Source organism: Solanum stenotomum, chromosome 1 (genome assembly GCF_019186545.1).
Source record: "Solanum stenotomum isolate F172 chromosome 1, ASM1918654v1, whole genome shotgun sequence".
NCBI classification, from domain to species: domain Eukaryota; kingdom Viridiplantae; phylum Streptophyta; class Magnoliopsida; order Solanales; family Solanaceae; genus Solanum; species Solanum stenotomum.
The window spans coordinates 78713991-78786079 of record NC_064282.1 but is presented as its reverse complement, the minus strand read 5'-3'; the positions used below and the strand labels follow the sequence as shown (position 1 = coordinate 78786079).

General features: G+C 36.3%; 2 protein-coding genes across 2 annotated transcripts; both read left to right on the top strand.

Moving 5' to 3' along the window:
* Positions 1-30354: 30354 nt before the first annotated feature.
* LOC125857045 (two-component response regulator ARR14-like) lies at positions 30355-45509 on the top strand. Its single transcript, XM_049536721.1, has 8 exons — positions 30355-30466; positions 32839-32988; positions 33642-34109; positions 34321-34397; positions 35169-35405; positions 35541-35933; positions 44629-44634; positions 45285-45509. Exons 1-8 carry the CDS (start codon positions 30355-30357, stop codon positions 45507-45509), a joined length of 1668 nt encoding a protein of 555 aa, XP_049392678.1.
* An 11717-nt stretch (positions 45510-57226) lies between these two features.
* On the top strand, positions 57227-57846 carry LOC125857037 (uncharacterized). Its single transcript, XM_049536709.1, has 2 exons — positions 57227-57562; positions 57727-57846. Exons 1-2 carry the CDS (start codon positions 57227-57229, stop codon positions 57844-57846), a joined length of 456 nt encoding a protein of 151 aa, XP_049392666.1.
* Positions 57847-72089: the final 14243 nt, after the last annotated feature.

Here is a 72089-nt window from a genome sequence, read left to right as displayed (position 1 = left end):
AAACAGGTACAAGAGCTACTAAGAGTACAACTGGACACAATAAATAAATACACAACTCCCACCATATGGAAGGAAAGATAGAAGTTGTTGGAGAATTTCTTCATCTTCACCTAATGATACATCACCAACCTATATCCAGACTATGTTAAAAGAAATAGCAAGAGTAGTATTAGTACAAAATACACGTACTGGTAGGCATCATCGGTCAACCCGATGCCAACCACATAACATAACGAACCAACTAGTAAGATCATAAAATCAACCACTCGCTTCTCCACCTTTACACTCTTTTGAAATACCTCGGGGTTACTCTAGTAACCTTACTACTAACCACTCTCTCGGTCAACCAACTCATAGGTTCTTGATCATAGCCTAACCATTCTAGCACATAGAAAAGTTCCAAACTACAATTATAACATTACGACTAACTTCTCACGTCATACCCATACTTTCTCTTCATATTACCCAGCCATGGCCACATAGTAGATTAAGTCAAGCTTCTAACCACAAAACACAAACCCCTTTCTCCAAAGTGCAATCCACCTAAGCATTTACTTCCTGTACACTACCCCCACTTTTAACCCTTGCAACACATGAACAACCCTTGCTATCAATTGTTCAATCATTGAACCCTTTGCCCTTCTAATTTATTCGACAACACGATACGAAATAAGTTTCACTCGACACCAAACAATAGTCGGATATAAGTCCTCATCAACATATAACCACTCCAGGGAATCACAATATCATTATTATTTCAAACAGGGTTCAATTTCACAATTCTCAATCATCGCAGATTTGTCAAATCATTGGTCCTCTCATGGAACCCAAACCCAAACTGTTAGCATACCGGAACGTGGTACCCGATAAAAGTTAGTTATGCCGGAACGTGGCAACCGATCCCATAATTATACTGGAACGTGGCAACCACTACAACAAATTTGGCCTATGGCAACACTTATTTTAGATCACACTTCAAAAACGTTGCAAAAAATATTTAAGGGCACACTTTTGAGGCTTTACTTTTGATCAGACCTTTTGGCTACAAAATAATAGACCATGCCTAAAAAACGTGCCCTTAGACAATATGGGTTACACTTATAAGTGTTGCNACAGATCCATTCAACACACCACAATGACAATCACAAGTATATTCTCGAGTTCATACAATTTGGTCATGATTCATGGCATTCATCATCCCTCTATCTCATTTACAACAAGTGTGATCAATAATGTAACATTCACATACGTACATGTATCATAATGAAGCAAGAATAAACATACTTTATAAAATCATAGAATCACAATCATCACCTAACCCTAGATAATCATCTAAGGCTTCTTCCTATGATTTAACCATATTTTTTTAGGTGCACGAGGGCCTACATATAATTGTACCATTGATTTACATATATTATGCGGAGAACAGAGATTTATAACTACTCAATTCATAAAATCTAGCCTAGTTGGGCGCCAAGCAGTTGCACGTAGTTTGGTTTTTGATTCTTGTTTTCGAGATTCATGACGGTGATCTTTACCAGAAATCCGCAATTCATCGACATCTTTACTCTAGAAATCTTTCTCTCCCTTCTTCCCAAGCTTGCAACAACTTTTTGGGGGTTTCTAAGGTGTTTTACGACTAAATTAGGTATTTTAGGAAGAAGGAGAAAGTAGGATTTCATGTTATTTATGTTCTGCCTATCCCACTCTAGCGCCAACTAACCCCGCCCTAGCGTCGCTGTCCTAGCGGCATCTGGTCCACCCTGGAGGAACAATGGCCCAGAATTTCCCCAATTTTTTTTCTCCTAAATAGCGAATGCTCAGGTTGTTACGTTAGATAATAATTGATTCATACAATCTGTGCAATCTACAACTTGACTGGTATGTCTATTTTGAAAAAATAAGACTATGTAATTGAGGAGACACCGAATAGACTTTATTTAACCCTTGTGTAAAACCTTTCTAGAAAACCAAATCACATTATCCCACATTGATTCTTATAACCCATTTCTTTAAAATAACCACATCACTATTAATTGAATCACCTTGTTGACCAAACACACTTCCTAAAAATGTTTTAATTAGAGATGCATTTTGCTGAACTAACATTATTAATGATACTTCAAAACTCTAAATTTGACTATTACTATTTTATGTAGTTATATAATACTAAGGATAGTATAAAGAAAATAATACAATTTTCTTAATTTGTTAAAATGGAGAAATAAAATGACACCTTTTTTGGGTATAATTGCCAAGTAAAATAAAATCGAAGGAGTATATAACAAATCACATAAAATCCTAAGATAAATACGCAATGTAGTGTTACAGTGACAATTAAAGTTCAAACTATCACAAGTGTTTTTAATCAAGGTACGTTGTCATTAATGTGCCTTTTTCTTAATAAGTGTAAAGTTAAGTATCAATTCTTGTGATACAGAATTCTACTTTAGTTAACTTCAAATTAAATGTTGAAAATTAATTAAAATCAGTAACATAAACATATTTAGAATTTACTCCGTCTATGATAAGTTTTACAATTAAATGAGTGAAAAATAGATTTGACCATTAAAATAATAAATTTAATCTTTTTTTAAAAATATATATGTGAACCACTTTTATAACGAGGAGTATATTAGCTCTAAATCATAAAGATGAGGGGTCTATCATGTCCTATTTCCTTTAACAAATAAAGTGCTACAAGATTGAATACAGATGATGAAATTGACAATAAGCAGATGATGTGTGTGTGTAACACAATGTAAATTTCTAAGCTAAGCACCGAACCATTTTTAATTTACGTGTAAGGTCATATCGGATGTTGCTTAAATTATTCTTAGGTGTTAAAGGTCAATTCTTTGGCATGGGAATGGATTTATATATGAATAAAGGTCAAAAGAATCCTCATTTCAAAAAATCATATCTCTCGGCACATAATGAATTTGGTGCCCCACAACCTATCAGGTTGATGGTCTATGAGTCCTCTTTCCAACACCACAAAGTTTGCCTCAATGCATGTTTTAAGTAAAATGTTATGACCATTTTGCCAGAGATTCCTGAGTCAGTTCCTACGAATCCTTTCTACAAAGTTGAATGAACTATCAACTCGTAGAAAGCTTTAGAGAAGTCAAACATTGGGGTCCCATTCCTATTAATATATCTACGGGTTGTAAAAATTTCTATGAGTTGTAGTTTGGACAAGTAGAATGAACTTTTGAGCCTCAAAATGCAATATGCATTCTACGGATTAGATCTTCGATCCGTCAGAACTTCTATGGGTCATAGTTTTAATCCCCAGAATGAACTTTTGAGCCATAAAATTTAATATGAATTCGATAGATGGGATCAACGGTCTGTAGAACAAATCACGAACTGTAAATTGCCTCGTGAAAGGATTTTATCAACTTTTTAAGAGGGGTAGTTCCGTCTTTTTCCATCCTTTCTAATCCTAAAAGCTAACTTTTTACTCTAAGTTAGGGTTTAAAAGATTATTAGTCAATTTTTACGTTCATTAACACTCTAAGTCATTACATCAAGGTTCTTAGAGGAGAAAAGGTAGAGTTTCGAGCGTTCTTCAAGTTTTTACAAATTTCACCAAGAACTTTGTTCTTCTATGTATGTGAGGCTATCATAGTGCTGGACTCAGTTCTTCCTCATATCCTACATCTGTCTAAATGCAATAAAAGAGTAACCTAGGATTTTATCCTTGATTTTGAGTATTCTTGATATGAGTAGTATCGTTGAAGTTTGAGTTGTTTATTTCTAGTATTGAGTTTTCTTTATTGTTTTTTAGATCCCTGAGTTGATTGATTGATGTCTATATTGTAACATAAACCCTATTTTGAGTTATAATTTTTGAGAATCTTTTAAAGCAAACATGTTTGTCCTAAAACTGATTTTCTAAAAAAGAAAAGATGAGTTTTGAGAATTAATTTTAAATATTATTTGAGTAAGGGTATAAAGGAATTAAGTATTCCCAAATGTATAACTTTATATATTGAGAAAAGAGAAATTTTGATTTCTAAATGAGTTAATGAGTCCAAAGATATTTCAGAGAAATTACCTCTTTTAAGAGGATATTTTAAGCAGTTACCTCAAATTGAGAAAGAGCATGTCTTATACATTTGACCATGAGTATATATTTATTGAGAATAGCATAGAGTAGTGATATGGGTATGAGTTCACACAAATCAAAATCCTCATAAACCATCTAGCCAACATGGATAAAGGATCATACTTTTAGACGACTCCTTATTGCTTTCAAGAAAACTTTAGTGGATTCACTTAGTTGAGATGTTCTATATCTCTACAAGGTATAGGGAAGTTTTGGCAGCATGGGCAAGATGTTGTATCGACACATTGGTCATACTGTGGTGTCGGTTAAAGAATTTCCCAACAAGAGTTAAAAGTGTATTTTTATCATATTACTTAATTTGTTGAGTTTGGAGATGAGTAAATACATTTTTATGTTTAAATGAATTCACTCTTTTATTTCTTTACATTCAGTTCAGTATATATTTATATCTATTGTAGTCCGGTCATTCAATATTTTTTCTTCGGCTATAATAGATACTCGTACGATGTACTGATGTCATTCGACCTACATCTTTTATGATGTAGATACATGTGTGTAGTACATGCACAGACGCTTCGTTGAGATCACTTTGCATTTCCCATTTGAGAGTTTTGGTTAGTCCTTCTGGCATTAGAGAGGGATATCGAGGGTTGTGTCCTGACGCCAATGTTGAACTTAGAGTCTTAATAGATAAATAAAGTTGGGATGTTTTCATAAATTCTTTCTTTATAGTGTTTTGTGAACATTATATCTTTTTAAATGAGTATTTGAGACAGTAGACTTATATTTTACTCTATAAAGCTTTCACGACCCAAAGTATACCTTAGGTGTAAGATGTCCTAGAGGATCCCAAGATGCCCTACACAAGTCACTTAGCATACATATACAAGATAATAGAATTTAAAGAAGTAAAAAGATAGTTTTATATCATACATAGTGTAATAAAAGACGAAGTCTAACATAATTCTCATAGCCATTTAATAAATCATAAAAAAGTGATTTAGACGTAACCCACACATCACATACAAAATTTGAAATGAGATGACATAAAGTTATAAAATTTGTCGGTCCTCGAAACATTATGACTCACCAATAGATTAAAGAACCCAAGAGATGTCTAGCCATAACGGTGCGAGGTAGGAGCGTCAGACCCTGCGTTAGTGAAAGAACATAGGTACAAGTTTGGTTTAGTAAATGGAATGTACTAAGTATGATGCAATACACATAAACATGAACATGAAAGTAAAAATGGCATAAATTGAAGAGGTAATATTATAATGAATCATTTAAAATTTCTTAAAGACGAAACAACACAGAGATCATAGAGCATAGTCAATTACATTAACATAAAGAATATAAGAAAATCTTTGAAGAATACATAATCATTTTTGTGGATTATTATCTTTAACCGACAATTAGACCATGAGAGCTATATCATGAAAACCAGTATATCTCTCATACGGAAAGTGGAGGAATCTACTTGCCAAGGTAGAATCGGTACATATCATCTTTTGCTAAAGTGAATCCACTAGCGAGGTCATTCAAGACAATCCTACATGGGCATGCAATTTGGGACTAGAGGTTGCTGATGGAGACCACCCTATTTAAGCCTCCATCTTAATGCCCTCCCGGTGCTAAGTCTAAATCTTAATGGAATAGAAAAGAATCAAATATCATAAAAAAAATAGGAAAGGCAATGATCAATAACAATACACATCTCTAAAGGTCAAAACATATAATAGCTCCTTAAACAAAACTTAACATAGATGAAAAATCCTTTCATTAATATGAGTTACTTTATGAGAAATACCTATCACAATCATGATCATCATAGTAAGTGATAAATCCTTTCACATTTGCATTGATATTTTCCTGTCAAAGCATCCCCAAATCATTTATAATTCTTTCATAAAAACATATATATCTTCAAAATTTATAGCTCATTGGCTAATCATAAGTGCTTGGTCGAAAAACATAATTTAACCCTGGGTCAGTATAATTTCAACTAAATACGATGGATTAAAATTAATTCATGAACTAGAGTTCTTAATTAATCATAATCAATCAAAATTTGAACAAACCCACATTCATTGGGTTAAAACCCTTGTTTGATTAATTTGAAATTAAATTGGGAAATTGAAATATGTAGTGATCTCATTGAGGAAAAGACTCCATGTGTGAATACACATACTTTGATCCTTTAAGCCCAAGAAAATGGAGAATTTTGAGACTTGAATGGAACCCATCTCTTTTTTTTCTTCTTTAGACCTGAGAGAATTGGGAGGATGAATTTTGTCAAGTTTAGAGAACTTTTAGGGGAATGAGTTGAAGTGCATAAATTGGGCGTTAAAATCCTTTATATAGGGCTTAGGGTAAAATGCAAAACAACATAGTATTGATATAAAACCATTAGGAAAAGGCCAAAAGCCTCATTAAAAAAAATTGTCGAGCCTCACCTATTGTTCAGACCTACGGTATGTAGGTCCTACTCTGGTTCGTCCTGGTAAGTCATAGGTAGGTTTAGAAGCTTTTTCTACACCAACTAAATGACAGAGTCCATATACGGTTTGTAGGTCTACCTACGGTCCATACATTGCTACTGTAGGTCCCATATTTTTCCTTAAAGTTTATTCTCATTTCCCCACTAACCTTTAGATGCCATCTATAGTCAGTAGATGTTTCTACAAACCGTAGGTGGGAGTTGTAGGTCATGTATGAAACCTAAAATCTGCATTTTCCTTACAAGGTTCTACCAAAACTTATAATTTTCTTGAGTAAAATATTTCGCTTAGTAGTCTGCTAAACCGAGGGTTCGCTTATGAGTCAACAATGGTTTTTAGTGTCGTCCACGTCTATGGTGTACGCTTGGGACATGATAAACTCGGTATCAGGGCATAGGGTTAAAGAGACCTAGAATATGTATCAAGGCATGTTTAGTATAGTCCTTCTTATAAATATTAATCACACCACATCCATAGCGAGGAAGCTAAGACATTTAGGGTTTTTTCACTTTCTTAATACTCATGTTCGTGCGATAGAGATTAACTCTGTAAAGGTTTCCTCTTACTCGTGTTTACGTGTGACTTTTCAGATCATTAGTCACCAAAGAGCTATTCGAGGATGTCCTTCTAGGAGAAATAGTAATACTTAAGGTCAAGAAGCTTCAACACATTAGAAATGTGATCCCCTGAGGGAGATATCACCAATTGTAAGTTCAGGAATGTTATTCAGATGTTAACTCATGTTTTGGCAAATCATGCAGGTCTACAAGGACTGTAGGATATGGCTCATATATCGTAAGTTCGTCAGTTTTTGAGGATGAATCCTCTAGATTTCATAGGGTTGAAGGTCACTGATGATCCAGAGAACTTTGTGGAGGAGTTAAAGAAAGTGTTCAGAGTTATGCATATTGTTGATGCAGAGCGTGTGGAGTTGGCTTCTTACTAAATCAAAGGTGTTACTAACCTTTGGTGTGAACTATGGAAAAAGAACAGGGCAGAGGGAGCACCACTCTTAAGCTGGGCTGTGTTAAAAATTACTTTCTTGGGGCTTTTCCTTCCCCGAGAAATAAGGGAAGCTAAGGTGAGAGATTTCTTAAATAAAAATATAAAAATATGAGTGTGAAAAAGTATAGCCTTAAGCTCACCCAATTATCATGCTATGCTCTAGAGATTGTGGTAGATATGAGGAGCCGGATGAATTTGTTCATATCTAGGCTATCCCGCCTATCTAACAAGGAAGGTAAGGTAGTTATGTTTATAGGGAACATGTACATAGCAGGACTCATGATCCATGTGAATGATTTGTAGTAAGCTAAGTTTAAGGACAGAGAGGATTATGAAAACAAGAAAGTTAAGACAACTAATCAAGAGTCTGGTCAGTAGAAGACTGGAAACGGGAACCAGTTGTCATTTCAGTAGAGATCATATGTACCTGCACCATCATCAGCTAGTTCTCCTACACCAAGGAATAAGAATGCCTAGAATAATTATAATTTCAAACCTCAAGCTACTCAGTCTCACGGTAGTATGACACAAAGGGCTACATGGATAGAACCACCAAGGAGCGTGTTGTGATGGCTCTAATGGTTGCATCAAGTGTCGTTAGATGGGTGATTTTATGGGAGATTTCTCTAAGAACAAGCAGTGTAATGGGAGCAACAGAACCCAATCTTATTTAGTGACTGCAATAGAAAGAGCTTCTACTAGAGTAGATACTTCAGGGATGGGCAGAGGAGTAAACTAATTGTATGCTATGGCTAGTCAGCAAGATCAAGAGAACTCATTGGATGTTGTCACTAGTATGCATAAAGTCTTTTCTATTGATGTTTATGCCTTACTTGGTGGAGGTGCGAGTTTGTCTTTTATGACTTTTTTTCACCATGAGGTTTGACATTTCCCCTGAAAAAGCCCTTGAGCCCTTAAGTGTTTCCATATCAGTTTGTTAGTCTATTATAGTAGAAAAAGTCTATCATGAGTGTACTTTTTTTGTCTATCACAATGATAGCATGGCTGACTTAGTTGATATAGATATGGTGGATTTTAATGTTATTCTATGCATGGACAAGCTTCATGCTTTTTATGCCTCAGTCAATTGTAGAACTCAAGTATTCAAGTTTCAATTTCCTATTGAGCTAGTTTTAGAATAGAGGAGTAGTTTCTTAGTACTTGAGGATTGTTTTATTTCAAACCTTAAGTCTTGAAGGTTAGTTTCAAAAGGGTCCATCTATCACTTAGTCTGAGTTAATGACTCTAGTATTGAAACACAATCTCTTCAGTCAGTCCTAGTTGTCAGTGAGTTCCAAGAGGTCTTTCTCGACAATCTTCCTAAAATCCCTTTCGAAATGGAAATAAACATGGGAATATATATCCTTCTATATTATTAATCCATCTTTATTCCACCATATAGATTAGCTCTAGCTGAGTTAAACAAGCCAATGACCTTTTCGACCAACTTTAGGGTGCCACTTGCTTCTCAAAAATAGACCTCAGATCAGGCTATCACTAGTTTAAAGTAAGAGAAAGTGTCATTCTGAAGACAATATTCAGAATCCGCTATAGTCATTATTAGTTCCTTTTTATGTCCTTTCGTTTGACTAAAAATTGTGCAGCATTGATGTTATACCTTAGATTTTTGAAAAGGAAGAAAGGGCCTTTTTGGGTTGAAGTTTGGTTCTACGAGTCCCATTTGTGTATCATAGAAGATTGTAGGAGCCGTAGATTGCAACTCTAGAAAGAGGAAAATAATTGTTTTCAAAACAAGTCCTAGTACCTTTTGTACTGTACACCAGGATGGTATGTCATGCAATGTACAAGTCGTAGATAGGTCTCATAGCTGAGTCCAAGAGTTGGTGAAATTATGAAGGTCAAAGTTTGTTTCTTAGATTGGTGTCTATGGTCCGTAGGATGACCTACGAGTTGTAGGTCCGTTAAATTTTATCCAAGATAGTAGTTTTGAAGATTTTCTATGGTTGACCAGTACGGTCCGTATAGGTTTGAACCATAGATCGAGTCCGACAGTTATTCTAAAGGAGATTTTTGGTCTTTTCATAATTGTTTTAGTCCAATATTATGAAATTTTTTCGGTCTACACTAAGCCTTATATAAATAGTTTAAGCACCAAATTACCTACTTTCAATTCATTCTCTTAATTTCCCTAAACCTAACTAAATTCACTCTCTAAATTCCTCTCAACCTAAGGAAGGAGAAGAAGAAGCTAGGATTAAATTTCATGTCTCCAATTCACCATTATTTATGGGATTTGAGAATATAGGTATGTGGTATTAACCCATGGAGTCCTTTCCTCCATGGGTCCCTAAGATTTCCAAATTTCTCAATTCAATTTCATTTGTTTAAGTTTGTGTTTCAATCAAATTTTACGGATTTCATTCAAATTTTATTGATTTATTTTAGTTACGTCTTCTAATACATGATTCAATATTAATAAATGATATTTAGTTGAAATTATGTTGATCCATGCATAAATTATTATTTTCAACCATGAACACGTGAACCTATGAATTATGAATTTATGAATATATGCATGTTTTCATGATGCTATTATAAATAAATTGATAATGCTTTGAAAGGAAATTGTTAATATTATTGTGAAAGGTTTTCTCATGTGTTAGCATGTTCATGATTGTGAAGGGTATTTCTCATATATGGATTCACATTGGTGAAAAGTTTTCTCATCTATGTTTTGATCTTGAAATATATAGATTGGTATTGATCATTGCCTTCTGTATGTTGAATTGATATTTGACTTATATCTATTCTGTTGGGATTTAGACATAGTACCGAGAGGGCTTTGAGGTGGAGGCTCAAATAGGGTAGTGTCTAGTAAAACCCTCTAGTCCTAAACTATGTTCCCCCGTAGGATTGTCTTAAATGACAAAGCTAGTATCCACTAAAGTAAAAGATGATATGTACGGCGTCTACCTTCTTTCGGTATGATAGATGTATCGGATTCCATGATAGTTCTCATGGTCTTATTGTTAGTTAAAGCTAATATCCCAAAAAATGACAATATATTCTACAAGCTTTTTCGTATGTCTCTTATGTTAAGGTATTTGTCAATATTTTATTATTTACTTGTCATTTCTTCCTTACAACTTTTAAAGGTTAAAATATTGCCCATGCCTCACCTGTTTTAAGGCATTCATGCTATCATGTCTAATTGTGCATATTTCCCCATAATTAGAACATTCCATGTACTAACGTATACTTTTTCTACATAACTGATGAATGTAGGGTCTGATGTTCCTCCCTCCATACCCGTGGCTATTTGACTTCTTTGACGATTCGAAGTTTGAAGAGGTTGTGAAACCTCATGTTTCGAGGACTATGATTGTATTATTGCTTTCTTCACTTCCATTTTCAGATTTTTGTTATGTGTTGTAAGGGTTGCGTTACAATCAATTTCCTTATGATGAACTAGATGAATTTTAAGACTTATGTTTAGACTTCCGCTTTGTCCAAACTCTTTGAAAGATGAAATGCTTCCTTTTGAATTTTTAAGTTATATAATCTTCTTTGATGTATGCTAAGTGACTTGTGTAGGGCCTCTTGGGGTCCTATACGACATGTTACGCCTAGGGTATACTTTGGGTTATGAGAATTCACGGGCCTTATGAATAAAGTTATTAAACAGTATATGAATATGTTTGTTAACGTATTCATCGATGACATCCTGATGTACTCTAGGAATAAAGAGGATCATGCCAATCATCTCAGGATAGTTATCCAAACTCTCAAAGATCTAGATTCATATGCACATTTTCAAAGTGTGGGTTTTGGATTAAATCCATGGCATTTTTTGTTCATATCATGTCTAGCAAAGGAATCTAGTTGACACTTAGAAGATTGAGGCATTGCTGAATTGGCTTAGACCCACATCCCACATCCCACATCCCACATCCCAAACTGATATAAGGAGTTTCATGGAATTGGTAGGTTACTATAAAAGGTTCGTCAAGAGGTTTACATCTATTTCATTTGTGTTTACTAAGTTGACTCATAAGACATTTAAGTTTCAATGGTCTAAAGATTGTGAGGAAAGTTTTCAAGAATTCAAAACTCGGTTAACTATTGCTCCAGTGTTGACCCTAATAGAGGGTAAAAGGAGTTTTGTCGTCTATTGTGATGCATCCACAGTAAAGCTTGGTTGTCTATTGATGTATATTTGTAAGGTGATAGTTATTCCACCATGTAGCTTAAGATTCATGAGAGAAAATACTCGACTGATGATCTCGACGTTGCAGTAGTAGTTTTTGCTCTCAATATTTGTCATCACTATATCTACGGAGTTCATATGTATATGTTCAACAACCACAAGAGTATCCAATATGTTTTCTATTTGAAGGAGCTTAATCTAAAATAAAAAGGGTCATTAGAGTTGCTCAAGGCTTATGCCATTACTCACCCCTATCACACAAGTAAGGCTAGTGTTGTTGTTGATGCCTTGAGAAAGTTGTCAATACGGAGTACTGCTTATGTCAAGTAAGGAATCAAAGAGTGAGGAAGTTCCAAAATATGCACGTTTGGGAGTTTGTTTGTTAGATTCCTATGAAGGTTTAGTTGTTGTGATAAATAGGCTTGATCGTCATTAGTCTTAGAAGAGGAGAAGCAAGAAAACACCCCATCTCACTTGGACTAAAGGAAAATGTTCATAAGCAGAAGGTTATGGCTTTTAAACAAGGGGGAGATGGTGTGTTCAGATATCAAGGTAGATGGTTTGTTCCAAAGGCAGATGAGATCCAAGAAAGAATCATGGGAGAAGATCATAGTTATTGATATTTGATTAATCCGGTTTCCCCAAATATGTATCCTTACTTGAGAGAAGTCTGTTGGTGGAATAGTATGAAATGGTGTATTGCATATTTTGTCGCTAAGTGCCCAAATCGCCAACAATTAAAGATTAAATATATTGAATTGAAACCCTAATTTGGAAGAAACTCATATTCATTGAATTGAAACCCTAATTTGATCAATTGAAAATAGAGTTGGGAAATTGAAATCTTTGGGGACCCTATGGATGGAAGGACTCCATGGGTGAATACACACATACCTTAATCCTTTAAGTCCAAGAAAATGGAATTAGGAGACTTGAATGGAACCCTATCTCTTATTCTTCTTCCTTATACTTGAGAGAACTTGGAAAGTCAATTTGGTCAACTTTAGGAAATTTAGGAGAATGAGTTGAAAATGTGTAATTTGGGGATTAGAACCTTTACATAGGGCTTAGGGTAGAAAATAAAATGACATAGTATGGGGTTAAAAATTAGGAAAAGACCTACAAGCCCTTAAAAACAACTGCCGAACTAACATATGATTTGGACCTACAAACCGTACTGCTCAACCATAGATAGGCTAAGAAACAATTATTTCTGCCAATTTTGACGGAATCCATGTACGGCTTGTACGTCTTCCTATGGTTCATACATGCCAACCGTAGAAACACAACTTTACCCCTTAAAATTTCACTTACTCTAGGACTCACTTACGAGACCTACCTACAACTCGCACGATGGTTGACAAACAATCCTAGTTAATCGTAAAAAGAGGTACTGGACTTGATTTTTAAAACATTGTTTCCCACTTCCTATAGTTGCATCTATGGCCCGTAGAAGCTTCTACGGTCCGTAGATGGGACCCATAGACACAGACTTCAGCCCAACATTTTATTTTGTTCCTTTTATGAATTCGGAGGAATTACACGAGCAATCACTCTTTTTTTTACACTATCTTTTTCAGAAATGTATATCAAGGCGGCATTTCTCATTCGGCGCACCGGCTTCTCTACTGGAGTCCGCCAACCTGATTCAATAGACACAAGTGTAATGCACTGTCATTTTGGGTGAGTTCATGCTTCGTTGGAGATCCACCTTTATTCTTAAGAAATGAACAATGTATGGTTTGCACTTCTTTTTGCATTGTTCTCCATTCTTTCAAAAACCAATCTTTCCCTTGTCCACTTGCCTTCGTAGTTGCAAATCATCAACATTTTATCATAATAGGAAAATATTAGTCATTGATGACACTAATTATTGAGCTAAATAGACCTCAAATGAGTGAAATCTACCACTCATGAACACCCCCAACCTAAACTTTTGATTGGCCTCAAGAAAATCAAGAACAAAATTAGCTCAATAAGGGTGTCTACTACAGTGCTCAATGAGAACTAATATGCAAGTTCTATAGAAAGACTACTATCAACAACATGCTACACTCAATCAAGATAACAAAACTTCAAATGATGACTAGCTGGTCTCAACACAAGCTCTAGCTCTCATTAGCTTCTTATCAAATGCGAGAAAGTGTTTGAACAAGTGCATTCAAGTGCTCTTACATCAAGAATGATTTCATGCTCACACAAAGCAAATCAACAAAGGTGTAAGGAATCACTTCAACTCTCACTCTCTCAAGATTTGTGCATAGGTTGCCGATATTTTCCACTCATCATATAACCTAGATAATGAAAGATTACAAGGGTCTTTTACAGTTGCAATGGGATTTAGGTTTAAGGTACAATCAATTTGTCTTGGTTACTTTACCTTTTCAAAGCATTTTTGCAATCATCAGCACCTCTTCTCAAGTTCTTATCCTTCTTTTTCATTTGAGAACTGACACATTGACTTTTCACTAAATTTATTTGGAATCCCCTTTGTTTCATTAACTTCTCTTTTTTATTTTCATTTTTCAACAAAATTTTCATCATAATGACTCTTTTTTATAAGGTTGGGTTCCTTCATTTTGTACTAACTCAAAAGTTGAGTCTCAATTCATCTTTTATTGCCCTTTACCTGGTTTTCATTCTTTCTCTATCTCCATGCCCCCAACTTAGGCTTTTGGACAAACTTGGCTATTCAAACATACAATGCTTCAAAAAGGATTTTGGGTGAGATAGTAGCGCCAATGTGGTTCAAGAGGCTTTCTTTTGTTTTTGCCAACAAATAGGTTTGGCACAAATGATCACAAAATTGATGCACACAATCACAAGGCAGTCACAAAAGATTATGGACATTTGTGTTACCTTTTTGAATTGTAGCCAAAGATCAAGTCTCACATTTACTGAGATTAAAACAATTAATCTAACAAGGCAAATTCTACGACTCCACATATGTAAAGACTCGAAAAACTAATGGGTGAAACTAGAGTATAACGAGTGTGTTGTTCAGTTTGATGTGGGATGTTATGTTGTAAAATCACTTCTCGGGTTTAGTTTGAGGGATTTAGGGGTTAAACGTCAAGGTATGACTCCCCAAGGACCAACCAAGGGTCCTTGAGCAGGACCCTAAAGCCTAACTCCAACGCTGCCCCAAAATAACAAAATCTGTCAAAAATTGAGGACCTACAGATGGGACCTACTGGGCGTAGGTCCATCCACACCCCGTGGAACCAATCCATAGGTCAAGTGCCAAAGATGGTGAGTTACAGACCCCACCCATGGACCTACAAGACGAGGCGTGATTCTACTCACGGTTCGTGGGTCCAGGGCGTGAGTTGCACCTGCACAATCTGTCCAATTCCGCCAAAGGTAATGGTAGGTTGGTAAATTCCTTTTAAGGTTAGTTAAGTTAGGGGACGGTTTATTTTGATTATTTAGAGTTAGTAAATGCTTTTTAAAGTATTAAACACCTTTTTCCAATCATTATTCCCAAAACTCAAAAATAGAAACTACCTCCCCTCCAAATAATTCTCTCTCTAGAAACCACCATTGGAGAAGAAGAAGTCAAGGTTTGGAGCTCAATATTTCATATTTTATCTTAAAGTTTTGGAAGTTTCTTCAATTTAGGTATGGTAGTTTTCATCCTTGGTTAGTTTCCACCCAAGGAGTCCCCTCAAAACATGATTTCAAGTTTCCAAATTCCCTGAGAAAGTTAGGGTTTGAAACTAAGCATGGTATCAATTTCAAAACGTTTTCAAATGTTCATATATCACTAATTGTGATTATATGAATGAATTAATGTTTTTTTAAGATAGAATTTCCCTATGAACTCATGATTCCCCAAAAATACTAAATTGTGAATTCTGATTTAAGATTGATTGATTATGGAAGCTTGTGAAGATATTACGTCTATAATGATTTAGTTTATTGAATTATATCATTATGCATGCCTAAATTGTAGTATTCTAGGTGTGTTTTTAAATTGTGATTGATGGCCTTGAAGGGCAGAGTATGAATGATTTATGTACGATCCTGATGTGAAGTATATGCATGTGATTTCAATGCAAGTAATATGACCATGTCTTCAATGCAATTGTGTTATTATTGAAAGGTGATTCTCAATTATACACTTACGAATGACGATGATAGATTGTGAAAGTTTTCTTCAATGTAATGTTACATCTTGAATTTGTATGCTTAGGGCATCCTTTTCTTGTATAGATGAAAGTAATGTTGATTGATGTACCTTGAACTGGTAGGATTAGACATCCTTTTCTTGTCTAAATAATGTATGTTGACTTAAAGAACACGAATCGATAGGCCCATGGCATTACTTTCATAAATGACTAATGAATTATTCTAAGGCTATGTCTTGAATCAATAGTCCAATGACATTCCTCTCATAATGAGACAATGAACTAATGTAATGATGACTCTTGAATCGATAGGCCAATGGCATTCCTTTCCTAACGATTCAATGAACTAATGTATTGATGAATATTTAATCAATAGGCTTATGGAATTCCTTTCATGAGGATTCAATGAGCCATCTTAATACTGTACCATGAATCGATAGGCTTATGGCATTCCTTTCATGTGTAATAATGTACCTTGGGTAGATAGACCAATTACATTTCTTTCAAGTACAATAATGTTAATGTGAATGAACTAATCTACGGGAATGGAGGCTAAGTATCAAGTGGATATGGTAAGATGGAAGCTCTCCCCACATTAGGCTTAGGTTTCAATGAACATCTTTCTTATCACCATAACTATGTGTCCACATAGTTTATTAGCTAGTGGATCCACCTAAGCTAAAATGTTATCGGTTCTACCTTAGGCAAGTAGACCACCTCTTTACGGTGTGGGGGTATGACACCGGATTCCATGTTAATCTCACATGGTCTATGTCGGTTAAAGCTTATTCCATTAATTTGAAATACGTGCTGTGGTTGCTGGAGAAGTTCTATGAAGTTTGGGTGGTAGTATGGGATGCCATCTATGCATTGCACCAGTAGACTTTGAGAAGGCCATGGTGAGATTCTCCAATGTCATAATGTCTAATGAATGAATGTGCTCTTAATGAAGCTAATGAGAATGTTGACCTAAATGCTTAATGTAGTAATGCATGCTTTACTTGGACTGTATTATGAGTTACTTTCCTTTTCATGAATTATGAAACGAATGTGTTCCTTATGTATGAGTATTGACTAAAGATTAGTATGAAAAATGGCAAGTTCCTCTAAGGTGACCTCAAAGTGGTACTTAGTGTGAATAGTAGTATGGGATGTTATTCTTACATTGCACAAGTATAGCTTAGGGTCACTTAAGGTGAATGTTCTAATGTGATGAAATGGGTTATATGTTGAATGTGATTGTATCTTATGCCTTTGGCTAAAGTTCATGATGTTTTCTCAAAATTGGCATATAGCATGCTTTTCAACCAAACTGTCTTTTTAAGCATGGTTTTTGCATGGCTATCATACTCAGTACATTTTTATGTGCTAACCTATATTTCAACATTTTAACAAAAGTGTAGGGTTTGGAAACTTGATGTTCTATTCTTGGAAAATGGGTTTCTAAGGAGCAAGGAGTTGAAGATTTGGTGAGTCCTCATAGTTTTGAGGACGAACCCACTATTTCCCTTTATGCCTTTTATTTTATGTTTAGAGCTTTTGTATGGGCTATGTCCCAAAGTTTTTATTTGAAAGTGTTGTAGATGGTTTGAGACAAAGTATAGAAAGACTTCCTCTTGCTTTTATGAAAATGACTTCGATTGTAAAGAAAAGTTTTAAATTCGGCAATATTTTCATATGCTCTTATGTTCATGATATGCTATGAGGTTTATATGAGACTTTTTGGATTCTTGTACGTCGTGTCACGTCCGGGGTGTAGGCTCGGGTTGTGACAAAGATTGTATCAAACACAAGATTTTGGGATGGTTTTAGGATATTTCAAACCACGACTAGTAGAGTCTTGTTCATGAATGTGAATCGCGCCGCATTTATGAATATGAGGCTATTTGATGTTAGGACAATTTCACTTTTTCATTCTTCAAGTCGTTCAATAGAGTTTAACTCTATAAGGTCTCTCTCTCCTATTCCTTATCCGATGGTCTCTAGGATATGACTACTCGAAGGGCTCATGCTACAATGATCGAGGGAGAAAAAAGTTAGTGGTGATGCCAATTGTGGCTATGTGACTAGATGAGTGTTGGTATGATAGAATTAGATGATGACCTTTGGTATAGATGGGTGACTTTATGCTTATGTTTTTTGTTGAAAGATTTAGGTGAATAAGGTTTTTTGGAAATACCTAGATGTGTGAATTGAGTAGGCTCATATAAGAAGGGTAGAAGGGTAATTCACCTTGGTTTAGAATCATCTTGTGGGGTGAGTGTGAAGGTTTAGTGATGATTTTCTCCGACCTTAGAATTGAAAGAAGTGATGCTTAAAAGAGTTTGTATAGGCTTGCTCCCAAGGGGGAGATACTGTGCTTAGATAGCCAGGTTGTTGAGGACCCTTGATGTTCATGAGTTATGTTTTCTTGACATACTCACCTTAAGAGTTGTAGTGAGTTCGAGGAGTTTAGACCCGGTTTGGTAGAGTCATATGAGACCTTGAGTGGCATTGGTAAGGTTGTTTCTGAGCAAGAGTTGCTTAATGAGAACATTCCTAGTTTAGAAGTACCAGTTGGGATCTTAAACCAGCAAGTTAAGAAATAGAATGTTAAAGAAGTTCCATCAATGAAAAATGTTAAGGAATGGTGTCCTAGTAAAGATTTTAGTAATGGAAGGATGCTATTAGAGTTTACAAAGGATCTCTTCCGGATGAAGGCACCGGTATGCTGATAGTTCCTTATGGTTGTGAATGTTGCATTAAGGTCCTTATGCTATTTCATGTTAACCTTGGTATGGGTTTACTCCAAGGGAGAGATGGTATGGTTAGAAAGTAAGGTTGTTGAGAATTCTGATATCCTTATCTCTTTCTTTCTATTACTATTCAAGCCTAAGACAAAGAGTTCCTTTTTGCCTTGTTTCATGTTTTGGAGTCATGTGTGATTATGTGTTTCCATGGTCTCATTATGTTATGCATGTTCTTGATGAATTTATGTTTAAATGAGAAAATTAGTTTTTATGATTTTGTTCCTCATGTTGATGTCCATTTAGTATGAGTTGTTTATATGCTTCATGAGGTGAAATGTTGAACATGCCGAAATGTGCTTTTAAGAGTAACTGAATGTGCTTAATGATGTTATGATGAGCATTCTTTGAGTTGGAGAAGGTAATTCCTCAAATGAAATGAGAAAAGTTGAAGTGTTTATGAATAATGAGTTTGTAGATGTAGTTCCTGCTTTCATGTGTTGCATGGAGTATGTTTGAGATGGAGTTCATGTTTCATCCTAGTTTTGTGCATTGTTTATGATGTTTCAAGCATGATGGGATGCTAGTCTTGAATCTTTAATTCCTTGAAGTGTTTAAAGTGTCATTCGAAGATGAATGTTCCCAAGGAGGAGATAATGTAACGACTTATGAAATGAATGTATTCCTTATGTATGAGTATTGACTAAAGATGAGTATGAAAAATGGTAAGTTCATCTAAGGTGACCTCAAAGTGGTACTTAGTGAGAATAGTAGTATGGGATGCTATTCTTACATGGTACAAGTATAGCTTAGGGTTACTTAATGTGAATGGTCTAATGTGATGAAATGTCTTATATGTTGAATGTGATTGTATCTTATTCCTTTTGCTAAAGCTCATGATGTTTTCTCAAAATTGGCATATAGCATGGTTTTCAACCAAACTGTCCTTTTAAGCATGGTTTTTGCGTGGCTATCATACTTAGTACATTTTTGTGTGCTAACCCATATTTTTACATATTTACAAAAGTGTAGGGTTTGGAGACTTGATGTTCTATTATTGGAAGATAGGTTTCTAAGGATCAAGGATTTGAAGATTTGGTGAGTCCTTATAGTTTCGAGGACGAACCCACTATTTCCCTCTATGTCTTTTATTTTATGTTAAGAGCTTTTGAATGGGTTATGTCCCAAAGTTTTTTTTAAAGTGTTGTAGATGGTTTGAGACAAAGTATAGAAAGACTTCCGCTTGCTTTTATGAAAATGATTTCGATTATAAAGAAAAGTTTTAAATTCTGCACTATTTTCCTATGATGTTATGTTCATGATATGCTATGAGGCTTGTATGAAATTTTTCGGAGTCTTGTAATGTCACTTCCGGTTGTAGGCTCGGTTCGTGACAACATATTACTTTTAAGTAAGACCTCACCACACGTGGCACTTTAAAATACAATCATTTAGCCCATCCCAAAAAGATCAGAAGTGCATGTGTGCTGTTCATTTCAAGGCTCACATCAAAATGTAGCTAGTTAATAAATGATTCAAAGAGATCGCCCAAAAGTGCAACCACATCGATTTATTTCTCACAACACAAAAAATTTACATCATGCTCATGATGAGTACTATTCAAGACATCAATATTGAATACTATCTATTCTGAAATCATTATCAATGAAAACTTCAAGTATTTCACAATTTTAAAAACTCATGGGGGATCTCAAAATAAAATAAGAGAGAAGGAAATAGATACAAGAGATACACTTCAACAAAAAGAGTACTATAACATAAACAAATAAAAAATACTACTGTCACGCCCCGAGACTACACATTGGACGTGACCGACACTCTAGAATCATTTTTTATTCCCAAGCAAACCCTTGGCCAGGCAGAATGTTTACCGAAAAACTTACTCAAGCATAAGGAATCTTTAAAATAGAATTTATAGCATTCAAACTCAAGTAAATACTTAACTCAATAGTTTGAAAATAATTAAGTGCAATAATAATAATACTTTGCAAAACAATCTCAAAACATCTCAAACAAAAGGGAAATACTCAAAGACTCATTAAATCTAACTATCTATGAAGCCTCTAGTACGAGCATAGAGTACGGGACAAGACCCATGGCAACTCAACAATAACATGGAAGTAAATGTGAAATCCTATAGAAAAAAAAGAGGCTCACCAAAGCTGTCTCGAGCGCAAAGTGATCTCAACGAAACACCTGTTGATGATCTTGGACACCTGTATCTACATCATAAAAGATGTAGGTCGAATGACATCACTAATCGAATGTATGATTATGCAATATAGCTTAATAGCAAGCAACTGAAAGAAAGAACCACAATAGATGTAGATATATACTTGAATGAATGTAAAGAAATAAGGAAGTGAAATATTTAAAACTCTACAAAACACCCTCTCATTCTTTGAACTTTAACATAATAATTGATATATAAAAATACACTTTAACTCTATTGGGAAATTCTCTAACCGACAACCATCACTATGAGCTAAGGGATGATACATCGTCTTGATCATGCTACAAGAAATGTCCTATGTCGTGTCGGGATATAGAAAACCTCAACTAAGTGGGTCCACTAAGCTATGTCTGAAGGCTCTAAGGATTCATCTAAAAGTATGATCATGTACCCATGTTGGCAAGATATGGTTTATGAGGGCTTTAAGTTGTCCGAACTCTCCCTCATATCGGTGTTCAACACTACTCCCAATAATATTTACCGTTGCTCAATGTATAAAAACATTACTCTTTCTTTGGTTTGAGATAATTACTCAACTATATATCCTCCTAAAAGAGACAACTGCTCTGAATTAACTCTAAACTCATTACTGGTTTAGAAATCAAAGTTTCTCTTTTCTCACTGTAAACGTGATAAATTTGGGAGTCAATAATTTCTTTAACCTTTACTCAAAATGCATCTTTAAACTTTCCTCAAAATTTCTTTTTTATTTTATGAGAAAATCAATTTAATATAATTATTCGGTTAAAAAGATTCTCAGCAATAACTCAGTGAATACTTCAAATAATATGGTTCATGCTGAAAAATAGGCATGAATAATGAACTCAAGAATCTCAATACATAATATATAACAACTCAAAAATTAGGAATAGCAACTCAGAATTCAACAACAAACTCATCTCAAAAATTATCAAAACTAAGGATGTAATCCTAGTTTATTCTTTACTAATAGAAATTTGATGTAGGGCATGAGGAATAACTCAGTCCATCAAAATGATAGAATTACATACCTGGGAACACCAAAGTTCTTTGCGAAATTGATGAAATTCGAAGAACGATAGAAACTAGCTTTTCTCCTATTGAATCCTTGGTCTAAGTCTTTTAAGTGTTAAAGAATGTCAAATAATGTTTTAATACTATTTACACCTTAATTAAGTGAAAAGAAGTCGTGGATTAATCTTAGAGAGGGTGGGAAAAGATTGAGCTACCCCTCTTTAAAACCTATCAAAAATTGTCCATGGGACAATCTATGGGTCGTGGTTTTACCCANGTATTACATGCCTGGGAACACCAAAGTTCTTTGCGAAATTGATGAAATTCGAAGAACAATAGAAACTAGCTTTTCTCCTATTGAATCCTTCGTCTAAGTCTTTTAAGTGTTAAAGAACGTCAAATAATGTTTTAATACTATTTACACCTTAATTAAGTGAAAAGAAGTCGTGGATTAATCTTAGAGAGGGTGGGAAAAGATTGAGCTACCCCTCTTTAAAACCTATCAAAAATTGTCCATGGGACAATCTCTGGGTCGTGGTTTTACCCATGGCATACATCCCATCTGTGGATCTTATATTGAGTTTTTAAGGATCAAAAGTCCATTTATGGGTTTAACAACGGTCCGCTGGTCCACCTACGCCCCATCAGTTGGTTCCATAGGATTTAGGTCCCCAATGTTGACCCCAGTACTTTAACGATGACCTAACAGAACGGTTTGTCATTCAATGAACGGCTTGTCGGTTGGGGTCGTCATTCAAAACTCAAAAACTTTGGTTTGACAGTCTTTGGTAAAAAATTCATAACTTTTTACTCTGAACCTAAAATGAGACAAACTTAGTGGTGTTGGAAAGAGGACACATAGACCTTTAATTTTGTAGGTCGTAGGTCACCTAATTCATTATGTGCTGGGAGACAGGATCATTTGAAGTTAATCTAAGTAGAATCTTATGTCAAAACTTAATCGAAAATGAAGATTTCGACTAAAATTTGTGCTAGAGGGTTCTTTTGAGCTTAAGTTATATCATTAGAACACCAAAAAAATGACCTTTACATATATGTGTAACTTAAGGATCACCCGATTAAATTTTACAGGCAATTGAAGACTGGTTCAGGTTTAATCTTTCAAGTTTTCACGATGTTACGACTACAATTATCAACATCTCAAAATAAAAAAATACAATAAAAAAGGGGAACATTGGAACGAAATACCTTACCATACAAAAAATAAAATAAAGTGTCCTCAATGCAATGATAAAAAAAGCACAGGAGGCAGAGATAAAAGGGTCCCCCCTAACAAGTAATGCCTATGGAACACTCTTATTTGGAGTGTAAAGTGGGGGAGCCTCAAGAGGGTCATCGATGCCCTGCAATAAGATTACTGGCGGATGCAAGGAAGACTCATTTGGGCATCAGTTCCTATCTCAATGCTTGGAGGTATGGTTTGACTCATTTGGGGCACCAGTTCCTATCTCAATGCTTGGAGGTATGGTTTAGTCTTAAAAGACTCCACTAGGACCAACCTTTATAGTCTCCCTAAGGGATCTCTGTAGGGTTGCCTGGCAAATGACCTCCTTGATCTCCAGCAACTCAGTTAATAACTTCACAATACCATGCTCCTCTTTCCACAACTCCTGCTCATCCCTCTCCTTGGCCAACTCATCCTCGGACCTCTCAACATCATCATCACCAACCGTATCAACACTCGCAGCTATCTAAAACTGCTCTCTCGAAAGAGATTTAATTCTGTGCATCTTTGACAAGGAGGTAGGCGCATTAAGTAAGGGAACATCACCTCAAAGGATGGAGATATGCGTGGATTGCAACTAGGTCACCTCTTCTTGGAAGGTAGAAAGCTCCTCACTTATGGTGTCTAGTGCACCAAAACTACCCTTGGCTTTCTCTTAGGCCTCAAGTCTAGTGGCAATGTTTTCCAACCTATCACCATGGCTCTCAACAAAGCCCTCACACTTAACCACTCTCTCTATCAACGGAACTAAGGCCTTTTTAATGGCCCAATCAATGATCTTGGGCATGTTCATCTCAACTCGGGTGGTTATAACATTTGCCAACCAGGCAAAGCTTCCCATATGATAAATCATCGTTGTGTCAATGGTGACGATATATAGGAGTGGCGAAAAGTCTCAGAGCAACACAAATAGAAACACTAGTGCTAGTGAGAACAATAGAAGAATCACTAGCTGCAAGAGGATGAGGAGGCATAGGTGAAGAAATACTTGTCTACTCCACCGATGGATCAGGTGTGCTAGCCTCAGTCGATAGTGTGGTGAGATAAACCACGAGGATCGTATCTGGTGGTGCAGGCTTACTCTTACCAATGCCATCCCGTAAGCACAGGCCCCAATCCTCCTGATATCGCTAGAAGAAGTTTGGTAATATTCACATCTGTAGCTTCTCTATAAGGGATCATGCCCTATCACACAGCTGTGTAATCTACACCAGAAATGACAGAAAAGTGTGCTCTTTCCTGGCTCTCATCAGAATTTTATTAGGTATAATCGCATACATACATATGTACTAATTGTCTATGATTGTGACTACCAAGAGTGCCTTTTCATGACGAAGGATAGACTAACTTTTTGATGACATTATGTCACTACTGGTGAAGCCGAACGAGTATCTTCCTACAATATTCAAGTCTTATTTCAAAATCTAGGCACCATCAGCCATCAAGAAGGGAGAAGAATCAGATATTGTGAGGGGCCAACTACCTTTTCAAGGAATCCAAGCCATGTCGAATCAAGAGTGAATATAGATCTGCTTGGAATGTCGGTATCCCCAGTTCAATATTAATAGCTTTGGCATTGCATCATACTTTATTGCAATGCACCTCCACTTCTTTAAGCAGTTTTCAAATTGTACCTTTCTTCTTCATTGGAAGGGCCGGAGCATAAGCATAGTAGAACTCTTGCTCCCAAGAAGGAATATAGGTGTTCCTTGGCTTGGCAAACCCTTCAAACTTATGGAACTGGATGATATCCACGTTAGCTGGGTAGTCAATCATGACTCTGTTAGTGGAGAGTCGTCTATCTTTAAGGATAATCTTCTCTTCAGCAGCTTTGAGCCTATTGAGGGTTCTTGGAGTGATAATTGAGAGGACTCTATGAGTAGGTGCTCATACAGAGGAGGGCTACACCAATTTGGACATAATCTAAGTACTCTACCTCACCACCCCTATTTTTGGGTTGTACTCTTTCTTGGATAGATGCTTGTGAGGTTGTGAATTGTTGACCATTGGGAAGGCCGTCATTGGATAGGCCCTGGTGTTTCATTGGTGGAGGACAATGAGGATCTCTGTTTGACTCAGTATCCGATGTAACAACTTCCTTTCATTTAGTTCTTGTCATTACCTACATAGCACACATTCAAACATAGGAGTAGTGAAGGTTAGTTGAAATCAAACGCACATTGAATCAAACTTCAAAAACATCCCAGAATCTCGCTTATTGGGAAGGAAAAAAACAAAAAATAATAAGCGAGCTTCAGTAAGCTCGCCAAATTAGAACGTTGCAAATATCTCATGATTCAGGCACAAAAAGTTGAGTCAATTCCAACTCGGTGATTTGCCATGTAGGTTTTAGCAAGCTAAGACAAGTTCATCAAAAATAACAAAGCAAATAAAAAAAGACACATGCATCAAAGGAGATATGCACTCCCACTCGGTTATTCACCAAATGAGATTGGTGGACTAAGACAAGCCATCTGAATGGGATAGTACCCAAGGTAATATATATGCTAAAGAGGGAGAACTGAGACTTCTTCAGCTATTTGCCTAACCTCTTTAGTGAGCTAAGAAAAGCCACCGAACAGGAAGTGTTCAACCCACTGTCTAATTATTGCATGTAACCCAACATAAACAGCAAGTATGAATTTCCTCTCATCATTACAATCCACATATATTATGCTTATGTACCCATGGGTACTAAGACTTTCCTGAGCTATTGCTAAGTATTGCAAGAATTGACGATTTTCCCTTAAGAAAGTAGTCACCCTGTTTATCATTAGGCAAAATCATGTAATTGGGTCAACACTATGCTAATCAAACTTAATCAACATTAAATTGTACTCAAACCCACCATAAATATCAATTCAATTTCAAACTTCAACTAACACAATCAAGATTGACATTCTATAGGCACGCACATTAAAATATCTTGTTGGTATAGTTCAAATTGCACAATATAATGCAACCCAATGAAATTTAACAAACAATAGCTTTAATGGCTTCAAGCCCACACTCATTATACAATTTAAAGCTCAAAAATATCAACATAAGTTGAAAACAAACATTAGTAGGAGAAAAAGTTAAGAAATTAAAGGAACTGGGATAGGGTTGATGGTAAGTTCAAGCAAATGCATTCTCGAACTTGAAAAGACATACTTAAGACTCATAATCCATCAAAAGAAGAAATGCAAGACAAAGGAGAGAAAAAAGTGTAGGATATCAAAGGGTTTTAATTTTGAATTTGAAAATACCATTGGCCTTTTTATACTAGGCACGTTCAGCGATCACGACTAACATTGTTGAACATGTTCTGCGAATCACCAATTGGAGCTCAAGCTGACCGAACATGTCTGGACAAAAACTATGTCTGAAGGCTGATTTGGTTGACTGGATGGAGTCCGAATAGCACACTTCGGTATATCTCCAATTGGAGCTCTAATCACCGATTTTTTCTATACACTTTTACACCTATTCAAGTTCAAAATGATGGACAAGAATGAGCCCATTAAATACCTTCGATGCATCACCGATTAGTTTTTAGCATCGCCTATGCTTCCCTTTTCAATATTTCAACTTCTTCTTAACATTTACTTATAACGCACATTAAACATTAATGAAAGCAATAAAAACCAAAGTAAAGACTTGGGTTGCCTACAAGGAAATGCCTTTTTTAATGTTGTGGCACACCATAATTATCAATCTCAACAATCATTCTTGGGGTTTGGGAGGATGTCACTAGGCAACGTTCCCTTTACCTTTTGATTGAGATGAGTGGAGATTTGGCACAATTAAGTGTCTAGATAATTGATAAATACCGAATGACAAATCAGAGTTTGGGATAAAATTAAGAAGACATTCTTCAATCCTTTCAACACATTATCTGAACCTTCAACATTAAATATCCTTGTAAGCATTTTGTCAGTGCGGCATCCTACAGGAGTAGCTGGTTGTTTTGGGCATGGACGATCATTGGTGTGGGAAACCCCAATTTCCACAACTCCAATCTTTCCAACCACCATCTCTATCTTTGCCCAAACCCTGGTTCCCACCTCGTCGTTGATAATTGGTGTGGGCACCCCCATATGATTTCCCAAATATTGAACTCCCTCACTGTATAATACCTCAAACATGGAATTATCCGGGCACTATCCACTTTTGATTCTAATAACATTTACCGACGTAAGTCCATCTCTCATGACATGTTTAGACAGAAAATCCAGTTGGGTCATCATATTGGCCATGTTTTTTCATCTGATTCACGGTCCTTCTCAATTCTTTCAATGATTATACCCAGGAGTAGAGTAGATACTTCGTCTTCTCTAGTACGTCATGCTCGGTTAACTTTGTTCATATCATCTAGAAATAAAGCATCCACGTCATATGATTTTTTCATTAATCCACCTTGGACCAACTGATCAGCCAAACCTTTATTGACTGAATCAAGGCTAGAGTAGATGTATTATAGCAGCAAATTTTCTGGAACACCATGCATTGGACATTGAAAGTAGCTTCTTTAACCTCATCCACATCTCATGTAGATGTTCACCTCAAATACGCTTGAAATTTTGGATTTGGATTCGATGTTTATCAATCTTTAAGGGTGGAAAGATTCTCTCCAAGAAGGCATTAGTAAGCTCTTTAAAACACTCAAATGTCCTCTTTAAAACCAATTAAAAGGGACTGCGGTCGTCGTCAATTAAAATACCCAATGAAGAGTCGGGATCAAATCCCACAGAGAATGGTATATCATGGAGAATTCCTATCTAGAAATTTTTGTTCTAAGATCTCTTATTTGTAATAGTAAGAACAAGTGGGTAGATAATTCCACCAATTTAATAGAAAGCTTTGGTAATCGGTGACCACAATTAAACTAAAATACCAAAGAATTCAAGAGTGAACAAGGAATCTAGGGGTGCGGGTATTGGAAATCGATGTCACATAGGGGTAACTGTGTTGCTCTATAGTGATGAAGATTCAAGAAAAGCTATGTCATCTTTAGTGACGCTAACCATCTTTTGATATCAATGCATCTATGCATGGAATCTACTTTCAGTCACATTTAAATGTCAATCTAAACAACCCAATAACATACTTTATTCTCTCTTTCAAGAATCGAAAAAATATATTCGACCCATAACCTCTATTTTCAAGCAAGTTCCAGATATAAAACTTAAATTTCTAGAATTGGACTAATTACCCACTCCGATAAATCTCTTTCGAGCATCGATCAGGAATTAGAAGTAGGTATTAAGTTTGAAACCTTAACCCATAAATTAACCCCATGCTTATTAGAAAAAATTCATGTATGAACAGCAGCAAAAAAAAGCATTGCACAATACTCACTACTTTAAATAAATACCAAACCTCACAATTGCACCCCTAGATCTTTGAGTTTTAGGCACCATCATAAAAAGTTAAAAAATAGACCATTGAAGAAAGCAGACATGGGTAATATGAATTTAGTAATTACAAGTAAACTCACTTTAAATTGAACTTCAGGTTCTCAGTTTCAAGCACAAAGTTGTAAACCCCCAAAAGGAAGAAAGTGTACTTAACTAAAGTAAAGTGTTCTCTCTCTAAACTCTATTTCAAAACTAATTTCTTCAGACAAACTATGATGATCCCTTCTTTTCTTTCTCTTGAGCTATTTATAATTTTCTAAAACTAGGCCCAAAAACCCAATACATGACTCAATCAGCGACATTAGTCGAGTTTCCCGACCTAGATTGGTGAATTACCTCTTACTCCACAGCTCGTGTTTTCATGCTCTAGGCTTAAGGTGTTTGAACCTCATTAGGCGAACTCGATTAAGTTAGCCTTTGACATTTGACAAATGTCCGAGAACAACCTTGGTTCGTCTGCCGAGAAATCACTCTTTTCTTTTAACACTTTCATTTGGGTGATGTTTATTGCAAGGCCGCCTTTCTCATTTGGTGCATCGCCTTCTCTATTGGAGTCCGCCCACCTAATTCGATAGACATAAATGCCATGCACTATCATTTTGTGCAAGATCATGATTAGTTGGCGATCTTTCCTTCTTGTTAAGTGATCAACAATGTATGTTTTGCAATTCTTTTTGCATTTATGTCATTTCTTCAAACAACAATCCATTGTCCTATCAATTTACCTAGATAGCTTAAAATCATCAATATTTTATCATAATAGGACAAAATTAGACAATGAGGATAGTAATTATTGAGCTAAACAGATCACAAATGGGAGCAAATCTACCCATCATCAGACCTCATCTTCACATGCCCAAACTATCTTAAAAAATATATATATTGAATTTAATTATTTAGACAAAAGAAAGAAAGATATATAAAGAATAAAGAAAGATAATATTATCAATAAAAATTGCCCTTCATATTCGATCACTCATACTCTTGGATAAAATATTTTTGTCATTTTTATTGTTACTATTCAACTGTAATTTCCACTTCAAATACTGATGGAGTACCTATGTCTTTGCAAAACAAAATAATAAAAGATTGATTGCATTAAATCTCTCTTTCAAAAATAATATCTTTTTCTTATAGTTTTTGTGCATTTTTGCAAAAAAGAAAGAGAAAATGGTCTAAAATCCCCCTAATCTATACCCGAAATCCCAACTACACACTCCAACTTCAAGGGTGTCGTATTACCCCCCCCCCCCAGAACTTTATATTTCTCTATTTTCTACACGCTTAAATGCTGACCTTTCATAGGAGGTGTTCTCACCTCCTCTAGGCGCGTTAGAAGGTGAATTTTGACGAAAATTTGCTCTTTCTCCAACAGTCATCTTCCCCTCCCTTAAATAATCCATGGCTTCTTCTTCCCCACCATTAACCCTTGTTGCTTTTGTAAAAAAAATCACAATTTTCTCTAAAAAATAAGTAGGGTTTAGTTGTTTTTGTTCATTTCTACTTCATATCTTGAATTTAGGGTTTGTAATCTGCTCGATTTTCTGTATCGATTCACTTTGAAGTTTTAATTCTCTTGGTTTTCCCTTTATTTTTAGTTGTAGTATCTACTAAGTAAAAATTCAATCTAGTGCCTAATTAGGTTTAGGTGTTTAATTTATAAATTGTGCCAAGTTTGAGGGGCTATCTGGTATTTAATTAAAATTATTTGTATGGTAAACACACCTACCAAAAGAGTTAGTCATTTCTCTGTTAAATTAAACCTTTTATATACCAAATTAGGTTTTTGTATCTCCTGATGGTTTTGTCAGAAGAGGCTAATTCTCAAATCGTTGAAGAAATAATATAATTAATGCTATGACAACTCCTTTTTGTGGCTTGATTGAAGAAATCTGTGTGATGTTTGTACATCATGGCACAAAGTTTGATACTAAGATGACTGATTTACTGGAGTCCAATGAATATCAAGGTAACATCTCTTAACAACCTATACAAAACTCATAAATCCTGTTTGTTTATATTAATAAATTTTATATGATTTTACTTTTTTTGATGATTTAATTGATATGATGTTTATATCTCATCTGTGATTTTAGCATCGTTCCCATTTTAGATTTTGTTTATCTTGTAAATCTAGGATCTCTCTTTTGCTTGTTGTCTTAACATTATTTCTATGTTTGTTTATGTAATTTTACTTGTTAAGAATGAGTTTTGTATTGTTATATAGAAACAATTTAGATTCTGCATTTTTTGTTCTTTCTATAAGCATGTTACACACTCGTCTAATTTCTTCCACCAAGATTATGATTTTTAAAGGGGGAATGGTGAGAAATAGTATTAAGTTAATTTTAGTTATTTAATCAACTTACATATGTGTTTGACTTGGTCTTTTTGTACAAAAAACAAGAAAATCGTTCTTTGTCAATTGACCTAGAGTGTAATAGAGTTGTACGAAAAGATGAATAAAATCCCTCAAAAATTCTTTTTTGGTGTAGATCTTTTAACTTTTACAGATCTATCTCTAATCGTAAAAAAAAATAGATTCACTTTAGTTATGCAGGCACAAAATTAGGGTAATGGGAGGGGAGATAAAAAGGAAGAGAGGGCATGATAAGAGTTGATGTGTCTATGTTTAGTTTTTGCCTTTCTATTGTTTTTTTTTCCATCCCCCCCCTCCCCCACTTCGTATTTGAACAAATTCATTTTTCTTTTTAAAATATTTTTTTAATTATTTTAAATATATGCTTCTTATTTCATCCTTTTAAGCACGTGCACCTTAAATTTTAAAATAGTCTTTCTCTTAATTTGAAATTAACAAATTTAAATATAATTAAATGGCTATGTTTCACATATTATTTTTCATTTTGGCTCAACCCTAACTACAGTTTGATTACTACCTCTACTTAAATTTGGTAAGACAATGGACAATTTTCATAATTTTTTTAAAAATTAGATAAATGCTACAATTATCTTACTATACTCGAAAACTACCTTAGAAGGATGGAACTATTGAACTATTTTACCTTGCAAAAACAAGTATATAACTCACAATTTTAGTAGCCAAACCCCACATTTTGGAAAAAATAAAGTTAAGTTCAAGTGTTTTATTATGGATTTTTTCTATATTTTTTGTTTTGTCTCTCAACTATTTTATTAGTATTGATTGATTCTTCCACGTCCAAGGTGTATTAAATCATATTAACTTGAATATCTTTGCAAGCTACTTTTGTAGGTACCGATAGTATAGATACATAAAGCAAGTAACTTTGTAGTACAAACAAAAGTAACGAAACAATCAAAATGATAGAATAAAGAAGATTTTTGAAAATTCATTTTCCACTTTTAGAAATATCTAAAACACAAAGTCAATGCCTAAATTATGGGTTAGAGCTTCATGTTAGATACTTGGTGTAGAAGTATACCCTCATTATAATCCATAAGTACTATTTTAATATGTAACACCTTTTTCTAGAAGAGTATTTTGTCAATTTGCAGCTCATTATTCTATAGTAGTTTAAGACTCTTTTGTTAGCTTATTTCTTTTTACTGTTTGTAGTTTNTCCATTAAGTACTATTATAATATGTAACACCTTTTTCTTGAAGAGTATTTTGTCAATTTGCAGCTCATTATTCTATAGTAGTTTAAGACTCTTTTGTTAGCTTATTTCTTTTTACTGTTTGTAGTTTAATTACCATACATAAATTCGATTCCCAATAAATAAGAAAAATAATATGATCATATATGAGACAACTAATAACATGTGGTTTTTATAGATTGCTTTCAATTAATATCTTTAAATAAATCGGATTAATTATCCTATTGATGTCAACAATAAAAGGTCATGTTTAGGAAAATAGAAAGTAAACTGAAATATTAGATTATATTGATATATCCATTAAAATACTTTTCTAAATCTTCAAATTTCTTAGTTACATATTCATGAAATAAAATTATCTCTTAACGTCTATCCTATTATATCTTGCCTCGGTAATATTTTATCTATTTAGGGATTATTTACTTTTGACAAGTCATTAGATAAATTATAATAAATAGTAGTATCCTCCAATAGTATCTTTGATATTCCATATAATTAAATTATTTAACATAAAATAATATTACTTATAATTGTTTTATGTGAATCTGACCTATTATATGTTACACAACAATTACAATATAAGTTGATCGATAAATGCACTTGAATAGGGTAAAGTGGAGCAATATCACATCAAACTTCATAATTGAATTTGAAAGATAAATAAGCAGATCCTCTTACTGATAGATATGTGTGTATATCCTTTTCATGTTCATCACTGACTTCCAAAATGTATGGATATATCCAGTTACAACAGTTGATAGGATTCCAGTGGCAATGTCAATTCTCTCACAAGGAAAGGAAAAAGTTGATGTGGTGATAGTCAATGTCCATTCACCGGATTCGCTTTGTTTTAAACTCTTGAAACAAGCAGATGCCTTAGATATTGTCACTCTCTGTAAGTATTTGTTCTATCTTACATCTTACTGTTATAGTTGATAAGATCAGTCATTTTAATTAATACACTACAAATAAATAACTAGCAGTGAAGTTCATCATTAATTTGTTGTTAAATTGTTTGTAGCTAAGTGAATTTAATATAAGATATCATTAAATAAGATTAGCAATGAATTTTTGTTGTTCATCAACAAGAATTATTCATTGCAAAATAATAGTTTTTGTAAAATAAATAGTTATTTTGTTACATTACTGTTACAATATATAAATTAAGTTTATATAAATGAAAATAACTAATCACATACTTTTTAGATGGATATCTTATATGATTTTATGGTTTGGTGGTTAAAGTTATTTATTTTAGTAAATACACTATGAGAAAATATTAACCATGAAATTCATCGCTAAATAGTCCAAACATACCTAAAATAACTTTTGATAGACCATCATTAAATACAATAAGTGAAGATTTTTGTTGTTTAAAAACAGAAGTTATACAATCCTAATCGTTCCTTTTTTATATAGTGATATGATATATAGTTCTATGTCACAATATTACTGTTACAATATATAAAGTTTGCAATAAATTAACTATTCACATGATGTATAATATAATTTAATTCTTATTATGAACTTATCAAAATAATTCCGCAGTTGTATGTGATGAACACGATAAACTCTTTGCAAAGAATGCTTTTGACAATGGAACATACTTGTATATGGAAAAGTCACTTGACGAAAATATTATGAAATACTTGTGGCAATTTGTATTAAGGAAGAAATTACAAAGAGACAAAGTGAGAGAAGGACTTGATCCAAAAGGAGATCACATGAAATATGTTTATAACATTGGTAATGAAAACATTGTGGGAAATAAAGGACACGTTGGAGAGAAGATTAGGTCTATTAATAATGAGGAACAAACTATTAGTATCCATCAGACTGAAAGAGGAACATACAAATTGAGGAGCAAGAGATGCAGAAAAGGCAAAAAAGTGATTCACAAAGGAGAAAGACAAAGTACGTGTGTTGATAAGACTCTGAAGCGAAATGACTACATAGAATGGACTATGGATCTCCGTGAAAAATTCAAGGAAGCTACAGAACGACTTGGTGATGGACGTAAGTTTACCTTGTTATTAATTAAATTTCTCTACAATTAGTTTCTATATATGTAGGGAAATGAATAGTGAGATTCATACTTAGAGCTAACGTACATTAATTTTTTTTGTAGTTAATGTATAGTGATTATTTTATTTACATGTATCTCATATTGATTTAGGAATATTGTTGTAGTGATTAAATTAAAGGTACATTCTAATGGATCATGTAGGTTGCTTACCAAAAAAGATACTCGAGATAATGAATGTGCCAGGTCTTACCAGGATGCAAGTTGCCAATTATCTTCAGGTACATTCTTAAAATAATTAAAGGATCTTCACACAAATAATTGAACAAATTTATTGTTTCATTTTTTTTAATCGGTGTATCTTAATTATAAATGGATTATATTTAATCATACATACTTCACATGAATATGTGTGTGTGTCTTTGTTAAGGGGTACTTGTTTGGTAAAAATATATTTTTTATCAAATTATTTTATTGTACTATTGGTTACTAGAAAATATTTTGTGTGGGATGATTTTTCATCAATACTTGTGAGATCCATTTACTACAATTATCTGGATACTAATGTTATATCAAAAAAATCATTTAGCTACCTCCGGAGGTAATGTTAAGGTCTTCTTACACTGTACTTTCCCAGACCCGCTTGATTAGACTTCATTGATTATGTTGTTGGTGTATCAGAAATCATTTATTGGGATAAAATTTAATTTTGCATCACTTTTGCATGTAAATGTTGGAAATTATATCATCTTTACTATTCAAAAGTTTTATCAAACCACTCGCTAATATATTAGGACTAGCAATTACTTTCATTGCATGTTTAGAACACTCTTATTCAATGCTAATTTAAACTATTTTTCGTAGTGATTATTCATTGAAAAAATATTCTCATCAAATTTAACTGAAAATAATTTTTTCATTTAGTTTTATCCAATACAACTTTTTTACTATTAAAAAAGACTTATTTCAAGCATTTCAAACATACCTTAAAAATGTGTTACGATGATAAATAATTTCATAGTCCCATTTTTCTTTGATTATTCTCCTTTCAGAGATGTCGTATCAACCAAAGGAGACCTTTAGAAGAGCAAACATATATTCAACAGGGATCTTCAAGTGGTTCCCAACAAAGAATTGAAACAAGTAGCTATAAAATATCTGGGAGAATACTTGATCTTCAAACAAATGTACCCAATCAAATTCATGGAGACCCGGAGTTTTCACCAGTTAATACCAACAATATTTATGCTAGTTCAACTGAGCAACAACTCTGTCATCCAGAACTTCACGTTCAACAACACTATCTCAACCCATTTTTGTCGGGCCAAAATAGTGATGGTGGTACGCTGCAACAACAACATGACCTGTTGTTTGGTTCGGAAGGCCCAATTATTGAGAGCACTAATAGTAATTTTTACATGTAGTCTAATAGTGGTGATCATCATGATTACAACTTGAATCGTGAAGCTCAAAATGATTACAGCTCAAGTCTCAATCAAGTCTATGTAACAACAAATTCAACTAGTGCAATGATGACTGATATGAATGGTGGGAATGCGATAATCAAAGGACCAGGCGCAGCAAATACTAATTTTCAGCAATACATCGGTGAACAAAACATGTTTGTGCCAAGCAATACTGTTGCAACATCAAATACATGTGTTAATGACATAAGTGATTTAAATGAGTGGGAAAATTGTGACGCGTATTTGAATTTTCATAATATGGATTATCTCTATCAGAATATTGGAGCTTCAAGTTCGATCCTACCTAATGAACATGGAAGTGAGTATGATCAAGTTTACTCTTTTGATCAGGTTTGTACTTCAATCAGACTTTGCTTACTCCTCTTTACCTATTTTATATAGAAAGTAATTTTCTACATATGCAGGTGGCAGGGACACCAAGTGTCAAGTTTCAAGGAATAGAAAAATTTCAAAGTGAATCATCAACATGATAAGCCAATGCTATAAGCAACAACTCGAACTCATCATAAGGACTTTCTACAGTGAAAGTTTTTTCTTAAGTGGTTGCAATTTTTAATTTTTAATTTTCTGAGGACTACTTTTTTATGACTTGGATTTCTAGAACTTATGGAAAGTGAAGGGAATGTTTTCTTCAAAATAAGAGAGTGTATTTTTAATACTCATTCAAATTTGAGAATGTCTCTCTACCTTTCAACTTCAAGCTCTTGAAGAGTCTTCCTTGCTCCAATATTGTCTAACTTAGCTTTCTACTTATCCTTTTATGTCTTCCTCATCTGCATTTCTATTACAGTTACTTTTTATGTCATCTCTTATATTGATTTCTATGGAATAAGAAACCATAATTTATATTTTGCTTTAAATGTCCTAAGTGAAAAATCTAACTTTAGCCCCTTTATGGAGCTTTATAATAATTTTTTGAGAAGAAATGTCATTTGTGTAGTAATTATGAAAAATCAAGAATTTGAAAGTGAAATATTTGCAAGAAATGTAAAAGACCTTACACAAGCAATAAAAAATGTTATTTCTTGGGAGTTGCTTCCAATTGCCCATCTTGTTGTGCCATTAGGGCTTAGCATATCTTCAGCCATAAAAGGTTGGTGTGTTGAAGATTGTTGAGAATACTTTCGATTGTAAATTTGTTGGGATGGGTGTGACTCAATAGTTTCTATCCAATTATTCCCCCACATCATCAGGCACATATATGTTATAGTAAAAAGTGTTATAGTTGTGTTATAGTATAACCCACAATAATTTCAGCCAATACATGCTAATGTTATAGGTGACATCATTTTTATGATGTTTTGTGATGTCATTAAGATGTTTAATTGGCTGAAAATATATGCCTTCTTCATCTTCATAATTGAATTTCTCATACGTATGTGATTGATTGTTGGGGAGATCAGCTTTGATTCGTTGGAGATCTTTTTTTTCATTTGTTTGATGAAATCTCCTTAGCTACTTGAGCTGTCTAGTTGTGGATTTTAGTTGCAGGAATGAAATTTTAGTGGCATCTATTGTAGTCATCTGTCCTGGTCTGCACAAGAACCATTTATCTACTTCTGGCACATTAGATTTCGAGTGGTTCCAACTCTTATACCTTTTGAAATCACCTTGGAGGGATAATAATGAGAGTACTTTAGGTCTGTCTTGTTTGTGGAACACATTAAACTTCAAGGAATATATCCACGTAATGTGAAACCTTTTGGAAATTTTAAGAGCATATGAATTTTGTGATCATCAAAAAACATCATATTCTTCATATACTAGTGGAGGAAGGATATAACATTTGTGATCATAGATAGGCCACCATTGATGTAAAAATTATTGGGTAAATTGAGAGACTAATTGTTTCCCCCATAGAAGAAACCAAGAATGTTTGCCACTGTTATTTGGAAAGTGAAGGCATTTATCCATGCTTTTTCGTAATCAAAATAATCATATTTTTGGGCATCAAATTATTGGAAAAGTGTTTTTGTACTTGGTTAAGTGAATGACTCATTCCTTTTGTTAGATTATTTTATAATTTACATATTTGTGTTTGATTATCTTTATGTTGTTTAATAAGCAAGATCGGGTATCTATGAGGATGAACTTATAAAATTCATGTGTACATGCAAATGTTTGTTTTGATAAATTTTAGGGAGGGCTAAGCATTTTCTTGGCTACCTTATGGGGTTGGAAATAAAAAAAATTAGATTAAATTTTTATCAATGGGTATACACTATCATTCTTGAACTATGTTGGGTTATTAGATGCTGATCCTCCATGAGAAGAATTTTGTTGAGGTATAGGTGAAGAATTTTGTTTGCTTGGTATAGGACACACCATGACAATATTTTGTAAAAGATCAAATACAAAATTACTGGGCTTTCTACCTTCACTGTGTTTTTGGTAGTGCTAACAGTAGCCAGAAAACGAGATGAGGAAGCGGAAGAATGGCCTTGAATCAGCTCATCAGGTCTTCCTTTGTTCAGAATGTCAGAATTGGTTGATATCAGTCAGCCCATTTTTTTGTACTTGAGATTAAAATTGTATTTGTATTCTCCAAGATATATAACTAAGGAATCCCTTCACACTATAATTTGCTAATGTTTCTTATCAAGGCTGGCTTGGCCAGCTACATCTACTGAGGGTTGCTTAGGAGCAATTTCAATTGTTTGTTGTTTGGCAACAGCTTGCACTTCGTGATTGACTTGATGATATATGGGGTGATTTCTTTTTTTATTTTATTTTGTGGAGTAACGGTTGAAAAATCCAAGAGTTTTATTTTCTTTTTTCTACCCATAATTTACCTATTCTGCAATAATTCTAAAGTAAGAAAATTTGGAATAGAGTTTGAGCTCCCTTTGATATATTTTATATCAAGACAAAAAATATATCAAAAATCAAAAATAGACAAAATAGCTTTTCATCTAGAAAATATATTTTTAGAGGCCAGGTTTTGAACATCCTTAAGAAAAATAGATATTGCAGCTTTACAATCAATTTGCTATGAAAAAGTTTTATTAAGTAAATCAACTTGAAATTTAGAAATACATAACACTATTACTGAAGTTACCTTTTATATTGTTGGATAATTTTGTTGGGCTTTATTCATATGCTTGGATGCAAATGAAATGATATATTCTTTATTTTCTTTAAAATGTCTCCAAAACTAATATGTGATGCATTTGTTTCAACTATTCTGAATGTAGAACAATCAAAAAGGGAGAGGCAAGGAAGATCTTTATCTTTCAGATGCATTTCTCTGAAGATAGTGTTCAGTAAAGAGGCATGTGGCAACTTAAACGGTAAAGCGGTCATGTGGAAAAAACTTCAATGATATGCAGTAAAGTGGTCATGTGGCAACATAAGCGGCAAACGCAAATGTGGTCAGCTGGCCACTAAAGTGACCCAGCTCCAAGACGCTCGTGAGGCAAAAGCGGCCCTTGCTCCCTAAAGCCTTTATGCTAGAGCGACACGCAGGACTCTTAAGCGACTATTGCCAAAGTTGTCAAGCGCCACTAAAGAATCCACACCAATAACTATTGCATCAACAGTTTGATCAATAATGCTCCAATCTTTGAATGGACCGTCAAGATTCATTCAAGGTCCTATTAATGCATACAAAGAATGTTATTTAATTCTAAATGACATTCCGAACTCAAGAAAATCATGAAACAACCAATGGAGGTCGTCTCGTTAGACTGTTGGCTCAATTCAATATTAACCAAGAAAACACAGAAACAAGTCCATGAATGCCACAAAGTCATCTCCATCACGTCAGGATCTGAACCAAAGGTCATTGTACACCAAGCTCGATATTCTAGAGCTAACCACGTTGACAGAATTATCATTCGAGTGCCTTTACCAAGAATGTTGACTGAAGTCAAAATTTAGCCAAGCTTCAATACTAAAACAACTTATAGTTCAAACTTGCACCGAAAGTCTTGGGACCTAAAAAAACATGCCACTAGACAAAAATTGTCCTTTTAGAGCTAATGGAACTGCCAGAATTCTCATCCGACACAAAAATCTCATGATGTTCACTAAAGTAAATCCTCACTTAAGAACTTCCAAAAAAGGAAACCACACACAAAATTCTCCTCACCAACTCAAGACGCATGCCGCTAATCCCAACAAAACACAAACACCACAAGAAAACTACACACAGGGGCAAAACACTAATAGCATAGAAAGACATGCAAATGACCATGAAGTTCATTACAACATTTACTGCTAAAACGACTTTCCTCCTTGAAAGTTAATGAAAGAAAAGGTACCTCAAGGCACGAAAAGATAAGGTTATCTGGTTCGCAAGTTAAGCTTATTCTCCCAAGTAGCCTCCTCATCTAGACAATGCCTCCACTGAACCTTTACTTATGTAATCTCCTTAGACAGCAACCTCATAACATTCATGTATAGAATAGCCATAGGCTTCTCCTCAAAAGCGAATGACTCATCAACTTGAACCATATCCCACTAAAGCATGTGAGACTCATCAGGAACATACTTTTTCAACATAAGAACATAAAAGACAGGGTGAACTCTTAAAAGTGTTGGAGGTAAGGGAAACTCATAAGAAACATCTCTAATCTACCTCAGAATATCAAAATGGACAATAATCCTAGCTCTAAGCTTGCCCTTCCTCATGAATCTCATCACAGCCTTTATGGCGACAATCACAAAAATACCCGATCACCCAACGTGATCTCCAGGGTCTAAACTTTTTTATCTGAATAGCTCTTGTGCCGACTCTAGGTTGTACAAAGTCACTTCTAGATCATACAAACATTATCCATCGAATCACACAACAAATTGGTGCCCCACATCCTATCATTGAAGGCATTAAAACTACCCTGTTAGAGAACGACAACTCCTACCATACAATGCGTCAAATTGAGCCATTAGAATAATCGAATGGTAGTTATTATAATAATCAGTTTCCTTTAGAGTAAACAGGTCCTACTAACCTCCGAAAGTAATAACACATGTCTGAAGCATGTTCTCTAAGACCCGAATAGTCCTTTCAAACAGACCGTCACTCTGAGAATGAAAAGCCATACTGAACTCAAATTGGGTACCCAACTTCTCCAAATAGACCTAAAACATTATTAACATAACTGAGTACCGTGATGTGAAATGATAGACACCAACACCCTATGTAAACACACAATCTCCTTAATGTAAATTCGAGCCAATCTCTCTAAATTGTAGGTCGTCTGAACCAGTAGAAAATGAGTTAATCGATCCACGATCAACCAATTAAAATCAAAACTCCAAAAAGTACATGGAAAGGCTACCAAAATGTCCATATCTATGCGCTCCCACTTCCACTATGGAATGGATAGCTGCTGGGTCAAACCACTTGACCCATAGTGCACGTACGTCACCAGCACCTGGTGAAACTTTAAGCACTTAGCCACAAATGTTGAAATGTCCCTCTCCATCCCACATCAAAAGTAATGCTTCTTGAGAGCACAGTATATCTTCTTAGAACTAGGATGGATATAATAGTTAGATAAATAAACCTCAAGAGAGATCAGCCTGGTCAAATTTCCAACTCTAGGAACACAAATATGACCCTCAATCATGAAAATACCCTAAAGATTTTAGGTATCTTTCCTAGACTTGTTGCTAAGAATCCTATCATAGTTATGCGCTTCCACTTCCACTCTGGAATGGGTACCTGCTGGGTAAAACCACCTAGACTATGACTGTTTAAGCACCTAGCCACAAATATTGAAATATCCATCTTCATCCCATACCATAAGTAGAGCTTCCTCAGATCACGGTATATCATCTTAGCAATAGGATAAATATAATATTTAGAAAAACTAGACTCCTTAGAGATCACCCTGACCAAATTTCCATGTATAGGAACACATATTTGACCCTCAATCTTGAAAATACCCTCTGTTTTAGGTCTGTTTCCTTGCCTTGTTGCTAAGTATCCTATATCGAAGAACCCTCAACCTCCAGTCCACAATTTGTTGTGCCCGTATCTGTTCCATCATAGAAGATCTACCCTCTAGACAAGCAAGCATTGTTTCGAGCTTAGAAATATCAAGTCGAATCATCCGGTTTGCTAATGACCTGATGTGCAAAGACAAAGATCATTCCTCTATAGCTAAGAAAGCTAAAATCCCTATACTCGCTACCTTGTAGCTCAAGACATATGCTAACATAATAGCCTTGCTAGGGTGATAAATAATATAAATATCATAGTCATTCTGCAACTCCAGCCCCCTATGTTATCTAAGATTAAGGTCACTCTAGCATCTAGGGAACATAGGAAGCATCACAGTAAATGGTAAACCCATAACCTTTAATTGGAAGAATCATAATTGGCATTGAAGTCAACAAGGCCTTTAGTTTCAGAAAGCTTGTCTCACACTCGTCAGACCACTGAAATGGACATTCTTATAAGTGAACCTAGTCAACGATGCAACAATAACAGAAAATTACTCCAAAAACCATTTGTTGTAGCCCGATAATCTGATGAAACTAAACTAATTTAGTAGGGGAAGTAGGCCAAATATCAACCATGAATTGCCTCATTAATCGACAGATTGACAATAATCCAATCATTTGACACAACGTGCCCCATGAATGCTACACACTCATTGAAAAACTCATATTTAGTGAATTTGGCATAGTCCTGCTAATTTCGTAAGGTATGGAGTGTAATCCTAGAATGATGGTCATGTTTCTACCTGTAACACCTTGTTATTTGAAATAGTTAAATCTAGAGAAAACTAATTTGGAAAGAGCCAAATCTAAAATTTTACAAGTTATTCTTAAATTGTAAATTTTGGGTCAAATTCAAATGACCATAACATTCATTACATGACGAGTAAGGTGGTCCATAAGATATCAAATGAAAGATCTTTGAATCATCTTTCGAATACCACCAAGTTTGCTAAATTTTGAGCTCATATGAGGGAGATATGCCCATTTAATGTTAGCCTGTCCAGTTAAGGGAAGTTACCTGAATTAGTTAGGGGTATTTTGGTCTTTTCCTTACCCCATCATATTAAAACAAATTTAGTAAATATTTTTGGGTCAAATTTTATTTCGGTCAATTCTACAATCCTAATAAATGCTTAGCGTTTTGAGAAGAGTTCAAGAAGAAGGAAACTGAACAAAATGAAGAACAATCAAGGTTTCTTGCGTATCAAGGATTTGTTTCACCATATTTTCATAGTATTGGGTTCGTCCACCCATACACCAATCATGATTTACGTATTCAAATTCATCCAAAAAATATTGGTGAATTTAAGAAGTATTCTTGAAGTATTGCTTTGGTTCTTGAATTAGGATAGGTTTGATGAGTTTTTGAGATAGATGTATGAGTTTGAGGCTTGTTTTTTAGTAGATTCTCATGTACTTGTATTGGGTAAATGAATCTAAGGAAAACTTGAGAAAAGAAATCAATTCTAGATGAATTAGGGTACAAAAATGAGAAGAAAAATTCATCGGGAAGTTCTGGAGAGATGCTAGGGAGATGCGCCCCCGATGCTCCAGAGGTATGGGGCGACACGCCTTCGATGCGTCAGTAGGTCTTGGGTGGTGTGCCCTTGATGCACCAGAAGGTCTTGGTCGGTGCGCCAGCTGTGCACCAGAAACCAGTCTCTGAAGTTCAGGGGTTGGTGCCCCGCTCCAGCAGTGCGCCAGGGTTACCTACCCCCACCCATTTCCCATCGTTTTCTTAGTCTAAGTCCTTTTAAAGTGTACCTTTACTACCTATAGATTTTTCCTACTCTATGTTACATCTGAACATCAAGAGATCATTCATAATATGAATCACAAACCTTGAATTAATAATTCAAATTCAAGGTAGAGTTAAGAGTTAAGTCTTCAGAGTTCTTTCGAGTCATTTTGAGATGTCTTTACAATCTTTTAAACTTATTTTAAGCCTTGAGTACTTGAGTTAAGAAAAAGTAAAGTTGGGCTTCATTTTTTTCAAAAATGAATATATGGAAACTAAGTATTCCCAAGAGAAATATTTTTACGTTTAAGAAAAGAGGAAACACTGATTTCCAAAAAGAGTTCATGAAGAGTATTGAGTACTATCTATTTTAAGAGAAACCTTTTGAGTTATAATCTCAAAGTTGAGGAAGAGGAAATTATTTGCTAAAATATATGAGCTACGTTATATTATTGGAGTAGTATCTAGCACCAATATGGGGGAAAGTTCTAACAACTCACAACCCCATAAACTATGTAGTCAACGTGGGTAGAAAGGGTCATGCTTTTAAACGATTCTTTATTAGTTTTTAAGCATAGACTAGTGGATCCACTTAGTTGAGGAGTTCTATACCCCGGCAAGGTATATGATAGTTCTAGGAGTGTGGGCGAAATGTTGTATCATCACATACCTCATTGTAATTGTTGTCGGTTAGAGAATCTCCCAAACAGAGTTTGTCACGACCCGGGATCACCCCCTAGTCGTAACCGGCGTACTCAACCTCGAAGAGGTCTAATACAAGCCTCTTAGCATTCATTCATCGCATAGACACTAAAACTATAAGGAATTAAAAACTTTCTTTACCAAGAAAACATTTCATTAAAAAAAACAATAGCAAGCGGAAGACTTTCTAGACTTNCAATGTATATGACAGTTCTAGGAGTGTAGGCGATACGTTGTATCATCACATACCTCATTGTAATTGTTGTCGGTTAGAGAATCTCCCAAACAGAGTTTATTTTGTATTTTTACATNAGTTTCACTCTATCATTTTCCGGGTCGTTACAGAGTTTATTTTGTATTTTTACATACAAATATATATATATATGTATATATATTATATTGTATTTTTGAATACATTGAGTTGCTATCTACTGTTTTAAATGCTTTATATAAACTGCACTTGTATGGTCGTTTAATATTGCATTGTGTTGAGTATCCATGAGTTGAGTAGAGCTGAGGTGAGTATGTCTTATTTTTATCAGTTCAAGATTGCAGGTTATGTTCAATGTTCCCCTACATGCTCATACATTCCATGTATTGACGCTATTTGGCATTAATCATTTCATAATGCAGATACAGGTAACCAGAATCATCAACCAATACTTCGTTGATTCAGTTGCAATTTGAGAGTTTTTTGATGAGCCTCCTTTCTTCCAGAGGATCCCTCATTTATGTTTTATCATTTCATTTTTGTTGTTAGGATGTCGTAGGCATTGTGTCGACGCCCAAATCAGTTAGTAGAGTCTTCATAGGTAGATAGAAGGAAATAGTTCATGAGTCTTTTTTATTTAAGTTAGTAATGTTCTAAACTTGAGTAGCCCTTAGGGCCATTTGAATGTTTCTTTAAACATTTCTGAGTTTATCATTTTGAGATAGTTGAGTAAACTTTATTTTTTAAGTTGTTTTATTATTGAGTCAATCTTCCGCTAAATACTTAGCCAGGCTAAGGGTTTACATAGGGCCTATAATGGTTCTGTAGTGCTGACCATGCCTAGGGTGTAGGCTTGGCGTGTGATAAACTTGGTATCAAAGCATAGAGTTTAACATTCATCGGGTGTCAAGAAAGTTGTGTCTCTAGAGTGCTAGTAATCAGTGTGAAGCAAGCCACATCTATAATTATAAGGCAACAATATTTAGGAGCTATCTCACTTCTTTCATACTCTTTTCTTGTGATACAATTCATCTCTATAAAAGTTTCTTTCTAATTTGTGCTTGTGCATATCTTTCAGATCATGCCTCCACAGAGAGTTGTTCGACGTCGTCCTGCTAGGATGAATGTTGATCCCCATAATCAAAGGGTACCGAATGCAGCAGAAGTGCAACCCCAAGGAGAAGTTACTAATGATGAGTTCAGGGATGCTATCCGAAAGTTGAGTCACGTGATTACCAACCAAGCTCGGCAACATGGAGGGGTTCGACAGTGTAACATTCCAGATATTTGTAGACTAAACTAGAACTAAAACGAGAGGGTAAGAGTCAAGGAGGTGGGCAAGGTCCGAAGGGAGAGGCAAGAGCAGTCCACTCCCCAATAGAAACTGCCCTACTGACCACGACCACCACCACGACTCGTGGTGTGGTCCGTGGTAGCCTAGGCAATGAGCTCCCCAAAAGTGCCTAAAATGGGCTCTCCTTCACGAGCCACTTCATGGCTCGTGGTGAAGACCACAGCTCATGGGAAGGCCTGTGGAGAAGAATTATTGGTGTGAGGGTGGCAAGCAAGTGGCCTAGCTATTGCCTTAAGATCCACGAGAGGGACCACGACTCGTAGCTAGCTCCATGGCTCGTGGAACCCTTCGTGGAGTTGTCGTGGGCGTGTGAGTTTAGGGCACAAGCTGCCTAGATACTGACCGAAGACCACAAGAGGGACCACGGCCCGTGGGACCCTCGTGGCACCTGGGCAAGTCACTTTATGTGAGGTTTTTTTTTGGTATTTCCTTTTTAAGCCCTATCAAAATGAGGTCGTTTTGTATTATTTTTATACAACCATATAAGGCATTTTTAGTGAAAATACACCCAATTACATCATATATTACAAACATCAAAAATCAAAACCCCAAAGTTCATCTTCTACACAAAATTTCTCTCTCTAGAACTCAAGGAAGAAGAAGAGTAAAAATTGGAGCTAGGGCTTGAAGAATCAAGGCTATTTTATTCAATTACTTTGAAGAATCATTACTAAGGTATGGTAGTCCTTCATCCTTAGATAATCTCCATCCTTAGATAATCCCTCCAAATTTAATTTCAAAACTAGTGATTTCCCCAAAGTTTGGGTTTGACCTCAATCTTGTGGGTTCTTTCAAAAAACTTTTTTAATGGTTGATATGATGGGTTATTAATTAATTGGTAATTTATTGTATATTTATGATTAATTCCCCCAAGTTCCCATCAATTCCCCTATTTCCCAAATAGGATCTAAAAGTGTGGGTGAATTGTATAAATAAGAGTATTATGAAATCATGGTTGTAGTAATAATAGTAATTGAATCATGTTATCATTCATGTCTAATGTATGAATTCTAGATATTTTGATTGAATGTGATCTATGGTCCTTGAAGGGTAAAGCATGAGAAGTATGTATGTTTATGAGGTTTTTGTATATGCATGTAGATCACTTTGAGAGTAAAGTGAATACAATTATGACCTAATTATTGTATTGACTGGATGATTATACTCATGTGCACACCCTTAGTTGGATATGATATGATGTGAAAGGTTGTCATATGTAGTGATTCTAAGGTTGGAAGACTAGTCTCACCTCTTGAATCTAAGAGCTACAGTATGAATTATGTTGGATTGAGTGTTAAGACACCCTTCCATGAATATGCACTTAAGTCAAGACTTAATATGTAATTTATGGGAATCAATGATTAGCACCGAGTGGATATGTANACCTCTTGAATCTATGAGCTACAGTATGAATTATGTTGGATTGAGTCTTAAGACACCCTTCCATGAATATGCACTTAAGTCAAGACTTAATATGTAATTTATGGGAATCAATGATTAGCACCGAGTGGATATGTATATGAGATGGGAGTTTATACGATATTTGAGTCCGGCTTCCCGATGAAAGCTTCTACACTAGTTGAGTCCAGCTTTCCAAATGGGTTCCTTATACCTTAGTTGAGTCCGGGTTCCCAAAGTATGTATCTCATGAGATGGAAACCTCAAACCTTAGTTGAATCCAGGTTTCTAGAAGCAATTACCTTATCCCACAAACTATGTGCCCACATAGGTCTTTAGCTAGTGGATCCACGTAATCTAAGAGTATAGTTCTACCTTAGGAAATGGAACAACCCCTTTTCGGTGTGGGGTAGACACTAGATTCCATGTTTAGCTTAGATGGTCTATATCGGTTAAGGCTAATTCCACTATTATAGTATGAACAAGAATATGAATTATGAACTACAGTTACTCAAGGTGTGGGTAGGATTAAGGGATCTTATTCATGCATTGCACAAGGATTCTTTGAGGGTATTTATGGTATGTTTGCATTATGATATAATAGTCTACATGTTGAATTTGCTTATGTCACATGCTTTTACACTACTCTTCATGATGAATCTTAAACTTGGTAAAGTGCATGGTTTTCAACTAAATTGTCCTTTTTAGCATGTTTTCAAGGTTTTTATGCATGACTATCATATTTCATGCATTTTTGTACTAACCCATATTTCTTTAACATTTTCTTTAAGTGTAGGTTCCTGTTCTTGAGGTGATCTCCTTCTTGGTCAAAGCTTAGCTTGACTATTCACCTGCTTATAGGTGAGTCCTCATGGTTTGAGGATGGATGATGATTTTCTAGTTTCCTTTCTCGTACTTTCATTTGAGAACTATGTTGTACAGGCTGTGACCCTATTTAATACTTCGATTGTAATAGATGGCTAATTGAGACAAGTCTAGACTTCCTCTTGCTTTATTGAAAAACATTTTAAGACTCGAAATATATTTTTACTCATTATTATTCTTTACTTATGTTATGATCTGCTAAGTGGCTTACATGGTGCCTTTTGGGGTACTACGTGCCATATTACGTCTAAGGGGTACCCTTGGCTCGTGTTAAATTTGGTAATCAAAGCAAAATGTTTAGAATGATTCTAGGATGATGTCTCATAAGCCATGTCTAGTAGAGTCTTGTTCATGAATGTGAAGCGCGCCACATTTATGAGTGAGAGTCTATAAGATGTTTAGGAAATTTCACTTCTATCTTCAGTCTTAAGTCGTGCCCTAGATTTTAGCTCTATAAAAGTCCCTCTCTTAATCCTTCTCTTAAATGTCTTTAGGAAATGAATACACGATGGGCTAACACAAGAAGGGTGGAAGAGAAAAATGTGAATCAAGGAGCTCCTCATAAAGCAAATCAAGCTCCTCTAGTTAACCAAGCTCCGGTTGATACCGTGATGGAAAATGTGACCTATTCGAAGTTTAGGTCTACTATCCAATTGTTGGCTAAAGTTGTGACAACTCAAGACAATAGATATGTGATTGCTCCTACTAACACTAATGTGAATTTTGTGGCTTCTAGATTGAGGAATTTTGCTAGAATGAACCCTCCCATGTTTCTTGGTTCCAAAGTGGGAGAGGATCCTCAAAGTTTGATGAAGAGGTTTATAACATAATTGATGCCATAGGGGTGATTTCGGTAGAGAAAGGGGTGTTAGCCACCAACCAACTACACAGTGGGGCTCAAGTATGTTATACTCAATGGAAGAACAATAGGCCGGTAGTAGCGGGCCCAATAGATCGGAAAGTGTTCAAATTGATGTTACTTAATAGGCTCTTTCCCCGAGAGTTGAGGGAAGCTAGGGTGGAAGAATTTGTAAACTTTATCAAGGAGGTATGAGTGTTTAAGAATATTCTCTAAAGTTTACCCAATTGTCCAAGTATGCTCCGGCTTTGGTTGCGGACTCAAGGGACATGAAGAGTAGGTATTTGACGGGTATGTCTAGATTGGTGAGTAAAGAAGGTCGTTTGGCAATGCTTGATGATAATATGGGTATCTCACGTCTCATGGTGTATGCTCAACAAATGAAGAGAAACTCTAAGACAAGAATAGGGAGGTGAAAAGAACTAGAACCGTTGATGGGAATTTCTCCAATGCTAGGTCTGATGGACAAGGTCAAACAAGGTTTAAACAAAGGTTCTCCAACCAAGCCTCCTCTAGTGCTCCCCCAAGGGTCAACAACGATAGGGTGTCTAACCCTAAACCTCAAGGAGGTAATAGTGGTGGTTCTTATATTGCTAGACCTAATTGTCCAAAATGTGGTAGAAAACATGACGGAAAATTCTTAGTTGGCTCGAATGGGTGCTATGGTTGTGGGAAAATTGGCCAAAAAATGAGAGATTGTCCTATGCTCAAGGTTAAGGAAAGGTAAGATAAACAAACTCCTTCATGCGGTGCCAACTCCAATGCTCACAATAAAAACCATTTTTATTCTCTTCAATCCCGAGGTGACCAAGAGGATATGGTGGTTGGTATGCTAAAAGTATTTTCTATTTATGTATATGCCTTGCTAGACCTCGGTGCCACTTTGTCCTTTGTTACACCTTTTGTGGCCATGAAGTTTGAAATATTCCCTAAAGTGTTAGTAGAACCTTTTTCAGTCTCTACCTCGGTTGGTGACTCGGTGGTGGCTAAAAAAGTCTATAGAAGCTGTCCCATTTCTTTGTCCCATAAAGTTACCTTGAGGGATTTGGTAGAGTTAGACGTGTTAAACTTTGATGTGATTTTGGGTATGGATTGGTTGCATGCATGTTATACCTCTATAGATTATAGGTTTCGGGTGGTTAAATTTCAATTTCCAAATGAGCCTATTTTAGAGTGGAGGGGGGGGGGGNTATTGCTAGACCTAATTGTCCAAAATGTGGTAGAAAACATGAAGGAAAATTCTTAGTTGGTTCGAATGGGTGCTATGGTTGTGGGAAAAGTGGCCACAAAATGAGAGATTGTCCTATGCTCAAGGTTAAGGAAAGGTAAGATAAACAAGCTCCTTCATGCGGTGCCAACTCCAATGCTCAAAATAAAAACCATTTTTATTCTCTTCAATCCCGAGGTGACGAAGAGGATATGGTGGCTGGTATGCTAAAAGTATTTTCTATTTATGTATATGCCTTGCTTGACCCCGGTGCCACTTTGTCCTTTGTTACACCTTTTGTGGCCATGAAGTTTGAAATATTCCCTGAAGTGTTAGTAGAACCTTTTTCGGTCTCTACCTCGGTTGGTGACTCGGTGGTGGCTAAAAAAGTCTATAGAAGCTGTCCCATTTCTTTGTCCCATAAAGTTACCTTGAGGGATTTGGTAGAGTTAGACGTGTTAAACTTTGATGTGATTTTGGGTATGGATTGGTTGCATGCATGTTATACCTCTATAGATTATAGGTTTCGGGTGGTTAAATTTCAATTTCCAAATGAGCCTATTTTAGAGTGGAGGGGGGGGGGGGATTCTATTTCTAGAGGTCAATTTGTTTCTTGCCTTAAACCTAGGAAAATGATCTCCAAAGTGTGTATCTACCATCTTGTTAAGGGGATGGATGTTGAGTCTGAAACCCCTTCTTTAGAGTCGCTTCCGGTAGTGAATGAGTTTCCGAATATTTTCTCCGATGACTTGCTCGATATTTCTCACGAGCGAGAAATAGATTTTGGCATTGATCTTTTACTAGATACTCAACCTATCTCTATTCCTCCTTATACAATGGCTCCGACGGAGTTGAAAGTGTTGAATGAGCAGTTAAAGGATTTTCTAGATAAAGGTTTTATTCATCCGAGTATCTCTCCATGGGGTGCAACAGTATTGTTTCTTAGAAAGAAGGATGGGTCTCTTAGAATGCGTATTGACTATCGCCAATTGAACAAAGTGACCATCAATAGTAGATATCCTCTTCCGAGAATCGATGACTTGTTTGATCAACTTCAAGGGGCTAGATATTTCTCCAAAATTGATCTTTGTTCGGGTTATCACCAACTAATGGTGAGAGGGGTTGATATTCCCAAGATGACCTTTAGGACCCAGTATGGTCACTATTAATATATGGTTATGTCATTTTGGTAGACAAATTCCTCGACGACATTTATGGATTTGATGAATATGGTGTTTAGGCAATACCTTGATATGTTTGTGATCGTGTTTATGGATGATATCTTGATCTACTGAAGGAGTGAGAATGAACATGTGGACCATTTGAGAATTGTATTGCAAGTTCTTAAAGACCAAATACGTTTTGCAAAGTATAGCAAGTGTGAATTTTGGATAAGGTTTGTAGCTTTCCTTGGTCATATTGTGTCAAGTGAGAGTATTGAGGTAGATCCTAAGAAAACGGATGCAATCAAGAGTTGGCCTACACCTCTAAATCTTTCCGACATTAGAAGCTTTTTGGATTTGGCCGCTTACTATAGGAGGTTTTTTGAGGGATTTTCCTCCATTGCTTCTCCGTTGACGGCTTTAACTCAAAATAAAGCCAAGTCTGAGTGGTTGGAGGCTTTTGAGAAAAGTTTCAAAGAGTTGAAAAATAGAATTACTTCTGCTCCAGTGTTGACCTTACCGGAGAGTAGCGATGGGTTTGTGGTATATTGTGACACCTTTAGAGTGGGATGTGAAGTGTGCTCATGCAACATGGTAAGGTGATTGCCTATGCTTCAAGGCAACTTAAAGTGCATGAGAAGAATTATCCAACCCCATGATCTTAAATTAGCGACAATTTTGTTTGCTTTCAAAATATTAAGACATTACTTGTATGGGGTTTATGTGGATGTTTTCACCAGTCACAAGAGTCTTTAATGTGTGTTTAGTCAAAAAGACTTGAATCTATGACAAAGACGGTGGTTAGAACTTTTGAAAGAATATGACACAAGGATCCTTTACCACTCCGGCAAAGCTAATGTTGTAGCGGATGCACTTAGTAGATTGTCCATAGGTAGTGTGGCTCATATAGAAAATGAAAATAAAGAGTTAGTTCGTGATGTGTATAGACTAGCCCGACTAGGTGTCCAACTAGTGGATTCCACCAAGGGTGGGTTCATGGTTCATAATGGCTCTGAATCGTCCTTTGTGGTGGATGTGAAGTCTAAACAAGATCTTGATCCTTTATTGGTGGAGTTTAAAGAGTCGGTACTCAAGATGTCCGTTAAGGGTTTCTCCCAAGGGGAAAATGGGGTGATTAGGTACCAAGGTCGATTATGTCTTCCGGATGTTGATGGTTTGAGAGAGAAAATTTTAGAGGAGGCTCATAGTTCTCGGTAATATATTCATCTGGGAGTCCCAAAGATGTGCCGTGATCTACGGGAAGTCTATTGGTGGAACCATATGATAAAGGATATTGTGCTATTTGTAGTCAAATGTCCCAATTATCAACAAGTTAAGGTTGACCATCTAAGGTTGGGATTCTTTATGCAAGATATACTTATTCCCAGTTGGAAGTGGGAAGAGGTGAATATGGATTTTGTTGTGGGCTTGCCTAGTACCCGAAGGCAACATGATTTCATTTGGGTCATTATAGATAGGATGAAAAAATCAACCCACTTTATTCCCGTTAAGGTTTCTCATTCGGCGGAAGACTGTGCCAACTTGTACATAAGGGAGATAGTGAAGTTACATGGAGTTCCTTTATCCATCATTTTGGATGAGGGTACTCAATTTACTTCACACATTTGGAAGTCATTCCAAAAAGGGCTTGGTACTAAGGTTAAGTTTAGCAGGGCTTTTCATCCCCAAATGGATGGTCAAACTAAACGCACCAATCAGACCTTAGAGGACATGTTGAGGGCATATGTGATAGATTTTAAAGGTAATTGGGATGACCACTTACCATTGATAGAGTTTACCTATAATAATTGTTATCATTCTAGTATTGGTATGGCTCCCTTTTAAGCCTTGTTTGGTTGGAGATATAGGTCTCCAGTTGATCGGTTTGAGGTTGCTGAAATTGCTCTTATTTGTCCCAAATCGGTTTATGAAGCTATTGAGAAGGTTCGGTTCATTAGAGAGAGGTCGAGAATGGCTCGAAGTATATAGAAATCTTACGTCGATGTGAGAAGAAGGGATCTAGAATTTGAAGTTAATGATTGGGTCCATTTGAAAATCTCACCCATGAAGGGTGTGATGTGGTTTGGCAAAATAGGGAAAGTTAGTCCCCGGTATGTAGGCCCATATCAAATTTTGAAGCGTATTGGGAAAGTTGCCNTTGAGAATGGCTCGAAGTATATAGAAATCTTCCGTCGATGTGAGAAGAAGGGATCTAGAATTTGAAGTTAATGATTGGGTCTATTTGAAAATCTCACCCATGAAGGGTGTGATGTGGTTTGGCAAAATAGGGAAAGTTAGTCCCCGGTATGTAGGCCCATATCAAATTTTGAAGCGTATTGGGAAAGTTGCCTATGAGTTGGATTTGCCAAATGAGTTAGCCCCGATTCGTCCGATATTTCATGTCTCCATGCTTAAAGAGTGTATTGGGGATCAGGTATCCATTATTCCCCTAGAAGGGTTGGGAGTTGATGAAATCCTTTCCAATGAAGAGGTTTCGAGAGAAATCCTAGATAAGCAAGTCAAGAGATTGAGAAACAAAGAAGTAGTTTTCATGAAGGTTTTATGGAGAAATCATTTAGTTGAGGGTGATACTTGGGAGGTTGAGGCCGATATGAACTCTCGATATCCTCATCTCTTTCTTTCTAATCATATTCAAGAATGAGGTAAATAGTCCCTCTTGAGTTTTAGTGTTTTAGAAATCATGTGTGTTATATGAGCTTTTCCATGATTTCCTTAAATTATGCATGCTCTTAGTGAAATTCATGTTTAGTGAGAAAGTGAATTTTCATGATTTATGTTCCTTATGTTGTTGTGCATTTAGTATGAGTTGCCTATTTGACTTCATGAGATGTGTATGCTTTAGTATGCTTTTGAGTGTAATTTCATATTGGCTCCATGATGTTGTGTTGAGCATTATTTTTGTTTGAGAAAGTAGTTCCTCCGATGAATATGAGAAATATTGAGTTTCATGCATATTGATTTGTTAGATGTAGTTCCTACTCCTTTGTATTGCATTGACTATGTTTTGAGAAGGAGTTGATGTTTCCTCCTTAGAATTGTGCATTATTTTGATGTTTCATGCATAATGTGGTGCTAGTATTGAGTCTTTAATTCCGTAAGGTGTTTAGATCATCATTTGAGGATGATTTTTCCCAAGGTGGAGATATTGTAACATTCCAAAAATTTGTAGACTAAACTAGAACTAAAACGAGAGGGTAAGAGTCAAGGAAGTGGGCAAGGGCCAAAGGGAGAGGACCAAAGCAGTTCATTCTCCCTTAGGCAATACCTTAGTGACCAAGACCACCACCATGGCTCGTGGTGCGGAACACAAATCATGGTGTGGTCCGTGGCAGGCTACGCAGTGAGCTCCCCAAAAGTGCCCAAAATGGGCCCTCCTTCACGAGCCATTTCACGGCTCGTGGTGAAGACCACGACTTGTGGTAAGGCTTGTGGAGGAGATTTAGGGGTATGAGGGAGGCAAGCAGGTGGCCTAGCCACTTCCTCAAGGTCCATGAGAGGGACCACAACTCGTGGAGCCCTTCGTGGAGTTTCCTTGGGCGTGTGAGCTTAAGGCACAAGTTGCCTAGCTACTGCCCCAAGACCACGGGAGGGACCATGGCTCATGGTCATCACCACGGCTCGTGGGGCCGCTCGTGGCACCTGGGCAACTAACTTTAAGTGAGGGTTATTTTTGGTATTTCCTTTTTAAGCCCTATAAAAGTGAGGTCATTTTGTATTATTTTTATAAAACCATATAAGGCATTTTAAGTAAAAATACACCCAATTACTTCATATTTCAAAACACCCAAAATCAAAACCCCAAAGTTCATCTTTCACAAAACATTTCTCTCTCTAGAACTCAAGGAAGAAAAAGAGTAAAAATTGGAGTCGTGGGATTGAAGAATCAAGGCTATTTCACTCAACCTCATTCAAGAATCATTACTAAGTTATGGTAGTCCTTCGTCCTTGGATAATCTCTTCCAAGGAGTCCCTCCAAATTCAATTTCAAAACTAGTGATTTCCCGAAAGTTAGGGTATGACCTCAATCCTGTTGGTTCTTTCCAAAAACGGTTTTAATGGTTAATTTATGATAGATTATGATTGAATTGATGATTTATTGTTGATTTATGATGAATTCCACCAAGAATCCATGGATTCCCCTATTTTTCAAATTTGATCTAAAAGTGTGGGTGACATTGTTGAAAGAAGAGTATTATGAAATCAGGCTTGTAGTAATAATAGTAATTAAATCATTTTATCACTCATGTCTAATGTAGTAATTCTAGATATGTTGATTGAATGTGATCTATGGTCCTTGATGGGAAAAGCATGTGAAGTATGTATGCTTATGTTGTTTAGGTATATGCATTTAGATCACTATGAAAGTAAAGTGAATAAGATTATGATCTAATTGTTGTGTTGATTTGATCATTATTGTCATGTATACACTCTTAGTTGGATATGATATGATATGAAAGGTTTGTCACATCTAGTGATTCTAAGGTTGGAAGACTAGTCTCACCTCTTGAATCTATAAACTATAGTATGAATTATGTTGGATTGAGTGTCAAGACACCCTTCCGTGAATATGCACTTAAGTCAAGACTTAATATGTAATCTATGGGAATCAATGCTTAACACCGAGTGGATATGTATATGAGATGGTAGCTTATACGATTGTTGAGTCCGTCTTCCTGATTAAAGCTTCTACACTAGTGAGTCCAACTTTCCAAATGGGTTCCTTATACCTTAGTTGAGTCCGGGTTCTCAAAGTATGTATTTCATGAGAAGTTGATTTTGGGTATCTAGAAGCAATATCCCTTTACCATAAACTATGTGCCCACATAGGTCTTTAGATAGTGGATCCACCTAAGCTAAGATATAGTTCTACCTTAGGCAACTAGGATAACCCCTTTTCGGTGTAGGGTAGGCACTAGATTCCATGTTTAGCTCACATGGTCTATGTGGGTTAAGGCTAATCCCACTATGATAGTATGAACAAGAATATGAATTATGAACTATAGTTACTCAAGAAGCTTTCGTTAGTGTGAGTAGGATTATGGGATCTTATTCATGCATTGCACAAGGTGCTTTGAAGATATTTATGGTATGTTTCCATTATGATATGATAGTCTACATGTTGCATATGCTTATGTCACATGCTTTTANGTAGGATTATGGGATCGTATTAATGCATTGCACAAGGTGCTTTGAAGATATTTATGGTATGTTTCCATTATGATATGATAGTCTACATGTTGCATATGCTTATGTCACATGCTTTTATACTAATCTTCATGATGATAAAATGCATGGTTTTAAACTAAAATTTCCTTTTTAGCAGGTTTTCAAGGATTTTATGCATGGTTATGTTACATAGTGCATTTTTGTACTAACACATACTTCTTCTACATTTTCTATAAGTGTAGGTTTCGATTCTTGAGGTGATCTCCTACTTGGTCAAAGCATGGACTGACTATTCTCCTTATTTATTGGTGAGTCCTTATGGTTCGAAAACGGATGATGATTTTCTAGTTTTCTTTGTCGTACTTTTGTTTGAGAACTATGTTGTAAGGGTTGTGACCCTATTTGATACTTCCATTGTAAGAGATGGCTAATTGAGACAAGTCTAGACTTCTGCTTGCTTTTATGAAAAAATATTTAAGACTCAAAATGTGTTTTTACTCGTACTTGTTCTTTACTTGTGTTATGATATGCTAAGTGGCTTACATGGTGGCTTTCGGGGTCCTATGTGCCATGTTACTTCTAGGGGGTACCCTTGGGTCGTGATAGACAAGATGTGGCGGATACATCCAAGATCTATGAGTTCTTATGGATAAATCCTCCAAACATCACCGGTTCACGTGTCACTAAGGATCCGAAAAGATTTATGGAAAAGTTGCAAAAAGTTTTTGAGGTTATGCATGTAGCTGATATTAAGCGAGTCAAACTAGCTGCATACCAACTTAAGGGTGTTGCTAGAATCTGGTTTGACCAATGGAAGAAGAGTAGAGCTGAGGAAGTACCAATTGTGAGCTGGGCTGTGTTTGAAGGTGCCTTCATGGGGTGTTTCTTTCCCTGTAAGCTAAGAGAGGAAAAGGTAAGGAAATTTCTCACACTTAAGCAGGAATCCATGAGTGTGCATCAATACAACATGAAGTTCACTCAACTTTCCCCTTATGCTACGGAGATTATTGCTAAAATATGGAGCAGGATGAGTCTGTTTGTTTTTGGATTATCTTGTTTGTCAAGCAAAGAGGGTAAGGCTGCGATGTTGATAGGGGACATGGACATACAAAGGCTGATGATCTATGTGCAACAGGTTGAAGAAGATAAGCAAGAGATAGGAAAGAGTTTTGGAACAAGAAGGCTAAGACAACAGGAAATGAGTCCGGGTAGCAGAAATGTAATGCAGACCGGTCATCCTTTCAACATAAGCCAAATGGACCTACTCTATCATTTGCTAGTGCACCTGCACAAAAAAATAGAGGTGAGTTAAAGAATCAGAATTATCAGAACATCAGAGCTAGACCTGCACAACCTCAAGGTTGTGCGACACAAGTAGGTAATGGGAGTCTTGCATGTGCTAAGTGTTGTAGGAACCACTCAGGGGTGTGTCATGATAGCTCCACTGGTTGTTTCAATTGTTGTCAGAACGATCACTTCATGAGCAAGTTTTCGAAGAACATGCAGGGAAATGGTAATGGGGGCAATAGAGCCCAATCTTCTTCAGTGGATCCGCCAGCCAGAGCTGTACCTAGAGGAGCTACTTAAGGGACATGCGGAGGAGCAAACCGTCTGCATGCTATCACCGGTCATCAAAAATAAGAGAATTTACCATATTTTGTTACTAGTATGACCAAAGTCTTTTCTTATGATGTATATGCTTTTCCAGATCGAAGTGTGGGTCTCTCTTTTGTGACTCCATATTTAGCTATGAGGTTCAATATTATTCCTGAACAACTTCTTGAGCCCTTCAGTGTTTCTACACTTGTTGGTGAGTCTATTCTAGCAGAAAGAGTTTATCGTGACTATACCATTTTCGTCAATCACAAAGACGCCATGGCTGACTTTGTTGAGTTAGACATGGTAGATTTTGATGTTATTCTAGGTATGGACTGGATTCATGCCTGTTATGCCTCAATTAATTATAAAACTCGAGTAGTTAAGTTCCAATTTCGTAATGAGCTTGTTTTAAAGTGGAGGAGTAGTTCAACAATGACTAAGGGTCATTTTATTTCATACCTTAAGGCGAGGAAGTTAGTTTCCAAGGGGTGCATCTATCTTTTAGTCCGAGCTAATGACTCTAGTGTTGAGACACCACATATTCAGTCAGCTCCAGTTGTGAGTGAGTTTATAGAGGTCTTTCAAGATGATCTTCTCTGAGTCCCTCCTGAGAAAGAAATAGACTTTGGTATAGATAGTCTTGCACTGGTCCTTTCTCTATGCCACTATATATATTGACTCCATCTGTGTTAAAAGAGTTATAAGAGCAGTTGAAAGACCTTCTTGATAATGGTTTCAGTCAACCAAGTGTCTCACCTTGTGGCACTCCGATCTCGTTTTTGAGGAAGAAAGATGGTTCTCTTAGAATGTGTATATATTACCGTCAGCTGAACAAGGCTACTATTAAGAATAAGTATCCTCTTCCAAAAATTGATGATCTATTCGATAAACTTTAGGGTGCCACCTATTTTTCTAAGATAAACCTCAGATTATGCTATCATAAGTTGAGAGTAAGAGAAAGTTATATTCCTAAGATAGCTTTCAGGACCCGCTATGGTCATTGTCACACCCTGAGGCTACCCTTGAGATGTGAACACGGGACCTAGGATCACGAGCGACCCCATGTTGACCATGCTAGCATATCATAAGCATACTTAAAGATTTATTGAACATAGAAATATTGTGTGGAATCTTAAACATGGTATAGAGTGAAATGATAGGGAATACCCATTATAAGTCTGAATATATAAAACTGAGAGTTCAATAACAACTGAAAGATCAAAGTCAAAACTAAAACTGAATCTAACTATGTCCAAATGAAATCCTCTAACTGACTAGAGATGTTGGGACATGCCCCCAGCTAACTCTAGCAAAACTGAAACTAAAACAAGAATGACTGAATAAAATGCATGTCAATTGTCCTCGAAGAATGAGGACTCACCAATGATACTGCTGAACTGGATATCAAGAATTGATCTATGNATAGAAATATTGTGTGGAATATTAAACATGGTATAAAGTGAAATGATGGGGAATACCCATTATAAGTCTGAATATATAAAACTGAGAGTTCAATAAAAACTGAAAGATCAAAGTCAAAACTAAAACTGAATCTAACTATGTCCAAATGAAAGCCTCTAACTGACTAGAGATGTTGGGACATGCCCCCAGCTAACTCTAGCAAAACTGAAACTAAAACAAGAATGACTGAATAAAATACATGTCAATTGTCCTCGAAGAATGAGGACTCACCAATGATACTGCTGAACTGGATATCAATAATTGATCTATGCATGATATGTATGTTGATGACCTCAACCTTCATCACAAGAAGATGTAACGCAGAATATGCGTTAGTACTTGAAAGGTACTGAGCATGTAGGATAAGATAAAGCTGAACAATATAAACATAACTGAACAAAGAAAAAAGAGCAATGACATAATCTGAATTGAATGCAAATACTGAAATATACAGAATGCTGAACTAACTGAATGTAATGACCAAGTACATGCCATGCTAAGAATGAATACTGAACTCTAACTAATAACCTGGTCAATGCACTAAAATATGACTGTGGGAGCTATTATTAACCGACATAAAACCACGAGAGCTATCCATGAAGTCCGATGCATCGCCCCATTGAGAGGACCCAATATACCTTGCCAAGGGATAAAGGAATGACTGGTGTGATCACTCAAAAAAATGCCCACATAGGGGACTTATTCTATGGGGGCACGTAGTTCTGGGACTTTAAGGGTAACTATCCCTTAGTCAACTCGATGTTAAGCCTACTCCCAACTGATTATGTTAGTAACGCATTATAATTTAATTTTGTAATATTGAATAGCTTAAAATATTGACATGCTTACTGAAAATACAACATTACTATCTAATAATGAAACATTCGTAACTAAGGCATGTATATCTGAATAAACTAGCCTAGTAAGTGTAATTCATGAACTAAACGAATATACACAACTAGGGCTCTGAGTTTCATGCAAGAAGCTAAGCAACAATACCTCAAAAATGTGATAATATGATTTGGATTAGTCTAACAGCTGAATCACAACAATAATCTAAAGTTCTAGAAACCCTATGTCTAAACATAATATAGAAAATTAAGAATCTGACTAAATTCTAGGGACCTATTGAATGAAAGGAATCCACTAGTGAAATCCCACATACTCGGTGACGAATTTCATGAAGAAATCCTTCGATTTTGGGGCTTGAACTGGAGGAAACCTTGTTAAGTTCTTGGAGAGTGTTGGTCGACTCTTTCTCCTTCTTCTCGTTCAACTTGATGAATTTTTTGAGAATGAGTTTACTAGGGTAAGTTCTAATTATGTTACTAGATATAGTTTAGGGGTTAAACGACGTAGTTTTAGGGGTCCAACGCACAGGGAAAATACGAAACACCCCCTGACTTAAAAGCTGTCAGGGCCAACCGACAGGCTGACTGATGGTCCGTGGTCTGACCCACCATCCGTCCTGTCAACCATCATTGTCTTTCAGAGAAAGGGGTTCTGGGGGACTGAACCACGGACCGTGGTACAACCTACGGTCCTGGCGTTTTCCTGGACTTAACTAAATTTTATGGGTTTCTGAGAGAGGGGTTCTAGATGGCCATCTACAGACCACACCGAGGGTTCGTGGGTCACCCTACGGTCTATGGGTGGTGCCCGCCGATGGCACCTATAACTTCTGGAATCTGCATTATGGTTTGTCTAGGATATTGGGTGTTACAGTCATTATGAATTTCTAGTCATGTCATTTTGTTTGACTAATGCTCATGCAGCCTTCATGGACCTTATGAACAGAGTGTTTAAGCCTTATCTTGATATGTTTGTTATCGTATTCATTGATGACGTTCTGATTTATTCGAGGATTGAGAAAGATAATGCTAGTCATCTAAGAGTAGTTCTTAAAACTCTCAAGGATAGAGAGTTGTATGCTAAATTTTCTTAGGGTGAATTTGTTGCTTGAGTCTGTGGCATTCTTAGGCCACATTTTTTCAGGTGATGGGATTCGAGTTAACGATCAGAAGATTGAGGCACTGCAGAGCTGGCCTAGACCCATATCTCCAACTGATATTAAGAGTTTCTTGTGATTCGCAGGTTATTATAGAAGGTTGTCGAGGGGATCTCATCTATTTCATGACCTTTGAAAAAGTTTAATCATACAAAATTAATGCTTCAATGGTCTGAAGGTTGTGAGAAAAGTTTTCAGGAATTAAAATCTTGGTTGACTACTACCCCAGTAGTGACATTACCGGAATGTACACAAGGCTTTGTTGTGTATTGTGATGCATCAAATGTTGGACTAGGTTTTGTATTGATGCAAAATGGAAAAGTTATAGCTTATGCCTCCAGACAGCATAAGATTCATGCAAGGAATTACCCAACCCATTATCTAGAGTTGGTTGCTCTAGTGTTTTCTTTGAAAATATGGTGTAATTATCTCTAAAGTTTTCATGTTGAAGTGTTCACCGATCACAAGAGTAATCTTCAATATGTTTTCAGTCTGAAAGAGCTTAATCTCAGACAGAGGAGTTGGTTGGAGTTACTCAAGTAGTATTGTATGAGTATTCTCTATCACCCAAGTAATGCTAATATTGTGTTTGATGCTTTAAGCAGGTTATTTATGGGTAGTACTTCCCATGTTGAGGATCACAAGAAACAGTGAGCCAAAGATTTGCATAGACTAGTACATTGGTAGTCCAGTTAATGGATTCCAATGAAGGTGGAGTGGTGGTGATGAATGAGGCTGAATCATCACTAGTGTCCGAGGTGAAAGAGAATCAAGACCAAGATCTTATTTTGCTTGAATTGAAGGCAAATGTTCATAAGTAAAAAGTGATGGCTTTTTAACATGGGGAGATGGTTTATTGAGGTATCAAGGTTGTTTGTGTGTACTAAGAGTGGATGAACTTCAAGAGAGGATCATGGAGGAAGCTCATAGCTCCAGACATTTTATTCATTCGGGTTCCACAAAAATGTATTGTGACTTGAGATAAGTCTATTGGTGGAGTAGTATGAAGAGGTGTATTGCAGAGTTCATTGATAAGTGTCTGAGTTGCCAACATGTCAAGATAGAGCACCAAAGGCCCAGGGGTATGGCTCAGAACATAGAACTTCTGGACTAGAAGTGAGAGATGATCAATAAGGATTTTATTATTGGTTTACCTTGGTCTCACAAGAATCATGATTTGATTTGAGTGATTGTAGATTGAATGACTAAATCACCCCATTTTTTTACCGGTAATGACTACCTTTTCAGCAGAGGACTATGCTAAGTTATATATTCAAGAGGTAGTCAGACTTCAGGGAGTTTCGGTGTCCATCAATTCAGATAGAGGTGCACAATTCACCGTATAAATTTGTAAGTCTTTCTAGAAAGGTTTGGGTTCAAATGTGAACCTTAGTACTGCTTTTCATCCTCATACTGATGGTCAAGCAGAGCGTACAATTCAGACTTTCGAGGATATGTTTAGGGTGTGTGTGATCGATTTCAAGGGAAATTGGGATGATCAGTTACGTCTGATTGAATTTTCTTATAACAACATTTATCACTCTAGCATCCAAATTGCTCCCTATGAGGCTTTTTATAGGAGAAGATGCACATCTTCTATTTGATGTTTGGAGGTTGATGAAGCTAGGTTGTAAAGACCATACTTGGTTCATCAAGATATCGAGAAAGTGAAAACTATTCAAGAAAGGTTTAAAATAGTGCAGACTCGTCACAAATCCTATACATATGTTAGGAGAAGAAACTTCGATTTTGGGGTGGACGATTAGGTATTTTTGAAGCTTTCACCCATGAAGGGTGTTATGAGGTTTTGAAAGAATGGAACGCTTAGTCCCCGGTATATTTGTCCTTACATGATATCCAAGAGGATTGGCGAAGTAGCTTATAGGCTGGAGCAACCGTCAGAGTTAGCAACAGTCTATCTGGTATTTCACATTTCAATGTTGAAGAAGTGTATGATCGATGCTTCCCTTATTTTACCGAATGAAGACATTGGTATTAAGGATATCTTATTCTATTAAGAGATTCCCATTCATATTCTGGATCGTCATGTCGCAAGTTGAGAACCAAGGAGGTAGCATCAGTTAAGGTCTTATGGAGGAATCTGTTTGTCAAGGAAGCTACTTGGGAGGATAAGGAGGATATGAAGAAGAGATACCCACATCTCTTTGAGTCTAGAGAAATTTTAAATCAAGGTACTAATCTTTTTCTTGGTACTTTGTTTTAGTTGAAATGTTGTGCTACTTTGCATATCAATTGTTTGAGTTGTGTGTTATATGTTAACACCTTTAGTTTACTTAGAGTAATCTCATTCGAAGAATAATGTTACCAAAGGGGAGATATTTTTAGATCTCGGTATTTGAAAGAGCTATATTTAAAAAGAACTAATTTGGAAAGAGCCAAATCTGAAATTCTACAAGTTATGCTTAAGTTGTGAATTTTGGGTTAACTTCAAACAACCATTACTTTCAGTACAAGATGATTTAAGTGGCCCACCATATATTAAATGAGAGGTCATTGAATCTGCTTTCCAACACCACCGAGTTTGCTAAATTTCGAGCTACAATGAGGAAGATATGCTTGTTTGAAGTCACCCTGTCCAGTTAAGCAAAATTACCCAAATTAGTGAGGGGTATTTTGGTCTTTTCCTTACCCAATGAGATTAAAATGAATTTATTAAATATTTTGGGGTCACACCTGATTTGGGTCAGTTTTACAATCCTAATTTATGATTAGAGTTTGGAGAGGAGCTCAACAAGAGAGAAAGAGGAGAAAAGGAAGAACGATCAAGGTTTCTTGCGAATAGAAGTAACTTTTCATAGCGTTAGGTTCGTCCACCCACACACTAATCATGATTTACATATTCAAATTCGCCCATAAACATTGTGAATTTAAGTTCTTGATAAGTATTCTTGAAGTATTTCTTTCGTTCTTGAATTACGATGGGTTTGATGAGTTTTTGAGATAAACGTATGAGTTTGAGGCTTGTTTTTTAGTAGATTCTCATGTACTTATATTGAGTAACTTAATATAAGTAAAACATGAGAAAAGAAATCGATTCTAGACGAATTAGGGTTGGAAAACGAGAAGAAAAATTAATCAAGAAGTTCTAGGGAGAGGATGGGGCGGTGCACCCTAGATGCGCCAGAAGGTCACGGGCAGCCCACCCTTGATGCACCAGAAGGTCTAGGGTGGTGCATCCCCGATGCGCTAAAAGGTCTGGTGTGGCGCGCCAACGGTGCGCCAGAAACCAGTCTCTGAAGTTCAAGGGTTGGCGCCAGCAGTGCACCAGGGTCGCCTGCCCCTACCCCTTTTCCGTCGTTTTCTCCATATAACTCCTTTTAAAGAGTACCTATACATCCTATCTATGATGACCCAAGAGTACCCTCATAGATTAACATAGCGAATTGTACCCCAACGACTCCATGCAAGCCACTTAGCACCCATAACATAAGAAATAAAACTATAAGAGTAAACTAGTCAAGTCCAAACATTTTATAAAAGCAAAGAGGAAGTCTAATACACATGTCTCATTATTTCCATCTAATACAATAGAATGAAATTGTGCCTAGCTTATACATAATGTCCAAAAGAGAAATACATAAAAGAACTAAAACAACAAAGTTCGTCCCCAAAGCATGAGGACTCACCAAAGCTCGGGAATGAATCATATTACCCACTAGCTACGAAACTGAGAACCATGAATATCAGACCCTACATTTGGAAACAATGTAGGCAAGAGTATGCTTTAGTACAAAAAAATATACCAAGTGTGATAGCCATGCATAAAATATTTAAAAACATGCTAAAAGGGACATTTCATTTCATGAAATGCAATTGACCAAATTAAATATCATAAGTCATAAATCATTGTCAAGGCAAGACTTCTTCTTTAAAAGCATTGAACTCATATGCGATACTTCTTGAAGTAACCTTAGTTTATTATTACTTGTGGGGAAATTATCCTTAACCGACATGAGACCATGTGAGCTATAACATGATCCCCCCATGTCTCCCACACCAAAAAGGGTTGTTCTACTTGCCGAACGTAGAAACTCAACTTCTAGTTTAAGTGGATCCACTAGCTAATCAACCTATGTGGGAACCTAGTTATGGGATAAAGATTTTTTCTACTAGCAAACCCATACTCTACTACGAGAGGGCTTCTATCACATGAGATTACTTTTGAAACTTGGACTTTACTACGCGAGATCTTACATATCATTTTCAATATCTACTCGGTGCTAAGCATAAATTTCCACGGAATAGTCATTTCTTAATTGACTTCATTATTAATGAAAAGGTGCCCTTGGACAACCAAGTCAAGCTAGTTTAATTAAGATAGCTCCTTGTCTTTGATTCAATTATGTGAGAATGCCTTTCAACCTAATAATCCTTTCTATGAGAGAAAACCTTTCACATCATGCTAGTTATGTGTTTATGAGAATGTCATTTCAACAACACAACAACAACATCATCATTGGTACTTTAATCTGAAAGCACCCTTGATACATTTAGATATAATTCATAAAATAATGCATAAGTCCATAATTCCTCTTGAGGTCAAAACCCACACTCAAAAATAAACTCTTAGAAAACATGAATTAGATATGGATTTTATCATAAATACATGTAAAGATTGAAATAAATGCTTAATTTCATATAACTCTTCCTTGAAGATAAAAATCCCACATCGTATGATTCACAACTTGAAAACATGGGGATTACATGGGTTCATTGGGTAAATCATCATAAATTCAACTTGCATCATCAATTCATGCATATGAGATCATAATTCAATCATTTAAATCAATAATAAAGAGTACCCATGATAATTGAAGAAAACCCTAACTCAATTGGGGAATTTTACCATTTGAAATAGAAAGATTTAGGAACTCCATGGATGAAAGGAATCCATGGATGAAAACTACCATACCTTAAGTCCAAATGCCAGCTTTCAATAGAGGAATTGGAACATTAGCTTGGAACACTACGTGAATCCTTCTTCTTCTTCTTCTTCTTCTTGTTTCTAGAGAGAATATATAGAGAGGAATTGGTTTTCTTTAGGGAATTTGGAAGAATGAAGTAAATGGGTTAATTTGGGGGTTGATAAAACTTATATAGGGTTTCTAAATATAGGTAAAATGATATAGTATAGGAATTAGTTAATTTTGAAAAGACCCTGCTGCCTCTGAAAAACAGCTGACAGCAGTCCACCGACCTACCAACCATAGACCCAGTTGATGGACCGTCGCCTAACCTATGGTCCTGTAACACCCCGGATTCAGAAGAGGGCAACATATTAGATTTTTAGATATTGTAGGTGCCAGCCATAGACCCGAACCACGGACAGTGGGTAGAACCATGAACCATGGGTCTGGTCCGTGGACAGGGCACCCAGGTCTGTCCCGAGGTCCATGAACCACGACCTAACCAACAGACCATCAGTCAGACCACGGTCCATGCTCCAAGACCCTAAAAGCTTTGTTTCTGACAACCAATGACAGATATGGAGGATGGTCCGTCATCCTGACCACGGTCCGTCACAGGGGTCTCGTGAATCGTGGGTTGGCAGGTTCAGTGAGGGGCAGTTGGGTCTTTTCCAATTCTAATTAAATTAAAGTGAGGTTATGAGTCCGAGATTTGGACACATTTAGGGTTGCTATTATATAGAATTAGTGTCCTCAAATGCTTATTTTGTGCCAATAACTGATGTAAAACCCTTGATTTCCAGGTATATGGATTGAGGAACAAAACAATGACACTAATTTGCAAAAAGCAGCGAAGTGAGCTGAAAGAATCAAGAAAAGCAAGCCTGGTGATCGCCAAGTCCACTTGGCAAGTCGCCGAATGGCTACTTGACCGCTTAAAGTTCCAGTGTGGCAAGCCCTGCAGGAAAGAACCAAGTTAGCGAGAGGAAGTAGCGGTCGGCAGATAGCAGAGCGGTCCCGCGATGCAGTCTTGGATCTCCCAAAGTTACCGACCTTGAGGATGCCGAAGGTCAAGGCAGAAGGGCGATGGAAATGACCAAAGGGCGGATCTCCGAGTGGTTTGGCGAGCCCGACTTACTTCACCAAGTGACTCTTCCCAGCTCATTTTTGGTGACGAGAAAGATAGTTTTGAATATTTAGTTGAGGATCTATCTATGAATCAATTTGAATAGTATCTTATTTCATATTACTTTTTGGAGAACTGAGACAAGTTTTTTCTAGTTTTTACCAAGTTTTGGAGAATTGATGTTTTTCACTTTTGAGAATTTGGAAGTGGGTCTTTGATATTCTTCGAATTGGAACATTGTAAATACAAATCAATCTTATCGAGTTGATGGAAACTCAATTTGGTAACGATTTTTATCTTTTTATTACGTCTAGCTAATATCCTAATTCTTGGAGTATGATTATGTGATTATACACTGATTTAGTTTATGGGTATTGCTAATTGTTATTTTAAATTCTATTTAGAACTGAGTTCAATCAGTAATAGTGGTTTAATTTAAGAACTGTAGTTGCAAATACAGTTCTACCCTTGTGTTTTTGGCTTGCTTGAGAGAAAGGTTTTAAAACTAAGCTTATTGATTGATGGTCAGTTGATATTGGGTTTACATGGGTTCAGCTCGAGAGAGTGAATCCTAAACCCAATACCACTCATTTAGCATGAGAGACTGAATTAAATAAGTGTGGGTTGTTCTTATTTGGCTTGCTTGTTGATGTTCGAGAGGAATCAACTTGATTCGGGGTAAGTTATTGGAGATAAAATTTACCTCCTCTATAGTCTAGCTTACTCACTAATATTTAACTATTTTCTAATAGTTGCAATTAGCCATTTGTCTATATTAGCCTATAATCGAATCACATCCCAAGAACCCGTCTCATTATGTTTACTTTGTAATGATTTCCACTATTTGTAGTTGTTAATTAAAACCAAAACCCCTCATTTGACATTCGTGTTAACCCCTGATTTGAATTATTTTTTATTTGATAAATTTTATTTTTATGGCTGATTTGATCATTTCGTAATTCCTAGTTGATTCTAAAACACGTACCACTCCCTGAGGGATTTGACCCCAACTCATTTAGTTGGGTTATATACTGAGTAGCGATCGTTGACACTTAGAATTGGATGAAGTGTCCTTAAAACGTTAAATCAAAATGGCATCACTGCCGGGGAGTGGTGTTGTTTGAGATTTTTTTTTTCGGTGCAGTTGAATTTGGTTCTTTTTAGTCAAAGCTGAATCTACTTACTTTCAGTTTTGCTTTGTGTGTTGCGCTCTTAGAAAAGAAGGAATGAGCATGTCTTGCAGCAACTGCACCTAAGTGGACTACCCTCCTTCAAAAATGATGATTCTTAGGGATAATATCCTAGAGTTCAAGAAACTGGAGGGTGAGTCAATGCATGTGTTGTGGCTGAGATTTAAGACAATATTGCTATAATGCCCAACTGATGGAATCTGAGATAAAATGCTACTAGACTTCTTCTATAGAGGTCTTGGTCCTTAGAATAGATGATTGGCTGACCAAATTTCTTTGGGTGGTCTTATACGACAACCCTATGCAATAGCAGCCCAACTCCTTGATCAATTGACTAAGATCTACAAGGAGACATAGAAGGGCCAGGCTTTGGCCACACTATTGAGTCAGCTGGATCTCTTGGCCATAAATATTATGGAATTGCAAGTACCATACAAAAAGAAAGACATGTACATTCCCCCTCATGAGCGTAAAAAGTTCAAGGACTATGAGGGTGGACAAGTAGAAGAGATACTTTCACTCATTCTCCACAAAGTCGAAGAACACAACAGAGTATTGAAAGAGATAAAAGAGAATGTCTCACTGGTGAATTAGATGACTGCTTCTCATTCTATATATATTCACCTACTAGAGACCCAAATAGGTCATACATTGTCTCATCTCTACCCAAGACAAAAAGGGGGGCTGCCTATGACACTATGGCAAACCTAAAAATGAAGTTTGAGTAGGGACTTGTGTCATGCCATGATGTTAACGAAGGTGCTTCATGCGAGGCATCCCAAGTTTTACTGCTTTCTTTTTGTTCTAGAAATATTCGTGTGTTAATTATGCATGTTGAACTGTAGAATGTGCTTGAAAAGTCCAGGTTGGCAAGCAAAATGTCTAGTCGGCAACTCACTAAAAAGGTCGGATTTGGCCTCTATTGGACTGTAGAAATTAGAAGATGGAGTTTGTAAAACTCGGCGAGCCCATCGACTAGTCGGCGGATCGCCAAACAGGTCGGTAATCCCAACTTAGGCTGCCATTTGGAACTCCACATTAACTGGAGATCCTGTAAAACTCAGCGAGGTAAGTACCCACTAGGCGTGTCGCCTAGTGGTTCAGTGACTAAAATTAATGTTGCTGAAAGGGCGAGAACTCGAGAGTTTTTAAAATGCCAAATGTTTAAATTTTAAAATCTTTCACATTCCCTCACTTTTGAACTTTCTATAATCACACCCGCAATCTATATTTCCTATATTCTCGTATTTTATTGCCCTTTGGTCGTTGATCCTATGTTTGAAGTTGGAAATCTTTGTCGCCTAGCATTTCAATCGTATATTCGGCATTAAAGGTTGGTTTTCTGAATTCCAAAATTCATAATTAGCAGTTACAATCATTTGCAATTGTATTGTTCTTAATTATTTGTTATGGGTCTCTATGAATCCATATTTGTGTGCTTGCCTGTCTGTATTAATTTTGATTATCATGCCTAAAATGCCTAATTGTTAATTTGCCAATTTTCGTGTCTTAATATTTATCATAAATTGTTGGGTTGTGCTTAATTGTTGAATGGGTCTAGTTAGGTGACGTTTGAGTAACCCAGGTTGTGCTAAATGACGTACTTTGCCTAATGATGAAGCGTTTGACGTCATTCTTAAGGGCTTAAATCATGGGTCTTATGTATCTTAGTCTAATTGAGTCTGTGTATGCTTTGATTTTGTTTTTGGGGGCTACGGGGTTGGTTTTGGAAATCGAGGTAGAATTTAGGCACGTTGGGAAGTTTGGTGAGAATCTTGATTTCGCCAAGTACACTCGGTGAATCACTGAAAGTCTTCTTTGATCACCATTTCTGCACCCCTAACCCTTAAAATACACTGTAACTTTCGGCGGGCTAATCTGTATTCACCGAATGTTGTCGGCGATTCGCTAAAAGTCCCCTACCATCACTGACATGACATTTTTCTGAAAATTTTGAAGCCAATACTTTCGGCGAGCCCGATTTAGCTCCCCAAAGTGATTTGGTGACTCGTCAATCAGTTCGGTGAGTGCGTCTGCAATATGTTTTTCTATTTTTTTCTTGAATTATTTCTAACTCTTTTTGATATATTTTGCAGATATGGCTAGATCAAAGGTAGCAGGCCGCGACATGCCACCCTGCAAGAGAAAAAATGGTATCATAATCCATAAGGATGCAACTGCATCCAGTGCAAATGCAACCAAACTTCCTACCATAGGTGGGAAAGGCAAAGGGAAAGGCAAGGTACCTTCTCCAGCGTCACCAGATGTGAGTTGTTACAGTAACAGAATCTATGCCACTCACCTCACCACTTATGTGAGTGAGGGTGATGAGTTGTTGATTGCCTAGAGAGCTGAGTTGCGTTCCAAAAGGTTGAATGATCCGTTTAGGATCTGGACTCCCCAGACCATTACCCCTCTTCTTGTCCCAGATCAGGTTGTGGTTCCAGCACCACCTGCACAGGGTCCTCCTCCTGGGTCTATGAACAGACTGAAGAATGAGGGATTGAGGACCATCATCGAAGAGATGAGGTTGTCTACTAATGAAGTCATAGACAGATGCCCGAAGATCATGAGTTGCTTGAGGTCCCACAAGTTCCAGCTATTCACTTGACCTCGTGCCCCTTATGGAACATTAGTTCCCCAAGGGAAGAAGCACGTCGCTAAATTCAAGATGATATATCATGTGGTTATCACGAAAAAATGGTGAATTGTGATTTTGATGCTATCAATGCAGTTCAGCAGAGCTCAAAAGAAACTGAGGATGACTGTCAATACATGATCCGGACAAAAATGTTGGAAAATATAAAAAAAGTGGTTGGCTCCTCTGATATCTGACGATACTCATTCGTGGATCGAGTTTGGAGCACCCATTTAAAAGAAGGACCTCAATGTAGCAGTAGGGTTCTGGTTTGGCTTCATCAGTAGTTCGATAATGTCATCCCAGAATGAGTCTATCCTCCGCCACGAGAAAACAGCTTGCGTTTGTTGCATCATTGATGGGAAAAAGCTGAACTTGGGTAGGATCATTACATAGGATATAGTCATGAGGGCCAAGTAGCGCCAAACGTCCCTTCCCTTTTCAGTGTTGATCACTGAGTTATGCAGACGGGCTCGAGTGCCTCGAGATGAGAAGAACGATATGAAAGTGATTTCGACATCTTCTACCGATATCCGATGTATTGAGGCGGAGTACTTGAGGAATAAGGTCGAGAAGAAGAAGGCAGCCCCGGTTGTGGATACTAATGCATTACCTGCAGAGGCACCTTTGCCTACTCTGGCCACTGGTCCTTCAGGTATATCTAGCACTGCCCCTTCCGTGATGCCTAGTTCCTTTACAAATCCTTTGCCTCCTAGGTTTGGTGCCTCTGTTGCTGCTAGTTCCCAACCTCCACTCACAAAGGCTGGATTACTATGGATGGGGTAGCTAGCCTATTCAGCTGATAGGCATGCTTCTAGTCTTGAGGCCACCATTATTGGCATGATCAAGAGGGTCCCTTGCTGATGGTCTGACACCCATG

Excerpts from the sequence above, each read along its gene's own strand:
- LOC125857037 (XM_049536709.1), top strand. The coding sequence starts at position 57,227 with ATGAAGTTCACTCAACTTTCCCCTTATGCTACGGAGATTATTGCTAAA. Across the intron at positions 57,563-57,726 it reads ACCTGCACAAAAAAATAGAG|AACGATCACTTCATGAGCAA; the intron begins GTGAGTTAAAGA and ends AATTGTTGTCAG.
- LOC125857045 (XM_049536721.1), top strand. The coding sequence starts at position 30,355 with ATGACAACTCCTTTTTGTGGCTTGATTGAAGAAATCTGTGTGATGTTT. Across the intron at positions 30,467-32,838 it reads GGAGTCCAATGAATATCAAG|TTACAACAGTTGATAGGATT; the intron begins GTAACATCTCTT and ends GGATATATCCAG. Across the intron at positions 34,398-35,168 it reads AAGTTGCCAATTATCTTCAG|AGATGTCGTATCAACCAAAG; the intron begins GTACATTCTTAA and ends TTCTCCTTTCAG.